Below are 72,089 nucleotides of genomic sequence, written 5' to 3'. Positions count from 1 at the left end.
TCTTGGGGTGCGAACTCCTACGGACAGCTGGGTACAGGCAACAAGAGCAACCAGGCTGTGCCCACCCTCATCAACATGGACAAGGAGAGGTTAGATACACATCGCGGCTTCCCACCTGACTGATTTCACAGAGACAGTTGATCTGGTGGAAATAATTTACCTGTCATCTTCTCACCTGGTTTTCTGTGCACTTGAATGCATCTGGGTGACAGTTTAGACATATTGCTATTCATACCCATGTCATGTATTTCCTTAACATTTAACAAAGACAATCAAATTGAGTGAGAAAAGTATGTGGTTCATAAAGCTAGGAACGGTTAAGGAAGCACTTCAACAGGAACTGTTATCACACGTGGGCGTCCACTCAAGAATTGTGGGAAACTGAGAGAGCCCTTCTCAGACAGTTGGGATTAGAAAAAAGTTTGTTTAGTTGACAATTTATACTTAAAACTAATTAAAACTAATGATCAGTTTGTTTGTGCACTTTTTGATTCTTGAGACGTGAAGGCACAGCACATGGCCTGCAATTTTACTGTACTTGTCATTTGAAAATATCAGCATATACGTTTTTAAAATAATCAGAGATGATTTATTTGATTCAAATCGAAATTATATGACTGTGTATAACATTATAGCCCTAAAACCAATTGTCCATAATGCAGTACTTCATATAGGTTAATGTACATATTAAATTTAAAATAAACAGAAAACTAAACATACTGGAAATTGTTTCACAGTTTCCACAAAAATATTAAGCAGCACAACAGTTTTCAACATTGATAATAGTCAGAAATGTTTCTTGAGCATCAGATCATCATATTAGAATGATTTCTGAAGGATCATGGGAGTAATGATGCTGAAAATACAGCTTTGATCACCGGAATAAATTACATTTTACTATATATTCAAATTTAAAACGGGTATTTTAAATTGCAATTATATTTCAAAACTGTTTTACTTTATTTTTGATCAAATAAATATGTGTGAGAGAATATGTTCAGAATAATCCAAAATAGTTCCTCTGTAAATAAACCTCTTTAGTTCTGTCAAGATTCTGTTTTTGAAGAATGTCAATAACATAAAGAATGAATTACTTTATGTGTTGAATTTCTTGCTGATATTTCCTAATTATTTTACCGTTTACCAATCAAAATGTCTTTTATCTTATGTATGAAACGTATGAAGAAGCTTTTAATGATATAACAGCAGCATCTGTGTGTCCTGCAGAATGGTGGAGGTCGCTGCGTGTCACACCAGTCACACATCGGCGGCCAAAACACAGAGCGGTCAGGTGCTGATGTGGGGTCAGTGTCGGGGTCAGGCCGTGGCTTACCCTCACCTCACACACTTCACCAGCACTGACGACGTCTTCGCCTGCTTCGCCACACCGGCGGTCACCTGGCATCTCCTGTCTGTGGGTAAGAGCGTTGTTCCAAAATTAGCTTTCTCACTGGATACTAAAGCTACTAAACCTCTTGTCACAGCACAATTGTGTTTTAGTGCTCAGTCGTGATCGCCCACAAATTCTTCGCTAAACAGTCTTGGACCAAACCAACCGGCTCTGAGAAGAGCCAGTATTACAGCATTTTAGCTGGGGTTGTGAGAGTTAATATTAGGTTAAAAGCTGGCTAATGTTAGCTGACGTTACCTAATGCTTCCTAGTTAGCATCTACTAGCATGCAAAAACTCACCACTGTGGAGATTGGCAGGATTCCCGTTACTACAGTGCTCTTCACATGACATTCTGTGAAAAAATATATCATGGCCACTGCATAAAAACAAGGGAATGAATTAGGACAATGTTTAAAGACTGTATGTGTGAAAGGGGCTAATGTCAAGTGCAAGTAATGTCCCAATAAATCAGCGTTGATCGAATTGTAGTAAATATAAGCATATACACTGAATATGCTGTTATTATTGCATACTGTTTCATAATGTACTACAATACACTCAGGAGAAAATAGTATCTGCCACTATTATAAATAAGTATAAATAGCATCTAACAACTATTTAGTGTAAAGAAAATACTGTTATTTTCACTTAGTGTAAAGAAAATTTACAGTTTACAGTTAAAGGGTTAGTTCACCCAAAGATGAAATATACCCCATGATTTACTCATCCTCAAATCATCCTAGGTTTATATGACATTCTTCTTTCAGACGAATACAATCGGAGATATATAAAAACATGTCTTTGCTCTTCCAAGCTTTATAATGGCAGTGAATGGCTGTTTCTGTTTTGAAGTCCATCAAAGCGCATCCATCCATGATTAAAGTGGCTCTGGAGGGGGGGTTGATAAAGGCCTTCTGAAGAGAAGCAATGCGTTTGTGTTAGAAAAATATCCATATTTAAAACTTTATCGACTAAAATATCTAGCTTCCGGCAGACGGCCGTAGGCATAGATTTACGGCGAAAGAGAAACCCCTGACCCAAAATAGAGCAAAATAAAACACCAGTCACGAATTAGAAGAGTCTAAAATTAAATTTTTTAAAGATAAATGTCGGAGGAGCTTGAGTTTGTTTGTTTGAACCGCGAGAGGCGTCAAAGCTTACGCTACTCCTACATCCTACGTCATACATGTGTCAAGTGTTACTCTTCTGGCATATGTCGATAATATAATAAGTAATATAGTAATATAATGTAATATAGTAATATAACTCCAATTGGATTCGTCTGAAAGAAGAATGTCATACTAGGATGGCTTGAGGTTGAGTAAATCATGGGGTAATTTTCATTTTTGGGTGAACTATCCCTTTATAGTAAATAACATCTATCGCTATTTACACTTAGTCCAAATAGCTTTTTTCCTTATTATCAGTAACTCATAATTAGTGCTTTACTGTCAAATGTAAAAAAAAAAAAAAAAAAAAAAGTGCAATTTTATTGTTGTTACTTGTACTAATTGGTGCGAGATTTTTTTTACCTTAATTTTTTTTTTTTAATGCTGTAAGAAGCATATTACAGATGCACCGATACTAAATTTCTCCGCCGATTATTCATACTGATATCGGCCAATGCTGATAGTTTGATTTTATCTAAAGGTAAAAAAATCTCTTCCAAATAATGCTGGAAACTATACAGGGAACTATACAGGGAACCCTCTCATTTGGTAGACTATAATATTAGAGGTTAAAATTAGCAACAGAGCTATATTATTAAACTCAACTGCTATTTGTTTCCAGATATAATATTTACTCTCAAATAAAAGCTGAAATGTTTGTACACGATTATTGGATAAGAGGCACTACAAACAATGTTTGGTGTAGGGAAAATTTGGCAAGATTTTGTAACTGTTAAAGAGTTATTGTTGCGCTAACTTGCTCTAAATTCAACAAGAGATTTTCTTCACACACACAGTATGATTTGCAGTCAGACATGTTTTTCCACACCCTTTTGATTGACAGGATATAATCGGCCCTGATCATCGGCTGGTTTTAAACAATCGGTGATAGCATACATATATATATATATATAAAATGTGTGTATGTATTTGTTATACCCAACTAGAACTCTCCATCTCCTAACAGGACGCTTCACTTTGAGATTGTTTTATGTTGTATTTTCTGACTCTTTTCTGCTCATTAGATGGCGATGACTACCTGACTGTTGCCCAGTCGCTAAAGCGAGAGTTTGACAGCCCAGAAATCTCTGACCTAAAGTTCCTGGTTGATGGGAAGTGTATTCACGTGCACAAAGCCCTTCTTAAAATCAGGTAACCTGAAACCTGCAATCAAATAATCTCTAAAGGCTTTTTCCTTTTTAGTAAAAATCATCCTTTCCTGTTGTGTGATTAGTCAACAGAAGATTTGGGTTTTCCCCTTCGGTATCATTTCCATCATCAAACACATTCTCAATTCAGCTGAACTGTTGACATGAACATGTACAGACACACTCCTGACTGCGTACTGTTGCATAAGTATTACTCTTTGTCTCTGCAGTCACTGTTTTAATATTTGGCACCATGTGTTCTGTCTGTATCTTATGAGAGCAGTTCTGTAGTTAAAGTTTGTTTTTCTTTCCAGTTGTCGAAAAAAATGAGAGTCGGGGATGCAAGTGCAGACAGGACAATGAGAAGGAAGCTGTAAAAAAATAGTGCAAATTAGACATAATAATACAGGGCAAACTAAGACATGTAGTGTAGTTCAGCTTCACAGAACAATGTCAATAATACTAGAGGAGTTTGTGCCCGTACACAATGATTACAAAATTTGTCTAATTTGTAAGGATTCAAGCGTAAAAATACAAATACACATAAACATTATTCATAGTTTATATGACATTGTATGTAACATATATAGTTTATGTTGCATTGTATGACTGAGAACCATATTCATGTTAGACTCGCACACACACACTCACACACTCACACACTCTCTCTCTCTCTCTCTCTCTCTCTCTCTCTCTCTCTCTCTCTCTCACTCTCTCTCTCATACACGCACACACTCTCTCTCAAGTGCACACACACACTCACACACTCTCTTTCTCTCTCTCTCTCTCTCTCTCTCTCTCATACACGCACACACTCTCAAGTGCACACACACACTCACACACTCTCTCTCTCTCTCTCTCTCTCTCTCTCACACGCACACACACTCTCTCAAGTGCACACACTCTCTCTCACACACACACTCTCACATCTCACACACTCTCTCTCTCACTCTCTCTCATACACACACACACACTCTCTCTCAAGTGCACACACACTCTCTCTCACACACACACACTCTCACATCTCACACACTCACACACTCTCTCTCTCACTCTCTCTCATACACACACACACTCTCTCTCAAGTGCACACACACACACACACACACACACACACACACACACACACACACACACACACACACACTCTCAAGTGCACACACACACTCAAGTGCACACACACACTCACATCTCACATGCACACACACACACACACACACACACACACACTCTCTCTCTCTCTCACACGTGCACACTCTCTCTCACATGCACACACACACACACACACACTCTCGCATGCACACACACATTCTCTCTCTCTCTCAGAATTGTCTCTTAGTCCCTCAGTCATACATGTACAGCACACATTCGTTATTTTTTTATTAACAACAAACATACAGCATGTATTTGTGAACAAATGATTCTTCTGAGCTGTTAAAAATAACCATTTTTTTTTTTTTTACAATAGATGGAATTTTGAACAAACATCAAAAATAAATAGCATTGATTAAAAAAAATGCATTTTGTGGTTGTGTTGGTAGGTGTGAGCATTTCCGAGCACTACTGAACGAGACCGATGAAGAGACCATAGAGATACATCAGTTCTCTTATCTGGTGTATCGCGCATTCCTGGAATACCTGTATACTGATACCATCAACCTCCCACCTGAGGACGCTATTGGTAAAACACCCCTTCATGCTGACCGCCATATCACACTCTGAACTCAATTGAACACAGATATATACCTGTTAAAAGTGGTTTTAGATGGAGTCCAGCATGTCATGCTGAAAGACTTGTTAACTGCCCCCTAGAGCAGCACTCTTGTGCTGAAATGTCTAAGTGATGATGTTGTTTGGTCTTTATGATCCTGTGATGGTTTGCATTGTACAGGTCTGCTGGATTTGGCCACATACTATCGTGAGAGTCGTCTGAAAAGACTGTGTCAGGAGACCATCAAGAGAGGCATCACAGAGGAGAACGCCGTAACGCTGCTCTCAGCTGCTGTCAAGTATGAAGCACGGGTGAGACTCAGTCATTCAGCCGTATATATCCATCCACTTACATATAGGTCCTGTTCCAAACGTCAGTGATTAACATTAGGATGATGCTAAGCTAGCAACTCAATACTCAAAGATAGCTCATGTGAAGTACACAGTAGACTCAACTAACATATTGCTAAGCTAACGACGTGGTACACTAACAATGAAAAATACAAAGAACACAGATATTGGTTGAATAGCTCACATGAAGTGCAGAAAAGATTTGACTAACTATCATTGATTCAGCAGAGTTTGATGTTAGCATATTACAGCTTGTTTGTTTTTTACAATCACTAGGACCCATTTTTCTCAGTTTCCCAGATAATTTTTCACACTCTTCACACAGTTTCTCATAACCAACTTTCATCTTTAGTCAGCTGCAAATATGGCTTGACCCCAAAAAAATTCTAACAAAAGGTTTCTCAGTGGTTTACAGTAGTATCAGATGTACTTAAAAACATACTAAAAGTTTACCTAAGTTTGACTCCAAGAAAGGCCCCATTTTCAAAATGGCGGCTGGCAGGTCCTTTAAAATGACCATTACTCGTTTGTATTCCTCCTAGACCAGGAATACTGGTGTCTGATGCATGTTTTGGTCATGTAATATTCTAATTAGCATATTTGCATGATAGATAAGTGATTACAAGTACAATTATATATATTATAATATATATTAAAGAAATTGGTTACAAGCATATTTATGCAAAAAATAAGTACAATTTCCCTTAAGTAATTGCATATTTCTCCTTTCTCATATCGTTTTGCCTAGTGTTGGTGGTTTCTATAGTTCATAACCAATCTTTTGATTCCAATAAAGAATAAATTCATTAGAACTGTGTGGTACTGTAAAATTTGTCAAAACAGGGCTGCACGTGAAGGCTCTGTACCGCTAACGCTTATTTATTTTATTGTTTTAATATTGTTTATAATGCGTTTGTTTGTTCGGTTTGCCTTTAAATATTTTTTAATACTTTTCTTATCTATACATATCTTTTTTTCTATTTTCTTCAGTTGTTTCCTCTTATTCTGGTTTATTTTTTATACTTTTTTGCACAGTGACCTTCACTAGATTTACCATTAATCGTCACACTCTTCCTCCCATAGAGGTTGATTATAGTGATTCTCACAATTCCCAACTTGACATGGTCCACAAGCAGGCATGCATGGCAGTCTATATGCCCTGCAACTGCACCACTGTGTTCGGCAGCAGTTGTGCAATTACAGTGGATCATCTGCAGGAGGCTTTCTGGGGCAGCAGTCTTACTGGTCATAACTGGCAGGAACCGGTTGTTCACCAGTTTCCATCCCCAATCCACTGTGTTCATGTCACCTTCCTTTCCAATCCATACCATGATCTGGAAGTAAAGTCTTTGGCAGTGGTATTTGATTGCAGACGTTCTGGGGTAACAAATGATCTGGCGGTAACGATTTTCTTGCTAAAAAGGTTGTAGCACAAAGAGGCAAGTGAATCGGTACTCTTTCCGCCAAACAACACTGCCATTGCCTTGGTCCCATGGTCCTCTATGACATTCCTTGCTTGATGTGGGAGCAGAAACACATTTGCTTAGGACTGGATGGTTGATTCACCATTCACAAGTTTCTAGAATGATGTCTGTTTGTCAACACTAAAAATGCGTGAAGTTGTATCACATCCTGTGAAGGCGTGAATAAACAGCAACTGGGAACACAAGTCACTACCCAGGACTTGTTTCATCTCACTGATGTTGTACACTTTAGTAGCTTTGGACTTGTCTGAACGAAAATAGAGGCCTCTATTGTTCGTCCCAGCATAGTAGAGGGAGAAGAATGAGTAAGTCTGTATCCTCCCCTATCAAGGTTGTGGGCTGATGTTCTGATGCCTTGACTGCAGCTTTGACAATGTCCACATCTGCATCACCTGATGCATTGATAACAGTGCAGCCCTTCTTCTCCAGCTCCTCGTTCATAAGATTGATAAGTCCTTGTTTGTTGCAAGATCTGGAAAGGAAATCATCCTTTCTTCCCACAAAATCCTCCTTTCTTCTCACCAAATCTCTGATGCGTATTGTTCTTGTTGGAAGGACATTCGCTATAACCATCAAAAACGACTGTTGCTTTACCATAAAGGCGTATGGTAAAGTCTGCATATGACTGTGCAATGGCACCGTAACGGTCACCCTTTTTCCATGCCAAGCGGTGAACCAGGGAGCCGCCATCAAGGACGTAATGCTCAGTTGGTGGGATGGAATCCAGGACAGTTTTGTTCGATTTTTTTGTTTGAGAACTGCCTGTCTGCGCTAGTTGGGGCTTGTTGGCTTTACGGAAAATTTCCTTGCCTTCGAACAGGGCTGCAGGAAATGAGCAGAACTCATAGCTTATTACATCTTCCAGTGAAAACTGTTCAGTTTTCGAGATGATCAGGAACCGTTGGAACAGCAAAGCAGGATCAATGGTTCGGTCTTGGGCAACTTTGATGGTGGAGTCATCTGCAAGGGTTTTTGCCCAGTCTTTCCGTTTGAAGGATATTCCAAAAACGGGTTTTCCAATAATCTTTTCAATGATCTCATTGCCAACAGTCTCAAACTCATGCACATTCAGCTCCTCTTTGGCAACAACACCAGTTACGATGTTTCTCGGAGATGGGTCGGGAGAGAATGGTGTGCAAATGCTAAGCTTTTCCTTAATCTTTTCTAGATCAGAGTACTGAGTAGGAGTTACATGACATAGGCTAAATCGTTTACATCTCTGGTTCACCCCAAACAAAGAATTTAGACAAGTCCAATGGATTCACAGACCCAGAAAACATGGGGTTAGACACCAAGAATACTTGGCTAGGTCAAATAATGAAGAAGTTAGGATATTTTAAGGGCTTCCTGCCCATCTTGGACACCATCTTGAAAATTACACCTTTCTAGCGGTCAAACTTTGGTAAACTTTTAGTATGTTATTAAGGACACCTAATACTACCAAAAACAGCTGAGAAACCTTTTGTTCGAATTTTTTTTAGGGTTAGGTGTTTTGTTTTAGTTTTTTCCATATATGCAGCCGCCTACTTGGCACAGTTTTTCACCCAATAAACACAATGTCACTCATAAAACAACAACCTAAAAAACACTAACAACAGGAGCATTACACAATGGTTTCTTTTGTAAAATATCTTTAGAAAACAAAAATCACACTCTCAACTATTTATGAACTGCAGTTTAAGTTACATGGTCCGTGTTTATATTACGGCACAAAATTAATCCTAAGTTTTGACCTTTTGTCTAGATTGTAATGAAATTGAAAGACTAACACTTGTGTAGGCGTTCAGCTGTGTCTAATTGTTTTGATATATTATGAATCTAAAAAATAATATTTCAAAATGGTATTACTGTAAAAATGTAGCAAACTGCTGTCTTTCAGCTTTGTATTATGTTAGGTTTTGAACTTAAGTTTAACAGTTTTGAAAAGAGTATGCAAGCATGAGCAAAGTGACCTGTAGGTATAAAGAGTTTATGTCTAAGTAAGAAAATAATTAATGTAATTAAAAAGATGAAGTCACTGAAGGCATTCTGTGCCAAAACACTGGTAAATGATCCATATGCTGCTGTTGTGCTAACTGTGTGAAGAGCTTTGAAAAAGTGACCCAAGAGAAATGTTTCTAGCGATTGTAAAAAAACTTAAAGCTGATGACTTAAAACACTAATAAGGAATAAATACGTAAACGCAAATATTGTTGGAAATGGCTGATACGAAGCACAAAAAACTAACATTCACAGTTGATTCAGCAGAGTTTGATGTTAGCATACTGCTAAGCTAACAATCCAATACTCTAGGGTTGCCACCCGTCCCATAAAATATGGTATTGTCCCATATTTAAAGGATAAATGATGCGTCCCGTATCAAATCAATGGTTGACCCTTATTTTGCCACACATAAGTTCAAAGGCTGGGTTCATGAAACATCCTAAAATTCTAACTATTTTCTTCTTATTTTTGAACTTATTATGGCAATTTTCAGGCAGCACAAAACGACTATGGGGTGTTTTTCATTTAGTGAATCTTCGGCAAGAATCTTCATAAAATGTAATGTAATCAGTACAAATGAATGTAATTTTCTTCTAAAAGTTGCTAGTATGCATAATTCAGAAGCGCTTGTTATTAGCGACACCGGTGGCCATTAAATGAACTGCAGCCGGCAACTTATTGCTCGTGTTCGCAAAACATACAAGAGACTGAACGTGATTCAAGGTCCCTATATACTCCTGGCGAAGTTCTTTTTCATTCTTTGCTTAGAAGTAAAAAGAAGTTGAAAACACCTTTGCAGTGATATACTGTTAACAAACATCCAGACGGCGTTCACTCTGCGATCAACGTTTAGATGAATATGTAAATATGTGCTGCTCACTTTCCTCTCAATAACAAAATAAACACAACAAAAATGGGAGCAATTAGAAAACAGCAGTTAAGAAAGCATATGATCGTAGCGATATGGATATGTTTGCAGCAGATCTGCGATTCACCGGCATCGAGGTCATTAACATTACACTTATGATATTTTGATTAATACGTTTATTTGAGGCTATAGACTATATAGATCTGTCTGTGAGACTATAGTTTAAATGAAACACTTTTCTTTGCATGACATGTTACAGTACAGTACAGAATGACTCTTTCATTATTATCCTGAACATTGTATAAGCATTTGTTTGTCAAGAGAGGCTCTCAGGAGCGCGTGTACACGTCACATCCTTTTGATTTTCCTGGCAAAAACGTCCTGAGTCCTTCACATAAAAATCAGTCTCCAGGCTTTCATAGAGAACATAGGAAGTCAGGGAAGGTTTTGTTTTTTTAAGATTCGTTAAAAGCTGGTCAAACATTGGCAATAAAAAAAAGCGATTAATACATGAAAATTCTTACATATAGCCCCTTTAAGGGAAAAAAAGATGTCCCAAAAATGTATTCTCTTATCATTTACACACCCTCCTCCCATCCCCATCAAAACTACTGTCAGGATTTACTAAAGAAAGACGTGAAATTTATTTGAGGAGAGATTTTAAATGAATCATGCTAGGTGATTAAAGGAGAACTCTGGTCAATTTTAACATTGAGCTCATTTTTTTGTAAATTTGGAGTGTATGCGTATGCAGTGCATGAGCAGCACGCACAATAGTGCTTTCACATATGCTGCGTTTGCAGTGCGTAACTGATCCGCTGCTGTAGGCTATACCACAAATACATGCTCACTATTTGTATTTCAAATCCAGAAGTTCTCAGCAACTTTTAATAGACGTATTCACGTTTAAACACAATTTAAACAACATATTATTAAATGCATTACTTCTATATAATTATATATTAAGTTGCTCAAGCAAGTGGTAAAATATTTTACCATGTACTTATATTAAAATCGCATAGCCTAGCCTATATTTTAAATTAAAACTTAAAATTGACAAAAACAGCAGACTCGTACCCTTTCTTTTGCATAATTTAAATCTTTATGCAATAAATCTTGCATGTCACAAATAACTTGTTTTTCCACCTCCACGAATGAGACGAGTGTTGTTCATTATGTCGCCTTGTTGAAGTAAATTGTATTTTCCCTTGATTTACCCCGGTCTTAACGTCTCAGCATTGCGATTCTCTTTGTACACATATAGGCTACACTCTTTAATGGACGTGTGCACGTTTAAACACAATTTAAGCAACGTCAGCCTATTATTCAATGCATTAGCTACTTCTACTTATATTAAGTTGCTCAAGCAATTGGTCAAATAACAGCAACTGGAACGGATCGACGGACTGCAACCGCGTGCAGTGTGAAAGCTCTTACCCGTTATCATGGGTACGGAAAAAAATACGCACCGCAAACGCACTGCAAACGGAGTATGTGTGAAACAGGCATTAAACCAGACACTAATTTGCGCTGCTCTTGGTAGATTGCGTTGGTCATTATGGAAATTATCCGGCTGCGTCTTTTTCAGTTGATCACGCGCTGAACTTTCCACTCCCATCTGCACTTTTTTGGAATTGCGCTCTCACGCTAAGCTGCCCTGTTAAGTAAATCTGGCCCTATATGTTCAGAGCTTATGGTAAAGTTATGCGCAATACTTGCAATTTCAGGCTGAAATTCAGTAACCCCCCCCATAATAACTACACCTAAAGTTAGCACACCTATGATGTCTAAAAATACCGTCTAGGTAGACAGCTCACTAGGTTTTGGAACAGAGCCCTAAACATGTACATATATTTGCGGTTTCATATATTATTCTGTAGGTCTTTGGTGGTGGTTCTCTTTCTCATTGAATCAGTCCGTCCGCTCTTCATGTGCAGGATCTGGAAGAGTTCTGTTTCAAGTTTTGCGTTAACCACCTGACGGCCATCACTCAGACGCAGGCCTTCGCCGACATGGACCACGATCTGCTGAAGAATTTTATCAGCAAAGCCAGCCGCTACGGGGCCTTCAAAAACTGAGAGAGATGGAGTCTAGGCTGGTCTTCTGCTCGGGCGCTGCTGCATCCAGGCATGTTATCTCAAATGCCTGATCTGGAGAGAGTTAAGCCAAATTCCGGTGGTTTGAGCGTGAAGAAGTGGGAAGCCACTGCACTGGTTGTCTTCTGGGTCCCAGTGCCTTTAAAATACATCCCCATCTGAAGCCCTACATAAGCGGAAGAGTCCAAGACTAGTGTCTCTGGATTCAAAGGGATGAGGCGAGTTTAAATAGATTGTAATGGAATAGCTAAACAAACAAAACACCTCTGAGGTGCTTTACGAGCAAGGGAAGCAAAAGGGAAGAACCATCTCATGTAGGAAAGTGTTGATGGAGAAAGAGTGTCTTTTCTGTTACTGAATAATTGTTTTGGGTCAAGGTAACCAAATCCATCTCTTATTATCATGATGGCCTTTATAAAGCAGGCCAACAGCTGAACCTCCTGCGGGGTTTCAAAGATAAAGGTGTGTCATAGGATATCATCATTTCATTTCTTTTTCTGGCATTAGAAGCAACTTAACACAGTAATATGTCATATAAGAGCAGTCGCCTATAGCGTATTTTTTTTATTTAGTATCAACTTTGACACCAATTTCATTTACAGATCCAACTAATGTCATTTATGTTGTATTTTTACTGACAGTAATGTTACTTTTGATATCTTTGCACTCTTCCTGTGTAACAGTGTTATTTTGAATAGGTTAATGTCCGAAAGGTCAATGTCTGTGTTTCTGTGCATTTATATTTTTACAAGCACTAACACGAGGGAATCTCGCAAAATCTGCCATTCTTCACCCCAAAATCCAAAAAAATAAAAAAATAAAAAATTATACATATATATAATATAATTTTTTTATATATATATATATTTATTATTATTATTTCTTTTTGATTTGATTTGAATTGAATTGATTTCTTAAATTTGGAGTGAAAAGTGAGCAGGACATTTCTTCATGGCATTCACACATCTGCACTGCTATTGTTGGGAAACGGTGCCGTCTGGTGGTGGTGATGCAAATCTAATCGTGCCCATATTCTGTTAAAGAATTCACTTTCCGTTGACAGCTAAAGATTTTCTTGTACCCATAGTAAATCCAAACTCCTTTCAGATATGTTTTATCATCGTCATAGCATCAGCCAACCAACCTAATCATGAAATAGCACTTGCAACAACAAGCATATGTTTAAATCCAAGGGTTTACAGGAAGTTAAGAAGTGTTGTTCAAGCAAGGTCAATCAGAGAGCGCTTTCACTCTCTCCATGTGTTCTTGATGGTCAATTGTTACAGTCTGTTCATATTTGTTTACACACAGTCAGGGGTTTCTGTTCTGTTGTGGATACATGATTTCCTTCTATGGTAACCCCTTCACTGAGGGTCAGGACTGCTAACCCTGCCCGATTGCCAAGAGAGGGTCTGTTAAATGTTCCCCAGTGGTCATTTAACACTTGAATAATCTCTGTTTTAAGATGATACCAAACTTCTTGTTTTCCTTTAAACGAATATCATACAGCACTTTGAATATTTAAATAAATGTCCTTTATGTTGATCCTGATGTGCTACATAACTGTTTTGGAAACGTTATAATTACAAATATAAAATTGTAATACAAATATTACACTTGTTTTTTTTTTCACTGTTTTTTTTTTTTTATAAGTGATAATATATTAATTAATATGCATTACAGTATATATATATATAATTTATTTAAATACATTTTACGTTTTTATTGAACACACTTTGACTAAAGTCCCGTTCACACCAAGGACATTAATAAAATGACAACTATAAAGTTTTAAAGGTAGAGTATGTTTTTTGACTGTACTAAAGCATAAAAATACCATAATATGATTGCAGATATTTAAGAAACATGCAAAGTTAAAATACTTGTTTCTATATAAAACAATGCTACAGCCAGTTATTCTACTTTGAAATGTGCATTCTGTGTTGAATGTCTGTTTGATCCCGTCTACTCCTGTTGTATTTCGACACCTCGGGTTTGCAGTTCATGGAAAACAGCCATGGAAGCCAGCAAACAAACTGGGCCAGAGAACACAGATTCTACCTGACCTAAAAAGCCTCGGCAATAAAAACATTGCAAACGTAGTATACATTAACTAATCAACTTACAGTGTAAGGCTCATCGCTTCCAATTGTCAATTGCGCTTGTTCCTGTTGCGCGTCATCAACCTGGCAACCCGTGTGGAGGAGGAGGAGGAGGAGGAGGAGGAGGAGGAGGAGGAGGAGGAGGAGGAGGAGGAGGAGGAGGAGGAGGAGGGAGAAATAACTCTCCAATATTTAAAATTTGGACTGCAGTACCCATTTCAACCACTAGCTGTCAACATTACATACTGCACCTTTAATAATCGTAATCTATGAGAACGGGAAATCCACACCACGTCTATAACATGAGAAAGGTACAATATCATTTGAATCGCTGCAATCTGACTTTAAAGAGCTCTGCACACAGCATAACATTTCCGGTTACTAAACGTAACCTCGATGAGGGAGCGAGACGCTCCAACAGAAGCTGACTCGTTTTCTTGGCAAACACCTTTCAACTAGAAAGACTGAAGCTTGATTGGAATAACACAGTTGTTCTATGTTGGCCAAAGGCGTTCAAGCTCATGAATTAGAGGCGGGAACTATATAATGCACCGCTGAACGGCATTTTATCAGAATCTTTCGACTGAATAGAGCGAATGCTTGCGAAACTCCACTGCAGCAGTGGCTCAGATGTAACTAAACTGGCGAGGTGGCGGCAGCGGGCAGCCAGCTGCTGTAAGAATACGGGCCATACTGCAAATCTGCACTTAAAGCGACTAAAGTAGAATAACACTGTTCAAGTGGCGAGTTCAGTCGCTACTGTGATGGTGTAAGGGAAGCAGTGAAACCCAGATTCCTAACACAATATAATGCCAAATCCAAATATACTATCTAAAAAGTAAAGCCAAATCCCAAGTGGGTATTGTAGATGGACGAGGAGGGTTTAGCCATCTCGCGCTGTGCAAAGGTTTGACCACTAGGTCGTTCCTGCCAACTGGCCGACCATCAATTTTTGACAAAGCTGACATAGCGGCAACGTAAAATTTGAGCATAGAAGATGCACGGCCTCCGTCTAAGCGCTCCTGCCAGAATGACATAACTGGAATCAGACAATTCACAGGGTCATCAATGTTCGCACTGCACAAGCTCTCAAAGACTTTCCATTTATGAGCATAGAGTCGCCTGGTAGAAGGGGCTCTTGCGTCATCTTTAACACGAGCTGTGGCAGCACTGAACTACCGGACCTAGTTGAACGCCGCACCTGAATGACAAAAAAGTAGCGGCTCAGTTGTTGCTTTATCCATCACAGGACTTATCAATATAATTCCCAAATACCAATAAGACAGCAGTCATGACGGGAGTAAATATAGATTAGGAGAACCCCTGTGAAAGGTGGGATCACATCAAAATAAAGCCCAGTTCCACTCGCTTATAAGGGGGTATGCTGTATGGTTGAGTGGGAGAAGCCTGTGATAGTTCAACACACTCTCTGAATGAACCATGATCAGTCAATCATCCAGATCATTCAGAGCGCAAACTCCTCTCATTTTAGAAGGGAAAGAGCTGCGTTCACACACTCCAAGCTGTGCCCATGAAGCAATCTCAGGAACACTGGTGATGAGGGCTATCTGAATACAGAAGCTGGTACTTTCCAGATGTACAAGATTAGACCTCCGGCCAACCTGTGAGAGGATCTGTTTCAGCACGATCAGCGGACAGGGAGCTTCTGATAATGCACTCGTAACGCTGGGGCGTTTTAGAGTTTGCACAGCAGTCAGTCTTTTATCAGTCAGCAACCTGTGCTTTTTACATGGAGCTCGCCACTTAAAGGCAAGAGGCTAGAGAAAATAATTCTTATAGGCTTCAGAAGCACCTTCTGTCTTCCAGCTTTGTCGCACTTCACAGTGCAACAACCATAGCATAAGACAACTAGTGATCTCAGTGCCCGCGATAGGCAGGGAAACCGAGAGAGGAGGAAGATAGCGGGTAGACTGTAAATCTGACCACAATCCTATGCTGCACGTTCCTCATGTCGGGAATGAATGGCATTTCAGACACGAGTTTATCATAGAAAGGCAATGAACAGCCGCAGCGTATAGGCATATATAGCGGTCAGAGTAAGCAACGCATCCACTGGCTGGCTGCAAACAAGTGTGGGTATCTGCAGGTTGGAGTAATGCCGAAAGGTTGGGTGTGCCGAAAGGTAGGGGCATGTAGAAAGGTCTTTATCGTTGGTCGTGAAAGCTGTCTGTTAGGGTGTGGGGTTGGGTTAGGGGTTCATTTATGTTGTAGCAGTTGTAGCCTATTACTCAGACCAGCAGTTATTCATGTCTCGCTGCAAACAATCATAACTGATGGACAGTTTTGCGCGGGAAAAGACAACAGCAGTCTGGCACTGAGAAGCGAAAAAGCCCAAGATGAATCCCGTGCATCACTTTTAGGTTCCGACAACTCTTTCAGGTTTATCAAAAAAAAATTCCCTAAACGTTTGAGTTAGAATGGTTTATAAGAGCACAATTATAAGAATAACAATGCTGTAAAAGCGGACTGAGTTTACCTTTTCGGTGTTATGACTTTTAATCTCCTCGACCGCCTCTGTAGTCCCATTTAGCCATTTGCTAGCAACTGCCTTTTTAAAGACACGTAACTGCTTCAAAAAAAAAATCACAAGTGGGGTAATACTGGTGTATTTTATGTTGTAGAATAAAACGTGAAAGTGTCAAACCCCATTCAAAAAACCCATTGACTTCAGAACGATGGAAGCGGAAGTGCTAAAATGCTGTAAATGTTGTTCACCGCGATTTCAAAATAAAAGTTCAAACCCACGCTCATGTTTGCATGTTTTGATGTCCACCTTGTTCAAGAAATGTCTGTAGTGGCTGTAGCATTTCTAGCACAAATAATATTTCAATATTTAAAATGCTGTAAAGTGTAACAACAACAATCACCAGGCCGTTGGCGCCCTCTGCAGGCTTTTGTTATAAGTCATGTACACAAGATGATTTTTATATGTATTTTAACAGTGTTGTTCAATAAAACCATACAATTACTTGCTTTTGATACGTTCTTTGAACCAATTATTATTGCCTCGTTGTTATTATCTATGTAGTTTGAGTCATTTTAATGGCTATTATTCACTTATGTCTACAACAATACATTTCTGCTCAAGGCAGCCTTTTGGCCAGCAGTACGTGGCCCTGGTGAGAGCGCTGGAGTTTACGGTGGTTATACAGTCAGCACTACACTCCATTACTGAAAACAGCGGCTCATCCGGTGTTAATACAGTGATACATCATAATTTCATGAAGGCTGAAGCACGACAGCTTATACGACTGTTTACGAGCTGGTAAGTCCCGCCCCTTCCGTAACATGGCTGTGTCTTTGGTGCACTTCACCGCCTTCTTTCAGGGAGAGGACAAAATCGTTGAGGTTGGTGAAAACCACGGCTAAGTCAACTTTATGGGGTGACGTCACATAGGCGACATGTAGTCTTTCTCGTTATGTCTTTTCCACAACTGCTAGCCGAAGAATCATACCATATACTGTCAAACTCGTAACATGAAAGATTATATAAAAAATTCACATACAACATATGTTCACATTCATGGCACAATTCAAACGGGACCAGAAAATAATTATTTTCTCCCATTCACTTGCATTGACGGTTTTCCAACCTTGAGGTCCAGCGGGGTTTTACGGAAGGGGCGGGACTTACCAGCTCTATTAGGGCCCAAAATGGCGGCTTCCACGTGGGCGTGGCCCAGTCAGAAGACGCACAGTTTGTGTCCGACAGGGACCTTGACGGGTCTCACGCAGATCAAATGAGGCTTAATAGTCATTTTCGGTTGGTTCATTTGCAGAAGGGGATCAGTGCAGCGTATTCCATGAGCCAACGGCGAAGGCTCGAATTTTTTAATGAATGAGAAAGATTCAGAGGCAATAGTGTTCGGCGCCGCATTTTATAAGGGACGTTTCTATGGGAAACCAAACACACCAAAAGTGGGACAAAACTATGTGGTGTTACAGAGTTTGCGATTCAACACACCAGGAAAGACGTGTTTGCTAGGACCACCCAACCGACAGCGCAAACATCATACAATACTCGCTCCGCCCATAACTCATCCCATTGGTCAGTGCGGAGCCGGAAAAGCAATGATGTCCATGCCTTTGTAAAACTTAAGGAATGTAAAATTTTAATTATTTTTTTATTATACAGTACAACGTACTCTTCTACTCATCATGCAGCGATGGAATGAAAACTTGCTGAGGCGCCAAGATCATACTGTAACCAATAAGACTGATTGTGGGTGGAGTGATACGTGTAGCCCCTCCCCATTTGCCATGCTGTTCACGCCGTCGCCGCATTGTCCGTATAGCATAAACATAGATACCCCGTTAGTGTCTGTTTCTTTGTCCCTTATATGTATGCCGTCCAACATTCCAATTGCCAAAACACTTCTTCGGGAATTTAAATCTCTGCGTTTTTACAACCAGAAGCTAAGCAATGTTGTGGCATCATTGATTCTCGCTGTGAGTGACGACGACACGCTGACCGTTCCAAAAACACATGTTCCCTGCGCTGCCATAGCACGAGTTCTGTAACACTGCGAGGTTTTGTCACACATTTGGTGTGTTTGGCTTCCCATACGTTCCCGTTTCTAATTTGACGTAGAACATTTTAATCAGGCTACAGTATTTCTAGAAAGACCTTTTTCTTTGTTTAAAAAACATTTTATTTGGTTTTACTATGCCCTTAAATAAATAAAAACAATTATTAAATTGAACATATATAATTAAACACAGTAAAATCCAACCGTTGTTTTTGGTTTTTGAAAAAGAATTTAAAATATATAACAAGACTATTTTTCATTCACATAATAAGAAAGCAATTTAAACTGTCTATATGTAAGTCCTTTAATATATTTACATGATGATTAGCCACTACCTCCCCTGCCCCCTATTATTGTAGTTCTGACTGTACATTAACTTTGTTTGTTTGAAGTTTAATTAAAAAATAATAATTCGACATTCGAAATTTTCGACATAGTCATATAGACGGTCGCAGCGCGCGCTTATAAACAGACTATTAAACATTATATTTAAAATTTTATCTAAAGTAAAAAGGGCAATATTTTCCAGCAAATCTGTATTTAATGTAGACTACATTATATGTTATATAATATTATATTGTTTTATCACCAAAAAAAAAAGATTTAAACGAGTTAAAATTCTGTACAACTTGATGCTGCAAGACATGTTTAGTGCGCGTGCCTGCCTGTGAGTGGCGCTCGATGCACATTTTACAAATAGCCTAGGTTGTGTCTTAAAACCTTGTGTTCCTACCTAGACAGCATTTTAGGCATCACAACGCCTTCCGAGACAGATTTGTGTGGACACCCTACATGCGCCTAGCATTTTCTCCAAAAATGCCGCTGAATTGGAGCAACAACGTGACAAAAGCAACATAATGTTGCCCTAAAATGTTGTCTAGGTAGGAAACTCGGTAGGTTTTGGCACACAGCCATAGTTCGCCACTTCATTTCTCACCGTTCATTCCTGTGATCATCATCGTATCGTTTCACCGCCTCTCAGCCTGATCGAGGGGGATCCTGATCCTGATCCTGACGATGCTGCGCGGAGACACACACTCGTCCTCTGCGTCTGAAGATCTGCAGGTAAGACTGTGTGTGTGTGTTTGTGGATAATATGATGGCGCTGGCTGAGAGCATCACATCCACCTGCTGTCGTGTGTATCTGCAGTGTGTGCTTATATCACACACTGTTCATCCTGCGGCCGAATCTGGCAGTGTATTTTATTTTAGCACGCAGACAGAATAATGCTTAAGTATGTGAATTGCGATGCACCAATTTTTAATGTAATATATTAAGCAAGTTTGCGATAGACACTGAATGAATGATTGAATGAGCGAATGCTGTAATTCGCTATTTGTGAATGCATATTTATATATGATGTTGAGTCTGTTATTATCATTATTTTTCGTGATTGTGTGTTTATATTAGTTATAACTGATTCATTCTTAATATACATTTATATTAGATTAATATATAGTTACATAATATTAAATACAATATTTATATAAATATACAATTATATTTAAATATTGCTGTACATTAATATACTAGTTACATAATATTAAATAAATGCAATATTTATATAAATATTCAGTTATATCAAAATATTGCTGTACATTAATTTGCTTTAGAAAATATTAATGTTGTTACTATAAAGTATTTTTATTGTAATATGAATAATAACTATTACATTGTTAATTGATATTGTCATGATGTTTATTATTTATAGCCTATATTATCTACAATATTGATATGTTTGTATGATTGTGTTGTTAGTTTATAATAATAATAATAATAACAGTCAGCCTTCTTATTAGTTGTAATACTATTAATTCATATATATATATATATATATATATATATATATATATATATATATATATATATATATATGTGTGTGTGTGTGTGTGTGTGTGTGTGTGTGTGTGTGTGTGTATGTATTATTATTATTATTTTATTCCATAATGGTTATTTCAATGATTTTGTTCCCTGTTTTGTTCCATACACTATGAAATTGACTCTTTGCTTTTCTTTTCATTTTTTACGTTTTCCGTTTCTTTTAGCTGATGCATTTTTTTAGAAAGTGTTATATTGAGTAAAATTGATTGACAGGCTTAAAATCCATCTTTATTTATTTAAGACGATAAGCATGAATTTATTAAAGATGCAGTGATTGTGCCAAAAATACAAACTCTCCATTACGTTTCCCTGCATCATGAGCATAAGCTGTTAAGTGCGCGCCATTGAAGCGCTCTAACTTTTTTTATCAGTCCTGAGTCAGCTATTGTCATTCTGTCAGCAGATCACGTTTGCTTAAGACAGCACCAAGTTAAACACTTCCTCAGTTTGCATCATAACACAGGAGGAGTGAACACAGGGCACACTTTCTGCCTTTTATTTAGGTGGAAACATTTCTATGAAATAAACCCCCTCACACAAAGCTGATGAGAGGTTTGCTCTTGAAAGGGAAAGGAGGCGTTTCCTCTGGTTTCATTTGGATGTTAATATTTAATTAGCGCTTCAGATCTGAGAGTGGAAATCGCTGCTTCCATTTAGAGATGCTGGAGAAAAGGGTCTGCAAAAGACACACACACACAAAGACAGACAGATGTAGCGTGTTTCTCTAATCCAGGTTAGCTGGTTGGTTAGTGAACAGGTGCAGTGGATATGCTCTGAATGCTTCATGGGAAAGGAGGGGAATTTCATGCATCTTAATGACTGTGACATCAATCTGCCTCTGGAGCGTCCCGCTGCCGGCCGCATCGCTGTCGAGAGCTCTGAACGTGTTACTGTGTCATGAAAGAGGAGAAAACAAGGAGGTGGAAGTAACACGACATGACCGTTGCTCGTGGGTTTGATGCTGACGCCTTGAGGGACATTCTGTGAGTGTTTTATTTATACTTCATGTCTGCGACAGAAACTGCATCAGTCAAGAGGAGAAGTGTCTGCCCTTACTGTATGTCAACCATCTCTCTCTCTCTCTCTCTCTCTCTCTCTCTCTCTCTCTCTCTCTCTCTCTCTCTCTCTCTCTCTCTCTCTCTCACTCTCTCACTCTCTCTCTCTCTCTCTCTCTCTCTCTCTCTCACTCTCTCACTCTCTCTCGCTCTCTCTCTCTCTCTCTCTCTCTCTTCACTTCGTTCATTTGAGTCTACTTAGCGTGTTAACAGCAAAAAATGGCAGGATTATTAGCAGATTTATGTTTAATTCGCTTGTTTTCACTGCACTGTGAAGATTAATTGCACAGATACAGATAGATAGATAGATAGATAGATAGATAGATAGATAGATAGATAGATGGATGGATGGATGGATGGATGGATGGATGGATGGATGGATGGATGGATGGATGGATGGATGGATTGATGGATGGATATATAGATAGATAGACGGATAGACAGACAGATAGACGGATAGATAGATAGATAGATAGATAGATAGATAGATAGACAGACAGACAGACAGACAGACAGACAGATGGATAGATGGATGGATGGATGGATGGATGGATGGATGGACGGACGGACGGACGGATGGATAGATAGATAGATAGACGTATAGACAGACAGATGGATGGATGGATGGATAGACAGACTGACTGACTGACTGACTGATAGATAGATAGATAGATAGACAGACAGACAGACAGACAGACAGACAGACAGACAGACAGACAGACAGACAGACGGAGATGGACGGACGGACGGACGGACGGACGGACGGACGGACGGACGGACGGACGGACGGACAGACAGATAGATAGATAGATAGATAGATAGATAGATAGATAGATAGATAGATAGATAGATTTAAACAGTAGCTGAACTTATTTACAGTAGCTGATGTAGTTTGAAATTATTTTAAAAATCATAAAAATGTTCAAAAAGTTTTAGTTGACGTCGCTGATGGTGATCAGTGCATTATGTTGAAATACTGAGGCATCAATGTATCATGAGAGCGTGTGTGTGTTTCTGGCAGAATCACTGCAGGGCTCGTACTGCAGAAACTGCGTGTGGGATTGTGTGTGTGTGTGTGTGTGTGTGTGTGTGTGTGTGTGTGTGTGTGTGTGGTGTGCCTGAACTCTCAGGAAGATTCATTTGTTTATTATATCTGTCTGTAGGCCTCTGTCAAACATTACTGGTCTGAAGAAAACATCTACAGTAAATGTCAATTTTGCCTATTATTTAAATAGGCTGTTGTCATTAAAAGCTCATTTACACGAGTAATTGCACACACACAATACTAAGTTCCATTTACAGTTTTAGCATTTTGCTGACATCACTGTTTTATGTGTGAATGTGTGGAAAAGTGTCAAAAATGAACTCAGACACTTGCACTTCAGCACATTCATATTCCAATTTGATGACATTCGTTAACATCACACATATTACATTTATTTAGCTGTTTGCTGAATCTTTTGACAGACATGAGCTGTTTTTAACTCTTTCTCCACCAGCATTAAAAAAAAAAAAGTTGTGAGCGTGTTTGATAATTTTCACAAAAATGTCATGGCCCCCAGAATATGTTGTTGTATTAATATCTGAACAATCAATGTATCAAAAACAGAGCCTCCGCTTTGAAAACTTCTTTTAATTAACACTTAAATGTGGATAAGTCTAAAAAAGCAACATTTTGAATTAAAAGCTTTTTTTTTTTGTCAAAAACTGTCCATATCGGATTCATAAACATAGATGGAGGTGATCATCATAAGCTGCGAGACAGCAAGACACAACGGCATGTTCAAATACATCAATCTGGTTACACTTACAGTTAAAAATGCATTACCGCATTCTGTGTGGCCTCTTTTTTTTTTGTACTGTGTTGTTCTACAGTAGTGAGATTGGTTTGCGGTAATAAATCACAATCCGCCGAAGAGAAGGGCTGAGCAGGAATTCATCATGCATGCTCACTTGAACATAGTGGAAACAAAGCCGTCGCTGTATTCTCTGTCAGCTCCACATCTATCAGCCAGGAGGAAACCTCTTCCTCCAGTCATCATGAGAGTCTCCCTTTAACGCCACTTTTCCAGTTCATCTTACTGGTGCTTCCTTCCCTCTCATAATGCACTAATATATGACACAGAAACCACAAAGCTTTAGTTTGACTGAAAATCGTTGAGAATCTCAAGGCTCCAGATGCTGCTATTATACTCAAAGGCATAGTTCACCCCATTCTGTCATTTACTCACCCTCAAGTTGTTCCTAACCTGTATGAATTTCTTGTGCTGAACACAAAAGAAAATATTTTTGAAGAATATAACCGGGCAGTTCACCCCATTGACTACCATAGTATGGAGGAAAAAAAATTTGGGTGGAATATTCCTTCCTGCTGAGAGCCTTTATTTAGCATGCCATATTAGCCATGTTATATATATTTTACAGTCAAATATGCAGTATAGTTTCATTTATTCACTGATGTAACTACAACTAAATTGCCTGTCGCTTTTTAATATGGATCTAGACCTCTTTGGCAACTTTCTGAGTAAAAAATATATAAAATGACTTGTGGTTCAAATATTTAAGCCATTCTATCTCACAACGTTGCTTGATCCCAGTGTTATTTTACTGTCATTGAAATACTATTATTGTTAATATTTTGAATTGGATTTCTTTTTTAGAATATTTTTTGGTTAAAGCTTTAGTCATTTTGTTGTGTTTTTGTCGGTTTTATTCGTTTTTTTATGTCTAGGCTATATAGTTTTCTATATATTTTTTAAGTTATAGTTTTTAGTTTTATTTTATTTAGTGTTAGTTATTTTAGTACTTAAATTTAAATAGTGAGAAATGGTGCCATGCCAAATTGCATTGTCAAATTGACAATATATTTATTTTATTTCAGGTATTGTTTACTTTATTTTATAATATATATATATATATATATATATATATATTATTATTATTTTTATTTTTTTTAAATGGTTTTAGTTAACGATAATAACCCTGCTTCATCCATGCCAGTAGGTGTCAGCATAAAGTTTTCATTAACCATTCATTAGGATGTATATATATTGTGTATCAAAACTCGACACTCTCTATAATAATTACAGTTTATATCCAAAACTCATTTCTATCTGTACTTAAAAGCTCAACTTTCTCGCTAGTGTTGGGCTGTGAGGTCTTTTGAACATTTTAACTTAAGGACTTCTGAGGCCTTTCTGTGAAAGTAGGTCAAGTAGAAGGTTTGGTGTGTGTGTGTTTTGGTATGAAAGAGTGTTTAAGTGTGGGTGTGTGGAGTTGGGCATTGGGTGTTAAATAGGCTCTATGCACGATCGCTTCCGCGTTTTGTCTCAGCCCGCCCAGTTACATCCGGTGCTGCGTCAGAAGCCGTTTTTGCATTAGGTGGAGATAATGGCAAATTACACTCTCTGTTTACAAGAACTTCCAGCGGTTAACGTGAATGATGTTAACAATATTGTGAGGCAGTTAACTGTCACACATATGAGTAAGAAAGAGAAGTTCTTTAAATTAAAAATTTCGAGCTACATCGACAACTTTGAGGGTATTCTCTCATATCACGCGAAATCTGACTAGCGAATCAGTTTCTAAAATCGTTGTCTCCATTTCTGAGAAAATGAATTTTATTAAAGTGAATTGTCCTATAGAATGCGCTATGCGGAAGTAAAGACGCCGGCTGAGATCCTACCGGAAATATGTCAGCAGCGTTCGTGCATAGAGCCTATTGTTTGGTTTAAGTAATTAAGTGATTCTATGCAGCATTTAGGTTGTATGTACAAATCAGTATAATAATATATGTTAATCACGACAACTCTCTGAATACTATTAGCATGTAATTGAATATGGCAGTGTTAATGCATTTGGTCTTGTTGGACTAGATCTGCTCTCTGCTGCTGCAGAGCAAGTATGGACTTGCTACTGCTAATAAATACATAGCCATGCCGCTGTGAGCTTGTAATATGCAGCTGCTGGATGAATAGACATGCATAAATCCTGTTGCATTTCTAGGCAGGTGGAGCTGGGGGAGGTAGAGGGGTTCAGTTCAGTTTAATGCCGTCAGCCTAACTGGGAGATTCTCGGATTCTGTGCACCAGATAAATGTGGCATTTTCAAAGTAGCTTCCCCGACACTAGTTGTTTCCGTTCTCTATTTCTGTCTGCCTTCCTCTTGTAAATAATTGAGCTCCTGACTCTAAATGGTTGTGGTGATAGGTTGCAGGGTTTCTCTTGATACATATTCTAAATCTCTTCACGCTGTCATACACTGCTGCGTTACTGTGACCTGCAGACCTGACGATGATGTGACTCGTCACATGCGACTGACAAACCCTCATGCAGACGATCAGTGTGTGACACTTAGTCATTGTCTCTGACAGCTCGACAGTCACTGTTTAAAATATTCTGGAACATTTAGCATGAGCATGTCACTAAACAGTTGCTCATTGGGGAATGGAGGTCCTTTACTGCATATGTCCTTTACTTTTCTGTCAGAAACATTAATGATGTTGCGTTAATTGCATGGTTTGCTTATTAAATTAAAGTAATAGGTCAAAATGAGAGTCAAAAAGGACTGAAAGGGACACTTTCCTTAAAAACAACAACAGAAAATTCATTTTAAACAGCACAGAAGCCATAAGGGTTTGTATAGGGCTTTAGTCCTGGAAATTGTCACTATGAAATATACCATTATGTGGAAAGCTACCATTTCATCTGTTATTTATTCATCTGCAGTTATTTTTAAAAGCATAGAAAGATGGTAAGACATCATTATGACAGTAAGTAAACCGTAATGATTGAGTGCAGATGCACAAAATCGGCAGATGCACAAAGTGGGTCAAGAAAGTGGACCATGCCAAGAAAGAGAAATGCACAAAATATATTTTGTTCTGTTTTATTCTCTTATATTACTGTAGGTTTGGCAGCACCAAACCAAGCAGACTGTCTTTATGATATAGGTTTAGGTGACAGATTGTTTTCTGTTATTTCTTTAAAAAAGCAGCATTCACTGTGATTAATGTTTGGGTAATATATTTATAAATATAATTTGTAGTAGTTAGTGTCAAATTTACAATTTATGATAGTAGAATGGGAATTAGCCATAGTCGTCCTTCAGCATTGCATCTATTAAGATACATCATTAGCTAATTTCGATGCTTTCATCTATTATTTATCCTTTACAAAATCAGTTACTGTTTTCCTGTTCCTGTTGAGAACATTTGTTTGCCGTTACCTCAGGGAATGACCTCCTACGGTTGAAGTTCTGTTCTTGTTGCTAGGGAGAACTGAGCGTAAGCGTGTTTTCTCACTGCGTGGAGAATTATCAGCATGTTCATCATTCTGTATGAAAGAATTTCATGGTCTGGATAAAATATTACACTTAATCCCATTTGACCGAAGCATTAGGTGTTGTGTTTTGCTAGGGAGTCTTTTCACCTTAAAAATCCTTTTAATAAAACAATACGCAGTGCGCTTTGTTCTTTTAATACAGCGCTGATCCTTTACATTGTCAGCTGATCTGAGAAGATGCCAGTGTTTGATCATGTTTTTACCTAGGAACTGACAAAGGAACAATGTTTTGGAGCAAACGTTTTTAGCCTTCATCTCTGAAAAATAATAGACTGTTGAGAATTGTGTTTGTTTAGGTCATTTTTAAAACATAATGCACAAAAAACAATAAAATGCAAGTGTACATTGACATTAAATTAAAGTACACCACATACATTTTTGAATGTGCAGATTATAAATTGACCATAATTATAATATTATTTCATTTTATTGGAAACATAAAGCGTTTCTGCACAAAGAGAGGCTTTGTGGGTCATAATTCTTAACATACTACTAATAAATCTGTTTATGGCTTTTACTCTTTTCCCCCCATTGACGGAAATTTCCGTCATTTATGAGACAACGCTTTCTCGCCATTGACTGAAATTTCCGGCTTTCCGGTGAAACACATTCTGAAAGAGTATCTCCTGATCAAAACACGGGTGAAGAAGCAGAAACAAGCGATAGCATATGTAAGCATGCATGCATATGTAAAATAACGTGATCATCAACATTAAACAGCATATAAATCAAAACTGCCTAATGTTACTGAATAAAATGTTGACCCAGGACGAGGTATAGGACTGTGCAAGCATTAGTTGATGCACTCGACCTACTCCATCTATGTTTTTATCATCATTCTGAATCCGATCCGGATGTAGTCTTTGACAAAAATGCTATATTCTCAACGTTTTGGTCAAAATTTTGCTTTTTTTTATGAAACGTACCCACATGCATTGCATTAAACTAGAATAAAACAGTTTTTGAGGCTCTATTCTGTTCTTTCTTCAGATATTCAGGAGGCCATACAATTTTGTGAAAATAATCAAAAATGCTGGCAGTGACTGCCAACTTAAAAAAAAAATGCTGGCAGGGAAATAGTTAAAAAAGAAATGATATTGAACATCAGCATACAGATTTTTTTTTTATTATTATTTCTTATTTGTAGTTCCGTTGCAAGTTTTATGTCAAGACATTTATAAATCTGTTATTTACCCCTCTTGACAGGTTGAAGACAAGCCGTGATGTCATCTACTCAAAACTAGTATCTCAAACAACAGTGTGAAAGATGCCAATACTTACTTTAGCTTTAAGTTTGAAAGCGGAGAGAGCTCCAGACCTCAAGGGAGGATCAACAAGACTCTACTTGAAAGCTTGAGAACACATGAGCCTTCAGGAAACATGAGTGTGAATGATGAACACAACAGACCCTTCGGGACCAGCAGTGAAGATGGCTGTAAGGAAATCAGGAACAACAACAACAACAGGGATGCTGAGGATTCGCTGGATGGAGATGCCAATGCTAATGAAATCCAAAAGGGAGATGGAGAAACAACTCTGGAGCCAATTGATGCCTTGTCCTCTGTGGTATCTCACACTGAGAAACAGGTGAAGATGACTATTCAGGCCACAGATTCCCCGTGTGATGACCCGGAGCTGGCTGAGTTTGAGATGCTGGAAAGTCAGGAAATAGAGGATGAGGAAAAGAACAATGTTCCTAAAGGTTACATGAAAGGGGTTCTATCCACCGATATGACAAAGACCGAAGCAAAATTTCTGAAGGATAGCAAAAGGTTTTCCCAGTTTACTTCAAAAGAGCAAGAGTCTACTGTTTGTCCTCAGTCCTCTAGCAAAGAAATGGTGACCATCATAGCCAGGACTGACTTTAGCTCTGAAAATGATGTTTTTGTTTCTTGCCTCTCCACAATGTCTAGTCTTGGAGGAAGTCTTGCTAGTGCTCTGGATAACGCCGGTCGAACCCACAGCTCTGATTCGTGGCATGCTCCCTCAGAGCCATACCGAACTCTCTCTGAGGACCTTTCCCTTGCCTCACAGTACTGTTTGACAATTTCAGATAAAACCCGGAGCTCCCTACATACTGAGGGCATGCATCATCAAGCAGGAAAAAGTACAACGCACATCGGCAGTGTCAATCTTAATCTTAACTCTACCGCCTTGCCTGAAGAACCTCATTTAGAAGCACAAGAAAACCAACTAGCTACAGACTTTGTAAAATCTGAGAGCTCAGGGCAGCTGACAAATGGCACGAGTGAATGTAGCATTGCAAGGATCACAAAGGTCCATAATGAATCAGGAAGTGCCAATCAGGACGATCTCAGAGAATCTGGAGGTCATGTAAAGGGGTACCATGCAAAAGACGAAAAGGCTCTAAATTTGAAAACAGTATTGACTGAGAAGAAATCTTGCCAACCTCTTGTCTCAGACAATATTCAGTCTACTTCACAAAACAGAAGGTCCTCCCATGATTCCACTGGTGATATAAAGAATAAACTCAAAAATCAGAATGAGGAATCTCCTGAAATTGCTTTTAAAACCTCGAAACTAACCTCAAAGGGTGCACCCGTCCACTCTGATTGCTCTGAACCCCAACCGTACAAGAAGCAACCATCTTTTGAAAAGACCCGAAGATCTAGTTCATCGAGTTTGGAAAGGCGAAAACCTTGGGGCAGCCCATCTCACTCTAAGACTCCTCCATCCCCGAAAACCACCTGTTCACCTCGGAAACAGCCACCTTCGTCACCAGCCAAATATACTAGCACAAGAGAAGCGAGTCAAGAGCGGAGTGAAACCTTACAGAGGGCAAATACTGGTTTGAGGCAACCAAGTAAAAGCCTTCTCAGTAGTAGTTGCAGTCTCCAAAAACCGGTCGTTCCTCAACAACCCACTAGAGCAGAGTCTGATTCTAAGTCTTCTCCACCTCTGAAGCCCAAAATTGTTCGGCCAAAAATCATAACCTATGTCCGCAAGAGCCCTCAAGCGAAACCAATGTCTGAAGGTCCCTATGAAGTATCGACACTACCGCCGAGACTTACACCATACAGTAGCTCACCAACCTCAAAAGAGCCCAAATCCGAGGGGTTCAGAGGTTTGCCAGTGCTCAGCTCCTCTAATATCGTTTATGACAAGTATCGCCAGGAGGTACAGAGGTCAGGGTACTACTCCCCTCCAGGACTGATGCCGTCTGGGATCAGGCCACCTAGCCACACTGTCCCCCATAAACTGGTGGGCAAATCGGAGAGTTTCCATGGAGAGCTGCCAGATCAATACTTGCATGAGGTGGGACTTCTCAGTCTATGGTTCACATTGTCAGTCCAAATCTGATTATTTCTGTATCTGATTGGAATCTGATCTAAATTATTGACTGTCCACACAGAGTATCGCAACTGTTCGGATCTGATTTGTGTGTCCCGTGCCGCTCCCTCGTTTTCCGGAATATCTACTTTGGTTTCTATTGCAATGGCGTTGCATTAGTAGGCAATACAAATGTTGTCTTATTTACATAATAAGCTACACATGACAAACCTAGGAGGCTGGTATGTGTGGCTTTATTCTGTGCTGTCGTCTCAGCCGGTATCAAATCTCAACATGTCTCCATTATATTGTAATTTTCTGCTCGATTGGCACTTTGCAACATCAAAACCTTGTTTATGCTGCAACGTTTTTTTGCTGTTCACACTTGCTAAATATTACTGGATTCCAATTGGATATGCACAAAAATCGGTTTGGACTGAGTCTGATCAAGGCTTTAGATGCTAACAGCATTACTAAACTCTAGATAAATGCGTTGTGCTTGTGAAAGCATGAGCAGTAAACATAATTAATTGATACTTTCAACTGCTTTCTTAAGTTTGTGATAACAAAGACATCAAAATATACTTCTTACTGTTCCAGGTTGGTAGAGCGGTTCAGCTAAATACCCATGATGCCGCTACTTCCGCTTTCCGCTTTCCCAGAGCCTTAAGGCCTCAGCTTGGTCTTGGAGCCGTCACCAGACAGCCTGCTACTAAGAACAGGACTGTATTACCAGGTCAAAGATCGGCATCACCCCTCAGTTATACCGCTCCAGCTGTTCATGCCTCAAGTAGTCACCAAGAACCCATAGGTCAGTAGGCACTAAAACCCTCAAAGTCATGTCCCTAGTTGTCAACTGACATTGTTCAGAATGTGATAAACAGTATTGATTTGTATTAGACATTTGCTTAAAATATAGCTCATAAAGCTAGACAGGAATATAAATGACTAACTTCACAGTTCTATGCTGCCAGTACACAGAATCAGACTTGTTTCTTATCACAATGCCCACAAACAAAAATTCCATCAGCTGAGGTTGTGAAGTGCAGTCATTGATTATTATAGGCCTTATCATTTCTCTTTGAAATGTAAAATTCATGACAGCAAGAACTGCTGAGATACCTTGACTTATTTTTGTTATATCTTCAAATATCTCTTTGGAGATTGAAAACTGTGACTTTGGGAAAACCTTTCGGAATTTAAATATCTCACTTTTATACAGTAGTTGGCTCTTTTAAACGGGATCTTAAATTTAGTTTCTCCTTAGTCTTCTGAAAGCAAATCAAGGAACTGGATTTTTGCCAGTCAGCTGAATATAAAACAGTGTCCTGGAAATCAAGGAAATTAATAAATCAGCCATTCTGAAAGTAAAAATGATTACTAAAATCATCGGATTTGTCAAATAAAAATTGTGTCACCATTAAAAACGGTACTTTTTTATTGGTTATATTATTGTTGAGCTGTTCCCATAAAAACTTCATTCATCAATCCATAACAACAGGTCTTTTATTAATTCTCAGTAAACATGGAGATCTTTAGAGGTGTTTTCTAAAGCAGTAGAAAGCCTATACCTCTCTAAATTACATTTATGCATTTACCTATATATTTTACCTAGTCTGCCATCATTTACTTACTTGTAGTTAATTTTTATATTTTCTCTGTCCAACTAAAAAAAAAGATGTTTTGCAGAATGGCCAAGCTGCTGCAAAGATTCACCTTGTTAAGTGCCAGAAAGTCAAAAAAATTATCAAAAAAGTATATTCCAAGTCTTTTGTGTAAGAAATTGTAAGGACTAGTGACATTTGTATACAATCTTTCCTCCTTCACTGGTATTTATTTAATCGCATTAAAATCAGGATTTAAACAAATTAGGTCAAGATTGTTTTCATTTTATTATTATAGATTGTAGACAGGGATACCGAGCCAAGTTATATATTAATGACCTAGTGATATTTGTTTGAAGGAACAAATCTAGAGGAACTAATGTTTGTCAACTGCTTTACAGTGGATCAGAAAAGACTAGCGTTGGGTGTGGCCCCCAAATTTATGCTCCCCAAACCGGGTCAATCTGGACTGCGTCCTCCCGGCTTCTCCCATCTTCCTCCTGCTCGACTGGCCGCCTTTGGCTTCGTCCGCAGTGCTAGCGTGTCTTCTGTGTCCAGCAACCAATCAAATGACAGCACACACAGCGACCCCTGCCGATCCAGCCGTGAGTTTTACATCTCTTCTTGTCATAAACCTGCTGTTTACACACTTCCCATTCTGGCGTATGCATATGTCTGACTGTTTTAACAGGTTTCTTAGCTGTTGCTAGTTGTGTTTGTTTATGTAGAGGTAGAGGTATACCTTCAAGCTCTTGTTAATGGTGTCTTGTAGTGGTGATTGTTAAGAGTGTCAGTCTAAATTCTCAAGTGTAAGGAAATGCTACAGCAGCCAATTCTTAGACCACATGCTCTAGTACTGGTATTGTGTTAGGATTAGTATAGGCCTTGTGGATTATCCAACTCTTCCTGTCATAAGCCTTCTTACTCGCAGATACAAAGTACAATCAATGGCTTCAACAACCTGCTTGTTGCACTGTATGCAAGATGATGCATCTCAGCTTAATGTATAGAGCAGTGTTTTTCAGTCTTTTAAAGTGCCCCTATCCTCTTTCATGTAATACCTTTCATGTAGTGTGCAATATAGCTGTTTGTTAATGCAAATGGTCTGCAAAGTTTTAAAGATCAAAGTGCTCAACAAATGGAGTTATTGTCTCTCAAAAGAAAGAACCCATTTTAAATCTGAAGTGAGTCGTCAGCAGTGTTGGGAACGTTACTTTAAAAAAGTAATTAGTTATATCACTACTTGTTCCAAAAAGTAACTGAGTTAGTAACTGAATTACTCTATAATAAAAGTAACTCGTTACCAGGGAAAGTAACTATTTGCGTTACTGTAAAAAAAAAAAAGTTGCTATATGTCAAAGAATTTGGAAACACTTTGCAGTTTGAATGTCCTGTATAAACACAATTACTGAGTATGTTTTTATGTTTTCACTGTTCGATCGCGTCCGCACCTCACACACACACGCACGCACGCACGCACACAAATGTAAACACTTTGCGACTTTTCGATCGTGCCCGCGCCTCTCTCCCTCTCTCTCACACACAAACAACACATTCCAGCATTCCAATCTTTACATTGCAGCCTGCTCCAGAACTTGCGTATCTAACAGTAGTTCCGCATTACATTAATTAATTTGCATGCAAGTTTTATTTGTTTTTATACCGTGTATTCTCCGTGTAAATGTAGGCTATGCACCGAACCGTGACGCCCGTACCGTTTCGGTTCAATACGAATGTACCGTTCCACCCCAAGTTCTTGCCTTTGACCTCAATGAATTTGAAATAGTATATCTTCACCTTGAAAATGCCAACTTTTCATCTCCTGACTCGCCATCTCTGCTGCTTCATCACATCTCTGTTTAGCTTGTGTGTGTGTGGCGCGTGTGCTGGCATGTGTGTAAAAACACTGGCTCTGATTGGCTACCATGAAACACATGACTCTGCCTTAGCCAATCATAATCGCTTACCTCGTTATTAACCCACCTCCTCACTAGCTGTGCGAGTGCGAGCCAGGGGTGCGTTCGGATTACACAGTTTATCAGAGAATGTCTAATAGAGTTTATTCAATCAATGCATAGTAACGCACCGCATTTAACGTCCAGTAATGTTAATGGCGTTGTAACGACGGGAAAAGTAATTAGTTAGATTACCCCGTTACTGAAAAAAAAAAGTCGTTACCTAACGCCGTTCTTTTAAATGGCGTTATTCCAAACACTGGTCGTCAGTAATTTCAGTCTTAATTTCTGCTCAAACCTACCTAGGATTGTAAAAAATTTGCATAATGCCAGCCTATGATCTTCATTGGCTGCCCGTGAAGAATGTCTACTTTGACCCTCAAACACTGTAGTTGTAGCTGAGGCCTGGAAGAGTTTGGTTTGTGTTGTACACATGTTGAGAAGGCACTGTTTTATGCGCTGCGAAAGCAAATCCACTTTTCAGCACATCAAAAGGATGAGGACTCAGGTTCTAATTGATATGGTAAAACTGACACCATCGTTACTGTTCGTATCACTGTGTGTACAAGTGCTGAGAAAGATCTGGAGCTGAAATTCAGATATGGTAAAGGGCAGTTTGGTTTCGACACAATGTAAGCAGTCGACCAATCACGACAGACTGGGCCATCTGACCAATCAGAGTAGAGTAGACCAATCACAACAGACAGAGTCATCTGACCAATCAGAGCAGAGTAGACCAATCAGAACAGACTGAGTCATCTGACCAATCAGAGCAGAGTAGACCAATCACAACAGACTGGGTCATCTGACCAATCAGAGCAGAGTAGACCAATCACAACAGACTGGGTCATCTGACCAATCAGAGCTGAGTAGACCAATCACAACAAACTGGGTCATCTGACCAATCAGAGCAGAGTAGACCAATCACAACAAACTGAGTCATCTGACCATTTAGAGCAGAGTAGACCAATCACAACAGACTGGGTCATCTGACCAATCAGAGCTGAGTAGACCAATCACAGCAGACTGGGTCATCTGACCAATCAGAGCAGAGTAGACCAATAACAACAGACTGGGTCATCTGACCAATCAGAGCTGAGTAGACCAATCACAGCAGACTGGGTCATCTGACCAATCAGAGCAGAGTAGACCAATCACAACAGACTGGGTCATCTGACCAATCAGAGCAGAGTAGACCAATCACAACAGACTGGGTCATCTGACCAATCAGAGAAGAGTAGACCAATCACAACAGACTGGGTCATCTGACCAATCAGAGCAGAGTAGACCAATCACTACAAACTGAGTCATCTGACCAATCAGAGCAGAGTAGACCAATCACAGCAGACTGACCAATCAGAGCAGAGTAGACCAATCACAACAGACTGGGTCATCTGACCAATCAGAGCAGAGTAGACCAATCACAGCAGACTGACCAATCAGAGCAGAGTAGACCAATCACAACAGACTGGGTCATCTGACCAATCAGAGCAGAGTAGACCAATCACAACAAACTGGGTCATCTGACCAATCAGAGCAGAGTAGACCAATCACAACAAACTGAGTCATCTGACCATTTAGAGCAGAGTAGACCAATCACAACAGACTGGGTCATCTGACCAATCAGAGCTGAGTAGACCAATCACAGCAGACTGGGTCATCTGACCAATCAGAGCAGAGTAGACCAATCACAACAGACTGGGTCATCTGACCAATCAGAGCAGAGTAGACCAATCACAACAAACTGAGTCATCTGACCAATCAGAGCAGAGTAGACCAATCACTACAAACTGAGTCATCTGACCAATCAGAGCAGAGTAGACCAATCACAGCAGAATGACCAATCAGAGCAGAGTAGACCAATCACAACAGACTGGGTCATCTGACCAATCAGAGCAGAGTAGACCAATCACAACAAACTGAGTCATCTGACCAATCAGAGCTGAGTAGACCAATCACAACAGACTGGGTCATCTGACCAATCAGAGCTGAGTAGACCAATCACAGCAGACTGGGTCATCTGACCAATCAGAGCAGAGTAGACCAATCAGAACAGACTGAGTCATCTGACCAATCTGAGCAGAGTAGACCAATCACAACAGACTGGGTCATCTGACCAATCAGAGAAGAGTAGACCAATCACAGCAGACTGGGTCATCTGACCATTTAGAGCAGAGTAGACCAATCAGAACAGACTGGGTCATCTGACCAATCAGAGCAGAGTAGACCAATCACAACAGACTGGGTCATCTGACCAATCAGAGCAGAGTAGACCAATCACAACAGACTGGGTCATCTGACCAATCAGAGAAGAGTAGACCAATCACAGCAGACTGGGTCATCTGACCATTTAGAGCAGAGTAGACCAATCAGAACAGACTGGGTCATCTGACCAATCAGAGCAGAGTAGACCAATCACAACAGACTGGGTCATCTGACCAATCAGAGCTGAGTAGACCAATCACAACAGACTGGGTCATCTGACCAATCAGAGCAGAGTAGACCAATCAGAACAGACTGGGCCACCTGACCAATCAGAGTAGAGTAGACCAATCACAACAAACTGAGTCATCTGACCATTTAGAGCAGAGTAGACCAATCAGAACAGACTGGGTCATCTGACCAATCAGAGCAGAGTAGACCAATCACAACAAACTGAGTCATCTGACCATTTAGAGCAGAGTAGACCAATCAGAACAGACTGGGTCATCTGACCAATCAGAGAAGAGTAGGCTCTCGGAACAGAGTAGTTTAGAGAGACTGAATCTTTATCGAACAGTTTCAGACACTGTGAGAAAAGAGGTGATGAGAAAATGAGTGTTTTTGACCTTGGATGCATGTAAATCTATTATAGGAGACTCCAAAACAAAATTAAGAGCATTTAAAGTAGCATAATAGGGGCAGTTTAAACTGGAATTTACTTAGCATGGAAGTCTAGTCATTCTGAAATATGATCTATGATTGAAGACCCTCAAATGTAATTTTACCATACAGTATTGAATGTGAAAATGTGATAAAGGTCTTTCTATTACTTGGAGTGCTCAGCGCATTTCCAGTGCGTTGGAGAAATATAGAGAACAGTGCGTGTTGTTTTATAATTGTGTTTACCTTTGATATTGTTTTGTGTGCTGTGGTGGCTGAGGAATGTGAAGGGAATATAATCAGTGTTTTATTGTTGTGAGGAAGAGAAGTGAGACAGAGCACCACTGCAGAAATCTGCCTCTGTCTGACGTCTTTGCACAAACTCGGCTCCTCGTAGAAATGCTATCATTAGTTATTTTGCTTACACTTCATTTAAGGGTGATGCTGGTATTGTGTAATTACACAAATAAGCACTGCGTAATATTAATTAACTACATGTACTTACTATAAGGTTATGGTTTGGATTTGGCTTAGGGTCAGTTACTGGTTATTATGCAGCATTTACTGTTATTACTATAGTATGCAACTATGACACCTTAAAATAAAATTTATATTTAATCTTTTGGCAGTTATCAGTTAAGATAATGGCAACTGCAATATTCTTAATATAAATGAATTAGTTTTATAGGTTTAAATCCCCTGGAACCGGCATTGTAATCATGTATTTAGATCAGATTCACTACACATGTAAACAAACATCCTCATTCTCGAGTAATTTAGATGAGATTTGAATGGTTTTGTTCATTCATACAGTGTGCCAGAGCGATGTTCTCGGGTGTTATGTGACAGAAATGAGAAGAGCTCTTACAGGAGGATTGCATGAGGAGCGAGAGAGTGAGATGAGAGTCATGGGTCGGACAAAAAAAAACGTTCTAGTGGTCAAAAGAGACGTGTCAGTCGACAAAAAGATCTCTAGAGAAACAGACATAGAAATACAATTGTTTATCCACGCATGACCTCTCAAATCTAAAAAAAAGAAATGACACATTTGACCACTATATGATGAGTCAATATGTTTTAATGTTGTCAGTCTATCTTTCAGAACAATGTGACTCAGATATATCATGAAAAATGAAATATCTAAGTCTACTTCCTTCTTCCCAAGTAACTGATTCCTTCTGGGTAAATCTGCATTAATATAAAAATAGTGGATGAAGGTTGTTTCATGCCTTGAGCATAAGCTTGCAAACTTCAAAGCATCATGTGCTGCATCCTTAATTGTCACGCAAGCCGCCATTTCCCAGTCATTTTCTCCACATTTTTCAGGAAACTACCAGATTTTTCAAATCATAACTTGAGCATTCAATTATAATATACATTTTTTATTTTGTAATTTTTTTCCCCTCCACAAGCAAGGTATTGACTAGTGACTACATCAGGATAGTTGATTTAAAAAATTGTTGATTATCATAAAATTCTATTTAAAGGTCCTAAGATGAAGAATTTGCAGCAATTGTCTTTTTTCTTGAAAAATGTTCACATAGATTCTCCCATTAGGTTAGCTGTCTGTAATACTTGATCCTGTCATATTTGTTAGGGTTCTGGTTTATTCTTGGTCTGGTGACAGAGCCCTGACACTCCTGTCTTGTGTTTGTGTGAGTTCGCTTGGGCGATACGCTCCTTCCTCCGCATGATTCGTTGTATGTTCAGAGCGTGATGTTTGGATCCCGGCACTTCTTTCTAGTTTGGTTTCAGGGTTTGGACATTCATGCTCCATGATTTGTCTCTGGTTGTGAGCGCACAGGTTGAGTGTTCATTCACTTGTCTTGTGTGTTTTTTAGAGTGCCTGGTCAATGTGTTTATTGGCCATGCGTTCTTGAGTTGTCGTGTTTTATGTAGCTCGCGGTTTGTGTCTATCATCTTCCACTGCTTTCATGTCTTGTTCTGTGTGGCAAGCGGCTCATCTTTTCCACCAGCCGCCTGCTTTCGTGTTGTCTTGCTTTGTGTGAGAGCTCTCATTGGCTCATGTTTTGTGTGGATACGTGGCTTTGTTTGTTTCTATGGTTATGTCCAGGCAGACTGTCCACACTGTTAATTGCAAGTGATCAAAGAAGATTTGTGTGTCCAGACATAACCAACCTATCTGCATGGGTTGCTGCTTAATGACATAGATGTACCCAAGTATGTGATGAGGCTTTCAAAATGGATGCAGGAAAAATGGAGATGCATCATCTCATGCTCCAAATAAGCGCCATGTCGAGTCGCGGTGCAGAACCATAGACAGTAAAAGAAATGGACACAGCGACCCCATTGGATTCAACGGAGAAAAGTGCAGTCAATCAGAAGCTCTCACTTCCTGATGACTGAGCGTACTGCGCAGACTCACACTGAGCTTGACGACGTAGATGTGACGTGAGCAACCCGTCTGTCTTCTAGTAGCTGTGCCAAGAGAAATCTGAATAATTCCCTTACGAAACTTGCAGAGACGGAGAGTGTGAGTGTGAGCAGGAGAAACTTTTGCTAAGTTTTCTGATTAATAATTTTGTCATTTTGCCTCCATGTCCCCCCAAATGCCCGCGAGCTTCTCCTCCTGTCCATACGGTAATTTCTCTACTGTGCGACAGAGAGTCGAGTGGTTATCACGCAATCGTTAGCCTTTTTTTACAAAAACTGCATCTACGGGGCCATAACGTAAGATACAAGGTAATGGAGCCTTTTATACATTTTCGTGTTTCTTTAGAAATAAATAATGGACAAATGGAGTCTTTAAACCTCAGATGTAAAGTTATTCGCTGTCAAAGTGACGCCAAAATGAATGGGAGTCAGTGAAATGCTAACAGCAGGTGAGGGTCTTCTAATCAATGGCGGTGTCTGGGGAAGCTTCAGTTTTTTCTGAAACATTACCCTCTTGTGCAGAACTCAGCGATGGAGGAGACTGGTATATATTGTGATGTTCCTAACGGCCGAAATCTTTGGACATGACGTTTGAATACTGCATGTATGAAAACATCCGCCATTTCTGTCACCGGTTTTGACGCTATTGTTGCGTGTCGCATTAAGAGTGAGGCTAAATACAACTCAAAGTCTGGCTCGGACAGCTACTTTTATGAATCGGACATCGCTAGCTCTAATTCTTAGCATCTGACAGAAAACACAAGGCATGTGACTTGACTGACTCCTGCACCAGCTGAGCAAATGCTAATGTATACACGCTGTGTATAAAAAAAGTTGCTGCCTTAAATTTTTAAGTACAATCAACTTGGATGTCTAAGTCATTTCAACTTAAATTACATTAAACTGACCTAAAAAAAACCTAGTTGAATCTTGTAGAACATTTTGATGAGTTAAAGTGATGTAAAAACATATGTTGTCATAACTTATTGATCATATAATTTTTACAGGGCAGTAGGTTTTTTCAAGGTATTATAGGCCTCGTTGGTATTTCCTTTTCAAACAGGAAGTCGAGGCAGGACATGTTATAGGGCTTGTCTTTAAAGTCGGCATGAAACAGAAGTTGCGATAGTCTTTTCTTTCCTATTTTGATGAATATTTGAGAGAAACAGCTTTTGGAACAAGAACAAATGTAGGGCGGGACTTGATATTGTCCATGGGGAATTGATTGGATAGTTGGGATTTGCTATTGGTGGATCTCATGTGAGTGACAGGTTGCCCCGCCCTCATGCCAGTAAACACATCATCAGAGAAGAGATGAGCTGCAAGAGGATGAATAAAAAAAGAGATGTAAACGGATAAATAACTCTATAAAAAACATTATCAATTGTGATTTCATGGCGACTGAAAGGCTTGAGTGTCCTCTTATTCATTTATAGCCTGTATTCACTGCAGTCATTCCCTGAAGACTGCAGATAAATGCTGAGTCTAGCAAACAGTGTTTCTAAACTGCTGAGTCATGTATGTGTTCTCTGTCTCTCTCTCGCTCTCTCTCTCTCTCTCTCTCTCTCTCTCTCTCTCTCTCTCTCTCTCTCTCTCTCTCTCTCTCTCTCTCTCTCTCACTCTCTCTCTCTCTCTCTCTCTGGGTTTTAGAGTTGTACTGTAAGTACAGTGTGTTTTGAAACCACACCCTTGTTTAGCATCCCGTCATGACATCAGCAGACGTCCTGACATGTCTGATGCTATAGTGGGGACACATTTGTCTCTCGGCTCGGACAGCTGAGGGGTCAACAGTGGCGCCTTCCCTTCCCAATTTTATGTCTCCTCTTAAAAACCCAAAGACTCGTCTGCTTGTTATTTAAATCCGGAGACTTGTATGTGCATGCGGCATTTTTGTTCGATGCCGTGCTCGGGATATAAAATATAATGGGCAGCTGTCGACCCCTGCCGAGTGTCCACATCTAGGCCTGTGTCCCCACTTTCACTCTTGTTTCCTCTCTGGGAAAGTGTGTTAAAAAGGAGTCAGGCTGCTATGACTTTTAGGGTTTTAAGTCCTCCCGTTAAGTCTTCATAATGCAGCATAATTTGTAATCTTCAGGATTTGCTGTAAGTCTGAGTTTTTTTTGCGACTCAGTGGAGTTTTAAAATCAGATTAACTTTCTGAAAGCGGATGATGTTCTTTGCCATCTCAAGTCTGGACCTTGGATGCGTTTCCTTTACTGACGGACGAATTTGCCGCACAAAATGTTTTCATTACTGGGGTATTTTGTACCCCTTTTTACTTTTGTTTTAAAAAGAGACACTGAAAAGCAAGACCTGCACCCATGTAAGTGTTGTTTGTGATTTATTCATGTCACATACATTATTCATAAGAGTCCATTTGCCTGATTGGGGGGAATAAAAACATGTTGTCAATGATTTATTAATATTTTAATTATTATTTTAAATTTTTGATTATTATTAATGTTGTTGTTAAAATTTCTAACTTTAATTAAGGCCATTCCATGCCATATTTTACTGAAAACTCACTATAGAAATGTTTAAGTTTTAATTTCCATAATTTTTCCAGGTGTGGACATTTTTTCTAACATCAGTTAGATTTGTAGTTCAAGGATACGTTCACATGTTTTCACCCAGCTTTTTATTGTTACAGTGTAATTTAACAATGCAAACTACCAAAAAAAACTATGCATTTTGCATCATCCGGTGAACTTTTGCTGACAAATAAACAGTGTTGGGAAGTAACTGATTACATGTAATCTGGATTATGTAATCAGATTCCAAAAATGTACTTGTATTTAGATTATATTACATTTTAAAATACTCGTAATCAGACTTCAGTTACTTTTTTATTGATAGCATGATTACATGTTATTTTCACAATGGCAGTAAATCAACTGATTTTCCCTACTACTTCTTTTTACTCTTTTAAATTTCCCTTTGTAAAAAAAAGCATATCACGTATACATTCAGAAAGTCCTCTAGTTTTGTGTAATCGCTCACACAGACCGGCCATAGTCATGTGACTTTCACTGAAATCTGAGACACACAGCATTGGATCACTGCATTTACAGAAATCATTTCATTTTTAAAAAGTGTTTTCTCTACATTGAAACATTGTTTATTGAATCAGCTCCTGATGAACACCTTAATTATTATTCGAATTATCATTCAGTAAGTCATTTATTGCTACAGTATGCTTTTGTCTTTCAAACACATTTTTATTTGTTATTTTTAAATTATTTTATTTTTATTAAAAATTGTATATGATTTATTTAATTATTAGCTTTTCATTAAACTCACAACCCTCTGCAGTTCCTTCACATATGTGTGTGTGTGTGTGTGTGTTAGGGCTGACTTCTAATAGTCGAGGATTCGATGATTCGATTCGGAGAGGTCTGATTCGACTATGAACCTCATAGTCGAATACATGGGCGTCAGTTTGGTTTGAAATGTGCTGGGGACAGAGACGCATTCACATTTTCAGCAGGGCTGCGGAGCGGCTGTGAGTTGACTCCACACGGTTCTCATGTGCGTTAAAAAGCTGACTCCACACGGTTCTCATGTGCGTTAAAAAGCTTTACGTTGTTTAATGTACCTAAACAACGATTACCAAATTTCCCTCTCATATTGCTCCTCATAACCACTGAAAATGGTCAAAAAATTGAACCCAGAGTCCAATTATTATGGACGTTATCTGATATTAAGCGTTTCTGCTTCACATTTTCAGCAGGGCAGGAGCGGCTGTGAGTTGACTCCACGCGGTTCTCATGGGCGTGAAAAAGCTTTACGTGGTTTAATGTACCTAAACAACCATCACCAAATTTCTCTCTCATATTGCTCCTCATGTTTATGAAATGTTATGATATATGTGTGATATATATGTGTTTTTTAGCTCTTTTGTTTGAAATGGGAAAAATCTAGCTGCTATCTAAAAAAAAAAAGAAAAAAAAAAAGGTTCGACTATCAGTCGACTACGGCAAAATCTAACGAATCAGATTCGACTATGAAAATCCTTAGTCGAAAACAGCCCTAGTGTGTGTGTGTATATATATATATATATATATATATATATATATATATATATATATACATATATATATATATATATATATATATATATATATATATATATATATATATATATATATATGGTACAATATTATCCTGTTCAAAACAATGTGATAAACGAGTTAGGTCAAAAGTAATCTAAACGTAATCTAAACGTAATCCAAATAAGTACTCCAATTGTGTGTGTAAGATCGAACTTCCGCACTTTTGTATTCAAAACTGCATTGTGGGTGTTGAATTTTTGGCATCACAGCCATTTTACTCTGTTTAGCACCGATTAAAGTTGTTCGTGTTTATTAAACAGCCCATCTTGACAGCGGTGAATTCCCCCTTTGTTCAAAACAATATTTGAGGGCCCCTCACCCCATATAAGATATTTTCAGCATTGCTATAATTAATGCAAAGCTTCCTGTTGTTTTTTTCTTGTTAAATGAATTCGCCACGATTAATTTTGTAATTCTAAAAGTTTATCTAGAAGAAATTCTAGAAGACAGTCTCAAGTCACATAAATAAATGTGCATCAGATATACTGTACATGTACTTGTAAGGCGTCAGACAGTGAAACCTTTAATGCTTCATCATAAATAATGCACACGTCCTGCTGTCGTGTGTTCTCTGACAACACCTCATGCCATTTGCCAGCCGACGTCTTCCATCTCCTGCTGATATGGACTCAATCATTCTTGTGACAGCATATCTTTAGCATTTTAGCATCAGCATCATGTGTTTTTTATACACACTTTCTCTCTCGCTTTTATCCTTGGAACTCAGATTGTATTCCCAGAACTTCTGGCAAGATTTTCTCAAAGTTATGAACAAACGTTCTTCCAGGAACATTAATTAAATGTTTGATCGAAATTGTCTGGTCTTTTAATGTTCTCAAAATGTTACCACAAAAACGAATGCACCGATACTAAATTTCTCAGCCGATCATGATTATTAAGAATATCTGCCGATACACATATTTTGATTTTAAAAGAAAGAATCTTCCAACTAATGCTGCAGACTATACAGGGAACCCTCTCACTGGGTACATTGCTATAATATTAAAGGTTAAAATTAACAACAGAACCCAAATTATTATATTTAACTGCTATTTATTTTCAGATATAATAATTACATTCAACTGAAATGGTTGCATACAGCTCATAGTTTTCATAAACCCTGGTCTTCATGACAGATTTATTCCAAAATACATATCATTAACAATAAACAAGCTTCTTTCCAAAGAAAGTGTTTTATAGCTGTATAAGTAACACACTTACATTGAATTGAACATAGGATAACTTACCTGAGGTAAGTTAAATTCAACATTAAAGTGTTCACAAGCTTTTTTTATTGACGTCTTTCCGCGGTTGAAACAGATAGAGCGATTATGTTACATTTTGGTTAGTTGTACTTTATCTTTCAACATACCTTCTGATGTTCATGCATATTTTTTCGCGCTGTATCTTGTATTAAATTGAAAGAAAAGACAATTTAGAGCTTGCTTTAAAGGGATTAAAATAAAAAACTAGTCAAAATTAAAAATTCTGCCATCATTTACTCACCCTCAAGTTGTTCCAAACCTGTGAATCTGCGAAACACAAAATAAGCTATTTTGAAGAATGGTGGTAATCAAACAGTTGACAGCATATTATGGAAGTGTCAACTGTCTAATTACCACCATTCTTCAAAATAGCTTATTTTGTGTTCAATAGAAAGAAACTCATACAGGTTTGGAAGAACTTGAGGGTGAGTAAATGATGACAGAATTTTCATTTTTGGGTGAACTATCCCTTTAACGTCACTATATTTTTAACTGTTAAATGCGTTATTGTCACGTTAACTTTCCCTACATTCAACTCAAGACATTTTCGTCACACAGTATTGCAGTGTGGCACATTTGTCCACCCCCTTTTTCATTGACATGATATAATTCGCCCTGATCAACAGCAGTCTACCAATGGCCAAAAGTGAAAATAATTGCTTTTATCAGCCGATACGATTATTGGCCGACACATCGGTCCATTTATTTCTGAAACAACATTTTTTTTCTGAAACGGTTTAGTTTGAGGATCGCATAACAAATGTTATAAATGTTACTGGAATGTTTTCTAAGTAAAATTCCCATAATCTATTCCTTTTGCATAAGAAACCAATATTTTTAAAACATTAAAAAATGGACGCTTTGAACATTCAGAGAACCTTTACAGATAGCGTTCTCATAACGTAATAAGAATGTTAGCAAAACGTTCTTAGAACATGTTTTTGTTAGCTGGGTTGCTCATGTGTTAATTGTAATACAGGGTCTCAAGGTTTTGCACGCGTCAAAAGGACATAGTTGGCTGTTGAATCGCATACACCATGAATGCTGCATTTTTGAGTTAGTAACATTACGATTAGACCATGCATTCACAACAACAACTGTATTATGAATAGTTAAACCCTTGAAAACGTAACACTCGACTTTATTGATCTCGAACAGTGTCGCATTAATCATTAATCCTTGCAGCCTCTTTGCGGTGACTTGTTCAGGTTGTAGCGCGTGTGAGTGTGAAGGAGGATGTGTCAGCGTTTTTGAGACCTGGCTAAAAAATCCATTATAAATCTGAGAGGAGGAAGGTGAAGACAACACGTCTGCGGTGTCAGCAGAACACGCCACATAACTCTGGACACCGGCATGAGTTTGCAACTCAGGGCCCTAGGAAAATGTTTAAAGAGATAGTTCAACAAATCTGTTATATTTTACTCAACTTCATGTTGTCCTGAACTCATATGACTTCACTGAGTGGGAAAGAACAGCGTGAACTTTCTGGTTAGTAAAGATATGAGGGTGAGGAAAAGATAGCAGTCTTTATTCTTGGATGAATTATGGATGCTGTTGAGAGACTGCTGGCTAAAAACGTTTTGTGGCGGTACTATGGTACAGTTATGGTATCAGTTATTTTCATAATATTACTGTATTTTTTGATCAAGTAATGCAGCCTTGAGCATAAGAGACATGCATTTTTCCAATCCCAAACTTTTGATGTTTCCTTTTATATATATATATATATATATATATATAAATGCAAAGGCATTCTGATGTATATCCAGGAAGCGCTGTGATGTTTAAACTACGTCAACAGCGTAGGAGAATGATGTTTTGGGGGTTTACGTCATTAACATTACAGTTGAGCCACTGGAGTCACATGGACTATTTTAACAATGTATTTACTACCTTTCTGGGCCTTGAAAGTTGCAATGACGTTGCTGCCTATGTAGGGTCAGAAACCACTCAGATTTAATCAAAAATATCTTCGTTTGTGTTCCGAAGATGAACAAAGGTCTCACGGGTTTGGAATGACATGAGGGTGAATAATTAATGACAGCAATGTCATTTTTGGGTGAAATATGTCTTTAAAGGATTTCCATGAAACCATGAATGCCAATAAATAACCTTTTTAAGAGTGTATAGAAATGTTCAGTGGTAGTGTAAGTGCAGAACAACAGGATATTTTCTTCAAAGCTTCTTCTTTGGTTCTCCACAGGTCCACACAGCGGCAGTGATGAAAGCAGGACTCATAACCCCCCGCCCCCCAGCCGCCGCTCTCTGCACACGCCCCCTCGCGCATCACCCGTGGGTAAGTCGCGCCACAGCCAGCTCCTGAGCGTAGTGATATGTGTTATAGTTATCACAGATTCATTTGTCTGATGCTTTTGCCACCAAATGTAACCTGACCCATGTTGTGTCACGCAGCAGTCACATGACCCTGTGTGAAGAGGTGTGTCACAAGCTGTTTCCATCTGCCTCTATGTGTTAAAGAGTCACTGAAGTAGAAGCCTGTCGATAGCTGAAGACATCATTAGAATAATAATAACAGAATAATATTCTCACTCTTATAGAGAACTGAGCAAACCTAGTAATTATGGACAAAATCAGTTCATGGCTTATAAAGAGGGAGATTCGTTCGCTCTAATGGAGAACAAATCTCACGAAGCAATAATAGCGATGAGCTTTATTTAAAAATACACTATTAAACCCTCCCAGAAGAGGGTTTATCTTTTTTTCTTTTTTTAAATCCATAGTTTTTAGTACGAAAATAAAACTTTGGAAACATTTTAAGACTGTCAAAATACACATCTTTTTTTTTTTTTTTTAGATCTTTTAAATAAAAAATGTATGAGATATAATTACCATTTATACATGAAATTATACTGATTAATTTTTTTAAATTCCCATAAATGTTCAATCCATCTAATGATATATACAAATAAAATGTATCAGAAATATTGATAAAAATAAATATTTTCTTGCATCACAATGGTTTTTGCTGTAGTTCTAGTAACATTTTCAATTGCCTTGTTTTTTTATTAATAAAAAGGGGGTAAGTTAAGTACTAGCATGGTAAAAACATAGATTCAAAACTTTAAAAATGTTTACATTTATTTATTAATGAGAAGTTATTGATCAGATACAATTTGGTTTTAGCTGAAAAATATTAAGTTATGAAAGCTTTTTAAAGCTTGTGCAAAAGGTGTAAAGCATTATTAGAGGGTTAAGCTGAATGATAAAGTTCATCAAATGTGTATATAAGCTCTTTTAAAGTAAACTACTTTATTTATTGTAAATTATTGTTTTATATATATATATATATATATATATATATATATATATATATATATATATATATATATAAAGAATATATTTGACCAAAAATACAGTAAGACCAGTAATATTGTGAGATATTATTACTATTTACTAATATTCTATGTGAATATATTTTAAAAATGTAATTTATTCCTGTGATCAAAGCTGAATTTTCAGTATCATTACTCCAGAATGAAATAATTCTAATATGATGATTTGATGCTCAAGAAACATTTATTATTATCAATATCGAAACAGTTGTGTTGCTTATTTTCTTACTTTTTTTCAGGATTTTTTGATGAAGTTCAAAATAAAAGCATTAAATTAAATCTTTTGCAACATTATAAATGTTTTTACTGTCACTTCTGATCAATTCAGCAGTGTTCTTGCTGAATAATATATTACAAATATATATAATATAACATGTTCTCCAGTATTCAGAGTTGATTTAGATGTTTTTTTATACACATATAAATATTCTTGAAGGGCCCTTTAGTGGCTGAAGTATGCATTGCACCACAGCTGATCACTGCAGTCACAGTATGAGAGAAACATTAGTGGGCTGAGGGCTCCAGCTAGTGGACACTTTCAGCACTTACTTTATCCTTATGTAAAGCTACTGTATCATATAATAAATGCGCTCTTTGTTTCTACTACAGCCTCTAGAAAGGAGTTTCAAAGGGATGGAGAAATCAGCCGTCCCATTGTGTCGTCCCCGAAGAGGTTTGCAGTGGTCTGTCCCAAGCCTCAGTCCCCCGGTGAGTGTCCTGTGACCGTGTGAGGTCTATTTCTTCCGCTCGCCCCTCCCAGTCATTTCACATCCCTCATTAACCAGCTACTAGTGGTTGTCATAGCAACACTGTGAAGACTAAAGACTTCCATTAGGAAACCGGCGAGTAATTCCCTCACTAATGCTTTCAGACTAATGGAGGAAAAATTGACATCACAGGTCTTAAAATAAGATCATTTTACGTTTTGCTCAGTTTTTTAATAATTCTGTTGAAATACACAATAAATGGAACATACCAATACATAATGTCAGTTTGGATGATTGGATGATCCATTGTTTGGGATTGGTAAAAACAATTGTTTGACCAATTGATACAGTGAAAACAGTAATAGTGTGGAATATAATTACAATTTAATTTTTGTTTAAATATACAGTCAAACCAAAATTAATTCAGACACCTTCAATATTTCTCACATTATCAGTTTATTCGCTATAGTTTAGAAAATGGTAATAAAATACGACAAGAACTCAAGAGTTATCAAATCAGTTGATATTTCACTGGTCTCACAAATGAATTAGGTTGAATAGCTGTCATCTGTTAAATTTAAGTGCACAATTAGATAATACCAATTTAGGTAAACCAACTAGCAAGCAATGCTTATTTTTTTCAGTCTGTGGTGTAAAAAGGTTGCATTAGCAATTAAAGAAAAAACACTTAAGCAAAACATGGTCAGGTCAAAGTGTCTGAATAATTTTTGGTCCCAAATTTGTATAAATTTTACTGGGAGTCCACTGTATGAAGAATTTTTGGGTAAAATATGTCACAGTTTACTTTATTTTGCTATCCTCACTTACATAAATGAACTATAAAGTCCTGCACCCACTAGTAAAAAAATATCAAAAATGATATCTGGTGTCTGAATAACTGTATGTTAAAATGTAAATAAACTCATACAGGTTTTGAACAACCAGAGGGTGAGTAAATGATAGCAGAATTTTCATAGGGTGAACTATCCCTTTAAAGGTTTTTTTTTTCTTTTGGTGTTGGATGCATGTAAACCTAATGCAGGAGACCTCCAAAACAAAATTAGGAACCTCATTCTCGTACTAACTAGTTTTTATTTATTTATTTATTTATTTTTTCATATTTCTTCATATCTCCCAGTGCGTCAGAAGTCATGTGTGGCCCGTCTGGGCGGGCGTTCAGACGGCGTGGATGCCGAGCGGGAGAAGTTGATAATGCAGAGACTGAAAGAGAGATGTGAAGATCAGGCCCGGCAGCTGATCATCCTGCAGGAGGAGCTCAGGAAGTCTTCACGATGCCTGGATGTGTTCACCATCAGCACACAACACTTCTGCCAGAAGGTGACGCTCTCAGAGTCTTCATATGACACCACTGTGACTAACTTAATAGTTAATACTGTGATGGTACCACAAGGGTTGCAGGTTCAATCCCAAATAGGGATTACCCAGAATCCAAAGTTTGCGATGATGTAAATGAACTGCTGAAAAGTTGTTCTAAAAGTGTTTGGAAGAATCAATTTGTGGAAACGAGGCAGTCAGAGAAGGCCAGTTTTGATCAAGTGTTGTGTTCAAGAGTCCAGGGGGTCAAAGGGAAACACCTTAAATGAGAACTCCGGTCAATTTTAACATTGAGCTCATTTTTTTGTACATTTGGAGTGCTGTCAATACAGAGAACAACGACAAAAAACGGTGTTGCCTACACCGTGTTATCCTATTTTTAAAATTTGCACCCTGTTGACTTCAATGGGGCAAGTACTAAACCTGCTTTTAGCCTCTTAACATCCTTGATGTGTCATTACAAGTGCACAGAAAATGTGAGTGATTCCTTTAGAGTTAACACGAGTGAATCTGACTGCAGTAGATGTGAAAGATATTAATAAAAATGATGTTTATTCAGCCAGCGTACATACCTGTATTTATTTCCTGTTTTCGGTCGAAGTCCACAGTAATCGATTGTCGAGTTCACACGCATAGGTTTAGTACCTATGATCACGCGTGTGAACTCGACAATCGACTACTGTGGACTTCGACCGAAAACAGGATGTAAATACAGTTAGGAAAATCAACCATGGTTTTGGGATTGATTACTGTTTGTATTACTAGTTTTCACAAAAAAAATCATGATTAAATGGTGTACAACATAAAATGTGCAAGAAAATAAAAAAAAACAACTCCGAAAACGTCCTGTGAAATCCGTCCTGCACGATCCTCTTGTTCGTTAACATTCTTAAGTCTGAATCAGGCTTGAATTGGTTTGAAATTGACGCCATCCTTAATATTTACATCTGAGTAGAGCTTGCGGTTATGGAGGGGCGGGACATTTCCCGAACACACTCTAAGCGCTGCCAATCACAACACACTGGGCCAGCTACCCAATCACAGCACATTTCGGAAGGAGGGGCTTCATTGAAAACAACGCATTCAACCAGACTGGGGAGAGAGGTGCTGTAATAATGTAAAATATGAAAAATAATGTGTTTTTTAACAATCAAGCATGAAAACATATTCTAGTAGACCCCAATAACAAAATCAAGACTTCATAAAAGGGCATAATAGGACCCCTTTAAAGTCGAACTTCTTTTTACTTTACATGGCTTTCTAAACATGCGGCTCTCTGTTGTGAGACTCATTCAAAAATGAGTATTAGTAGTGTCGTGCAGTTGCTATGGTGTTGTGGGGGGCTGCTAGGGCGTTGCTACTTTTTTGATTGCTAAGGTGTTCTGAGTGATTGATGCTACTTGGTCACTAGGGTATTCTAGATGGACATTTTTATGTCATTGCTAAGGTGTTGTGAGTATTTGCATGTTGCTATACAGTTGCTAGGGTGTTCAGGATGGTTTCCATGGTGTTGCTATATGGTTGTTAAAGCGTTCTGAGTGGCTGTTAGCATGTTAGCTATGCGTTCACTAGCGTGTCTTGGCTGGTTTTTCTGGCATTGCTAAGGTGTTGTGGGTAGTTGCTAGGGCGTTGCTACTTTGTGGTTGCTAGAGGGTTGTGGGTGGATGTTGGTGTGTTTCAGTGCAGTTTCTAGGGTGTTCTGGATGGTTGCTAGGGTGTTGTTACTTTCTGGTTACTAAAGGGTTGTGGGTGGATGTTGCTGTGTTTCTGTGCAGTCTCTAGGGTGTTCTGGATGGTTGCTAGGGTGTTGTTACTTTCTGGTTACTAAAGGGTTGTGGGTGGATGTTGGTGTGTTTCTGTGCAGTCTCTAGGGTGTTCTGGATGGTTGCTAGGGTGTTGGTAACAAACAAACACACAAAGCTTGGTTCCAAATGGGATTGTTTGGGATTTATTGCACACAACCGCAAATGTCATGATTACCATAGTTTAAGTGTTGTCACTGTACTATAGGACATGTTGTTTATCATATTTCATCTGGAATGCTTTCCCTCGTCTGATTGAATGCTTGTATGTGAAAATGTGTTCGTGGACCCAGTGATATCAGACAATGCACACGTGTTATTTTCTTCTTTATTGATCTCATCCTCCTGTTCTTCTATCTCTCCATCATTCACCCCTCCTCCTCACAGCATCTCCGAGTGTGTGTGTGTGTGTGTGTGTGTGTGTGTGAGAGAGAGAGAGAGGGCGAGAGGCTTGGGGGTTGTCTGAAGAACATGTGTAGAATCGCAGACTCGCACGACTCGTTGTTGCAATAGTCAGCCTATGACGCTAAAAACAGGATGAGGTAAGGATGTTTGTTGGGTGATTTTAGCCTTTTTCTACCACATTCTCCCTAACTCCTCCTGTCTGTCTGTCCTCCACTCCCTCTCTCTCTCTCAGTCGGTGTGCGTATGGTATTCCCCTGACAGGTTTTTATAAAGCTACATTTTGTCCTAGCATGAGCCAATGTCTCTCTCTGTGTCTCCATCCTACATGCTGTTCGGATACTACAGAAACAATGCCAGGAAGAGTGTGTGTGATGCTGCTTTCTTGCTTGTTTGCTAAAGTAGGACCAGTGATGCTTTTTGCATAAGATCTGGTTTATTTCATATTCATTCTACATTCATCATTTTATATACTTTGTGATGACGGTAGTGTATGTGTGTGTGTGTGTGCGCGCGCGCTGTCAGTGAAGACAAACATGTGCTCTTACGGAGAGGGAAGCCCCACCCTGAATGCTGAGTCTGACACTTGATGCAGATGGTCTGATATCATAATTCTATTGTTTTAAAGCACTTTTGGTCTTTATTGACCTTTTTTATATTAATACATTTGAAATGAAACATTGCATGATATGAGCATTGATGCCACTAACTAGATTTTAACATTTTCTGAAGAAATTGTCAGTGTTGCCCTTGCAAAACTTGTCGCCACAGTGTTGGAGCGGTTGGATGTTTTTGGATGGTTGCCTGGGCATTGCTATGTGGTTCCCAATGTTTTGTGAGTGGATGTTGATGTGTTGCTATGCACTTGCTGTTTTGTTCTGGGTGGTCGTTATGTGGTTGCTAAGGTGTTGTGAATGGTTCTTGTGTGAGTGGCTTGGGTGTTGCTGTGTGGTTAAAGAGGCTATATGCAACTTTTTCCCCAAAATAAACGTGTAACAATAGCCTTTTTATTTGACCATTTATGACTCAATCATCTCCTGATGAGCATACTGACACCTTGTCAGCTCACAGTGGGTGCACCTATAAGCCTGTATCCTATTTTTCCTATTTTCTGTCGGGTCGGATTTTTCGCGCACTGTCTGCGGATGTGACGTCAAGCGCGTTCATGTTAAATGTTTCAGATCACTCTGCCACCACCGCTAGTCAGCAATTAGCCTTAGTTTCTCAAACAATATATGTATTTGACTGTTCTTACCTCTGTAAACATCATGTTGACTTCTTTGCAGCGGATGACTTGTGAAGTGTGCACGTACGAGAGCGAGCAGAAAGGAAGAGCAGTTCCGTTTTTTGGCCACAGGTGTCAGTCGCGAGTTTAAATTTCAGAAAAACGCATATAGGCCCTTTAAGGTGTTGTGAGTGGGTTTTATGTGTTGCTTTGCAATTGCTGTAGTGCTTTGGGTGGTTGCTAAGCCGTCACTGTGTGTTTGCTAAGGTGTTGTGAGGGGGTCTTTATGTGTTGCTATGCACTTGCTTTAGTGTTCTGGGTGTTTGATAGGTCATTACTATGTGGATGCTAACTTGTTTTGAGTGGTTCTTTATGTGTTGCTATGCACTTGCTGTAGTGTTGTGGGTGGTTGATTGTTTATTGCTATGTTGTTTCTAAGGTGTTGTGAGTGGTTCTTTATGTGCTGCTATGCACTTGCTTTCGTGTTCTGGGTGTTTGCTGAGGTGTTGCTATGTGGTTGCTAAGGTTTTGTGAATGGTTGTTTTCTGGATACTATGTGGTCACTGAAAGTGTTCAGGGGGGTTGCTAGGGTGTTGCATTTTGGTTTCTTATGAGTTGTGTGTGCTTATTTATGTGTTGTCATGTGGTTAATGTGGTGTTCTGGCCAATTGCTAGAGTGTTGCTATGTGGTTGCTAAGGTGGCTGTTTGTATACCCATGTGGTCGCTAAGTTTATATGGGTGGTTGCTAGGGTGTTGCCATGTGTGTTGCTTGTTGTTGAGCAGTTTCTATATGGATTATATGGTTTTCTGGGTGGTTGCTATAAGGTATTCTGAGTGGTTGTTTGTCTATTGCTACAGTATGTTGTCACTATAGGGTCTTCTGGGTAGTTGCTGTGAAGGTGTTGTATTTACATGTGATTTGCTAGGGTGTGCTGGGTGGTTGCAGGATGTTTCTATGTGGTTGCTAAGGTGTTGTGAGTGCTTGTTTGTGTATTGCTAGAGTGTTCTATGTGGTTGCTAGAGCTTTGCAAGGACGTTGCTAAGGTGTTGTGAGTGTTGTCGCTAGGGGACTGCTATGTGGTTGTGTTGAGTGTGTTTTAACATGTTGCTATATGGTCACTAGGGTGTTTTGAGTGCTAATGAGTTCTGAATGGTATCTGGCATGTTCCTATGCATGTGGTTACATTTAGTTTATTTAGTGTAAACATATTTGTACAGAATACCACAGAGATGTAGGGCTACCTTCTCCTCAACAAGAAATATGATTCCGGACAAGTTCCAGAACCAAAATGTTTAGGGTTATGGGATTATTTAAAGTCCTAACCCCTGAGATGAGCAGTAGTAACAGTGATGCTCATCAGATATCACTAATAAGAAAGTCCATGATATGTGTTTTTAAAGCATGTTTAAGCTGAAGATGTGTTGGGTTGTAACAGTGTTACACCCTACAGATTTATCTTTTGTTTTATAGATGGCGACTGAGTCCTTGAGACCTTGCTCTCACTATTATAGACCTTTCGCATCAGGAAATGAAAGGTAACTACGCTGAGGAACGAGCCAGTTGGATTAGTATTCATGGAAAGCCTCTCTCCAGGGATCTGCGTGCTATGTTGTGTGCTGGAGGAAGATCTGATTGGGTGAGAGCTGTAGATGTGACACAATGATGACAGGTCAGGGCATTTGTGGGGTCATGGGGTCTGGACCCTGCTGTTTGTTTACAGTGTGAGAGGGTCAGGTGTTTTTTAACAGCAGATGGCGTTTGGAGATGAATGAGTGTAGGATTCATGACTGCTGTGTTAAAATGCTGACTCATGGCGGATCATTTGCTGACACTGATTCTTATTAACAAGTATGGATCATAAACATCTCATTATGTTGTGGCATCATCAAATTCCTGTTATTTATGTCACTTTGGAGTAAATGTGCTATTAACAGATACAGGTACTTCTAGTTAGATAGAGGTCTGTGACATGTTTATCTGGAGCTTGCTGGGTTAATTTAAGGGTTGAGGAACATTGTTTTGTATTTAATTATGTGTGCTGCTGGTATACAGAGATATCTTGTTTAAAGGGGACCTACCTATTATAGCCTACCCTTTTTCAAAGACTTGATTTTGTTTTTGGGGTCTACTAGATTAGATTTTTATGCTTGGAAGTTAAAAAAATATTTTTCACATATTTCACATTAATTGCAGCATCCGTAACAAACTGTGGACAACTTCACTGTTTTTGCTCCCTGTCGTTTTGCTTTATTTGATGATTGATTCATCGCGGATTCCCGCGTATGTCGTATTTATGCCCTCTTCAAAAAGGTGCTGATTGTTGACATGCTAAAATATATACAGGGTGGGCCATTTATATGGATACACTGTAATAACATGGGAATGGTTGGTGATATTAAAGTCCTGTTTGTGGCACATTAGTATATGTGAGGGGGCAAACTCCTCAAGATGGGTGGTGACCATGGTGGCCATACTAATGTGCCACAAACAGGACTTTAATATCACCAACCATTCCCATGTTATTACTGTGTATCCATATAAATGGCCCACCCTGTAGATCAAATTGTATATGTACCTATATTTAAATGGGATTAAAGATAGAATGTACTGAATCACAGTTTGCTTGCTAACTTGCAAGAGCAAGTCCACATGTCATTTGAAACAAAAACCATGCTTCTAAAAACAGGTTGAGAGCTGTAGCTCCGACCACGCAAGTTTGCGAATGCTCATTGCAAAATTGTTTAACTATGTTGGTAATGATGGAGTAGTTGTCTAACTAAACTTTTGGGAAACACACCCCTGTTTAATTCCTGTTTCTATGAAGCTCCTCCTTCTGAAAAGTGCAATGTGCTCTGATTGGTCGGCCGGGCCAGTGTGTTTGGTGATTGGTCAACTGCTTCAAGTGTGTTGGGAAATGTCACGCCCCTTACTATAACCATATTAAGTTTCAACACACTACTAACAAACTCAACCAGGCTTCGTACATTTATTTTGCGTGTTCCTTGAGCGTGAATTATTTGAACTTACAGTATGGGATTTTTTCTCCACTAGGGGTCGCTAACCTCTTTACAATAACAAAGGCGTAGTTTGATGACGCAACACATGCTAAGAATTATGGACGTTGTCGTCAACGTCAAGCCGGCCGATCTAATAATGTTTATGGTTGACTGAATACATCTATGCTTTTATCGTGACTGTGATATGAAGCAGTTCGGGATTGCTAAGAGACAGCTATCAGCTCCACACGCGACGCGAGTCCAGCGGATATAAAAGGAGTATGGACATTTCATTCTACCGAACTACACGCAAGTGCAGAATTACTACTCACAGGCAAGTTTAATTGACAAATTAAACTTGTGAGGTAACGCAGCGCTGTTTCACCTGGTCTAACGTTACACTAGCACACTAAACTGCATTTGAATGTGTTGAAAAGTATGTGTTAGTTTGTCTGTATGAGACTAGCAGTAAGCTAGATCAACATTAGAATAACATACAGATCATATTCTAACATTTTATCATTGTTGAACTAACGTTATATAACATTGATTAGTTTTATATAAATGTGCTCACCTGTTTAATAAAGTACATGTAGAAGCGGTCGAAGTCTCGGACGTGGGGCTCTCGTTTATATACTGTCTATGGGAGCTCTCGGCATCTCGAAAACACCGCGCTGATATTGATTCTCGTTTTAGTTCTCCTTTTTTATCCAAAGTCTGCTTGCCATGGTCCATAATGTTTGAATGAAACAACAACAGCGTGCAAATAGACATTGCGAACTCCACAGATGTCTGCGTCTGTCGCTTTGGTTAATCAGAGGGCTCTGCTCATAGCTCTGGTTACCATGGCACCATAGGCGGAAACCAGGGACAACGCAGATATGATGCCATTGACTGCGACATAACGGAAATAAAGACACGGTCCGTGTCTTCGAATTAAAATATTAATTTCTCTGGATTTAGAAGTTAATTGGAACTGTCGGGATAATGTAAATACACAACTTTAAAAAATATATAACATAGATATAGTGATTTTTTATATTTTTAAAGCAAAAAAAATACATATTGTGCCTTTAAATGAGGAATACTCAAAACTCAAGACTACAATGGAGGCGTTTCAGGGAGTTCAGAAACAGTATTTACTGATATAGAGAGCAACTGCCTTTGGAGTGACTTTGTGCTTTGTAACTTTGCAGACCTGTTTCATGCTCAAACAGCAACAGTACACACTAAAGGAAGTTGAAAATTTAAAAAAGCATAAATAGGTCCTTTTTTAAAGTGGTATTTTGGCTGGTATGTTTAGTTAAAAGTGAGCAGCATAGAGTTATTCGCAATTTTGCAGATTTTTATTCATAACAAAATTTTGAAACGTTTGATAACACATTTACTGTGGTAAGCACTGTTGAACATCAGTTCCACTGCCTAATTTTCCCCTGCACTCATGTGAGTTTGCAGATTCTGTGTGGAGCAATTCATAACACATTTGTGTATCTCTCCGTGTGTGTTTTCCAGAGCGAGAGCGCTGTCGTGAAGGAGAGGGAGTTATCCCTGCAGTTAGCCAGGATCAGGGATGAAGTGGGTAAGTCTTCTCTGGACATCACACACACAACAGTGATCTCATGTCGCCCACTTGTGCCGCAGCATACTTACAAATGTTAGAATGAGGTTAACCACTCAAGAAATAAAAAACAAACTGACCTTCTCAGATTGCTTATTTGTAAATGCCATTTTTCTCTTTCCATCCCGTCATATTTAATTTGGCACATGACTCGTCCCACATCATTTGAAGTGAAGTTGAGTGTCATATTCTACAAATATGGCACACTTTACTGGCACAATTCCATTTTATTTTGTTTATAAAGTTTTAAAATTGGTAGGTAAACTATTTTGTAATATACAATTAAACTAGGATGAAAATCAGCTAGTTTTAAATGCATCAAATATCTTGTATAAAACCATTCAATGTCATAATTTTGATTGATCAAATAATCACCAAATACTCTATATTCATCTGTGTTATTTTGCATGCAAGCCTGTTACAGCATGATTTCCCCTTATTATGAAAAATATGCTATTCCTTAAAATTGTTACACCCAAGAAACATGACTTGTTCTCTTTCTACAGCATGTCTTTCCATTTGATCAGTTTTTACAAATATTGATGTGTTGACTGCATTCGTCAAGCTCAAGCTTCAAGCCTAGTTATTCAAACAAATGTTTTTCTTTAATTTATGGGAAATTTAAGTTTATCAATATCTACAAACCAGGTTTAAAACATATTTTTTTTTAACTGAAATTAAAAAAAATATACAAAAACATAAATTTATGTTATTATAGCTAATTGCAAAGGTAACATTTCCCATTTTTATTTAGTTTATCTTGATAAAACTAAAACTGAACAAATAAAAATGTATTTAAAAAAAACTATATAGATATTTAAAAATAAATAAATAAAACTTCTGAAAAATGACAAAAAAATACAGCAAAATTACTAAGATTTTAACTGAAACTAAAATGAAAACATAAACATATTAGCATCTCAATAAACAAATAGCATCTCAATAATACTAAAATAACTGCTACAAACTAAAAATTGCCAGCCTGAGTGACAGCTTTATTTATGCTAAATGTGTGAACCTGTTTCTTTGAACCTTGGTACCTATTCTGGTGAATACATTTTTTTAAATGTTGATCATTTAATATTGATTGCTATAAAATTGCAAGAGCACACAAATCAGGGGTTTTTATATGTTAGGATTAAAAATATTTTTATTTTGGTAAAGCTCAAATTTTGGTAACGGTGTTGTCAAAATGTGCAAACCCCATATTTAATTAATAGAAAATTAAAGAGCTCACATATTAATTTCTTCACCAGAATAGGTACCAAGGTTGAAAGTAACATGGCTGAAAATTTTGCATATTTAAATCTGTCACTCAGTCTTCAATTTTGACACCAAATGTTGGTTTGTAGCTACTAACAATACACATTTTCTCAAGGTTAAGTATGTCCTTTTCACTGCCCATAACAAACCATTTTCGGTCTCTCCAGTGGTCAGTGTTCAGCGATGGGAGCGTCTGCAGGGTGAGAAGGCTCAGCTGGAGCAGAGTTTTGAGCGGGAGCTGAAAGCACTCCAAGAGGAGCAACAGCAGGAGCTCAAGGCCCTACAGGAGAGACTGGTAGAGGAGCACAACTCTGAGATTCAGCGACTCCGGCAACAACAGAACAGCCACCTGGTGCAGCTACGCTCCCAGCACCAGGACCAGGTGAGACGAGGAAGTAACTGAGTATAAAGACTGGGGCTGAATCTGAAATCGTGCCCCTAAATACAGTGAGGAAAACAAGTATTTGAACACCCTGCTATTTTGCAAGTAGGGATGCAACGATTAACCGATTTCACAATTAACCGCGCTTTAATTCGTCACGGTTAATTAATCGTAAAGGCTCCACAACACCGCGTTTGTGTTTCACGGAACGGAAATGTTGCATCTTGCGCAAAATGAAAACATTATAAGAGCTTATGAGACACGGAGCACGGAACTAGTTCATATTTTGGGCGAACGTGAACTGAACGTACTGTATTACTGCCTGATGAACGTTACTATGAACTCGTCCATTCTGGTCTGTGAACGCCGCGCTCTCAGTTTAACTTCCTTCAATAGAGTGCCAGATTTCTAAAGAGCCTTCCAGGCGAAAACACAGCTAAAACACACCATAAACCGGCCTTAATATGTAGCGGGAAAAAACACCCAATCTGGCAACACCAGCCACTACTGATTCGATCTCGTTCATCAAAATGAACAAATCTTTTTTCGAGTCATTTCGTTCATTTAAGGGGCTTTAAATGTTATACTATTAACTGCAAAATTCCCAGAACATATCCACCTCTGCAATCTTTATCATATTCTGAATTAAGAAATCATTATAATGCCGTCAAAAATCGTTTACAGGAAACATCAATAATTACTTTAACTTCAGAGTCTTTCGTTCATTTGTCACGTGACAGGCGCAATGAATGGATCGTTCATGAACGACTCATCACGTTAAATAAAAACAAAAAGCAGCAAGGAGTCGTCGTATTTAAACCAGTTTTATGACAAGGTCGGTGAGGATGGGAAACAAACATCTGACGCATAGCTTCAGTGTTAAAACTGATAAAATAATTGTCTGTGGTTCAATATGGGCTGTGGCAATCATTTTGAAAAATGAAAAAAAAAAGCATGAAAAAAAAAGAACTATGAACTAGTTCAAAAGGCTATTTTTATTTTTATTGTTATTTATTTTCAGTGTTAAAGTAAGTCAAAAATCTTTTTTTTTCCACTTTTCTTTAATTCCAAAGAGAGAAATGGACTTGTTTGTTTGTATTATTATTTTGTGGTGTATTATTTGGTTGCTGAGCAGCAATAAATAACACTTTAAAATATAAGGAGTTTTCGTGTGATTTTATAAACTAATAGTGTTGTGAAATTAATGAATGCAAAATAATCGTGATAACCGTGAAACCATGATTATTCCTCAGACTATAATCGTACCAACAAAATCTATAATCGTTGCATCCCTATTTGCAAGTTCTCCCACTTAGACATCATGGAGGGGTCTGAAATTGTTATCGTAGGTGCATGTCCACTGTGAGAGACATAATCTAAAAAAAAAATCCAGAAATCACAATGTATGATTTTTTAACTATTTATTTGTGTGATACAGCTGCAAATAAGTATTTGAACACCTGAGAAAATCAATGTTAATATTTGGTACAGTAGCCTTTGTTTGCAATTACAGAGGTCAAACGTTTCCTGTAGTTTTTCACCAGGTTTGCACACACTGCAGGAGGGATTTTGGCCCACTCCTCCACACAGATCTTCTCTAGATCAGTCAGGTTTCTGTGCTGTCGCTGAGAAACACGGAGTTTGAGCTCCCTCCAAAGATTCTCTATTGGGTTTAGGTCTGGAGACTGGCTAGGCCACGCCAGAACCTTGATATGCTTCTTACAGAGCCACTCCTTGGTTATCCTGGCTGTGTGCTTCGGGTCATTAAGACCCAGCCTCGACCCATCTTCAATGCTCTAACTGAGGGAAGGAGGTTGTTCCCCAAAATCTCGCAATACATGGCCCCGGTCATCCTCTCCTTAATACAGTGCAGTCGCCCTGTCCCCTGTGCAGAAAAACACCCCCAAAGCATGATGCTACCACCCCCATGCTTCACAGTAGGGATGGTGTTCTTGGGATGGTACTCAACATTCTTCTTCCTCCAAACAAGTTTAGTGGAATTATGACCAAAAAGTTCTATTTTGGTCTCATCTGACCACATGACTTTCTCCCATGATCATCCAAATGGTCATTGGCAAACTTAAGACGGGCCTTGACATGTGCTGGTTTAAGCAGGGGAACCTTCCGTGCCATGCATGATTTCAAACCATGACGTCTTAGTGTATTACCAACAGTAACCTTGGAAACGGTGGTCCCAGCTCTTTGCAGGTCATTGACCAGCTCCTCCCATGTAGTTCTGGGCTGATTTCTCACCTTTCTTAGGATCATTGAGACCCCACGAGGTGAGATCTTGCATGGAGCCCCAGTCCGAGGGAGATTGGCAGTCATGTTTAGCTTCTTCCATTTTCTAATGATTGCTCCAACAGTGGACCTTTTTTCACCAAGCTGCTTGGCAATTTCCCCGTAGCCCTTTCCAGCCTTGTGGAGGTGTACAATTTTGTCTCTAGTGTCTTTGGACAGCTCTTTGGTCTTGGCCATGTTAGTAGTTGGATTCTTACTGATTGTATGGGGTGGACAGGTGTCTTTATGCAGCTAACGACCTCAAACAGGTGCATCTAATTTAGGATAATAAATGGAGTGGAGGTGGACATTTTAAAGGCAGACTAACAGGTCTTTGAGGGTCAGAATTCTAGCTGATAGACAGGTGTTCAAATACTTATTTGCAGCTGTTTCATACAAATAAATAGTTAAAAAATCATATATTGTGATTTCTGGATTTTTTTTTAGATTATGTCTCTCACAGTGCACATGCACCTACGATGACAATTTCAGACCCCTCCATGATTTCCAAGTGGGAGAACTTGCAAAATAGCAGGGTGTTCAAATACTTATTTTCCTCACTGTATCCCCTACGTTAGTCCACTAAAACTGTTCACTTGAAGGAGTGGATAAAAATGAGTGAGTGAATTCGGACAGCCGTTGAGCGTACATCGGTTGTACACTCATTATTGCGGTGCATTGTGGGATTGAATGAGTGCACTCGATAACGTCCACTATGGTTTTGGACACCACTACAAATGGCTGTCCCCCCAAATAGGGGGCGATTTTAGATTCAGCCTGAGATTACTATTGACACACCTTGAAGAGGATTTTATTTTAGCATTATACACTAAAGACTGCATGGTGTGAAGGCTCAGCGAGGATTAAGAAAGCCTGGAAGGTGTTTGCATGTTTATGTAGTCTGAAAAGTAACCCAAAGTATACTTCAATTTTGACTTGAACTAGTTTAAACTAGTTCTGTTGGCAAAGATATTTCCCTCTTTGAATTCTGTGTTGGATTTAAGTTTGGTGAACTTGACACACAAATTGAGATACTATAGCCGCGTTTCCACCGCAGGAACTTTCCCTAGGAACTAGGGACTTTGGGGTGGTACTCGGTGTGTTTCGACCGCAGGAACCAGGGTCTTAATGAAGTTCCAGGTAAATATCCCCCCCTCAGAAAGTTCCTGCTGGCGAGGTAGTACTTTTTCAAAGTTCAGGGGTGGGACTTGGGCGCCAAACATGCTGATTGGTTGAGTTCACGCAGCATTTTGATTGGTTGACATTTTATTTCAACCACCATTTTTAAAAGTCTGTTGCGGTGTGTGCAGTAAGAGTTGTTTGCTATCCGAATCAACAATGTAGTTTAAAAAATACGACCGATGGACCGATGACGAGGTTCAGGCTTTAATAAGCTTAAATTCAGAGGATGAAATCCTATGTCACCGGACTACTTAGCCTAATCTTCACGGTACTTTAGAAAGCGATGGAAATGCAGACAGCAACAGATCTGGAGGGAAAAAATTTCCTGGGACAAATTGTCGGTGGAATTTGGGTGGAAACGCGGCTGTGAATTTACTATGGATGGTCGGATATACGTTATACAGAAATTGCTGCATTTGAGCAAAAATAATCTAATATTCCAGAGCACCTTTTAAACGCTGAAAAACAACCGTTTTTGTTGTTAGATCGAGGAGATGAGTGAAAACCATGAGACGGCCATGGTGGAGATGGAAGCGACTCATGGTGCCACACTGGCCACTTTACAGGAAGAACACACCAGAACCATCAAGAGTGAGTCCTGCTGACAGACACATCCATCACACACCCAGAAATCAAAGCGACTGTCTAAAAACTTAGACAGCGTTATTTGAGCTAGAAGGTCTATAGTAGCAAATAGGTTTTGCCCACTAAGAGAGCTCTGGTAACTTCTGCTTAACAACATCACTACTGACTGTTGAATCCAAACTGTGTGTTAATTCCTCTTCATCAGTGTGTTCTTACTAACATGAACTGGTTGTTTCTTTTAAGACCTGAAGATGGCACATGAGCAGCAAAAGAGGTCAATGGAAGAGGAATTTGAGAAACTCAGACTCTCACTGCAGGTACTGCATGTCCTCACTCTGAATGCCAACATGTGTGTTGTATTTATGAGGGCACGTGTAAAGGGGTGTGTTTCTGTGCTGTGTTTAGGATCAGGTGGACACATTGACATTTCAGAACCGAACTCTGCGAGACCGAGCCAAGCGTTTTGAAGAAGCACTGCGCAGAAGCACAGATGAGCAGATAGTGGTACTGTCCTTGAAGTTCTCTTTTGATTTGTGTGTGGCCAGTGGTATTTAGAGAAAAGTTCATCCCCAGGAAATGCTTCATTTGAATTTTTTTTGATTGCACTCTATTTTACAGTATGTGCACTTTCAATGTACTTTCAGTGTATTTTCCAAGAAAGTACTGAGTAATACAAGGTAACTACATGGGTTTAGGTTAGGTTTAGGGGTAGGTTCAGGACTAGTACATAGTTATTACCCAGTTATTATAATTACAACAATAAGTATATAGTATGTACATGTGAAACAGGACTGTAAAATAAAGTGCCACCTTTTTTCTCCCCAAAAAATTGTCCTCTGTGTTCTTCAAAAGAAAGATCTGGAACGAGGGTGAATGATTGCAGAATGTTCATTTATTGGTCACCGTCCTTGTCTAGATTACACCTCGGCTCACTCTGGACATCCAGGGATGCGTTTTAAACAGTGTTGAAGGAGTTTGCATACTGGATACTTGTTTACTTTCTTTCCTTCTCTGTACTCTTAAAAATAAAGGTTTCAAACGTTTTTTTTTTTAAACGATGCCATAAGGGGCTTTTGCACTGGAGGGACGTTTTCATAGTTCCTATAACTATTGGTGGAAGTACCCTCTTTTTGGCGTGTTCGCACCGCAGGAACTGGGAATGACTTTAGTTATAGGAACACCTTTTGGAGGAACTAGATTAGCTCTTACTTCAGAGTAGGGTCTAACCCAGGAGGTACCAGTGATGTAACTGTACTTTAATTGGCCGAACGCATGCCATACGAAACACCACAACCCTAAAGGCCATGTAAACACACTAATCGTAAACACAAGTTGTCTAGTTAAAAATTGGATTTGAATGCCCTCTCAAGTCATATGTACCACTGGGAAGCTTGGGGATCATTTTGATACCCAAGTTCCTGAGTTGGCCGTGCCATAAACTTAAAACATAAACTAAAAAAAGAGAGGAGAACGATTGCTGCTGTGACTGCAATTCTTTATTCGTTTTTTTCCACAACAGCTACGCCGTCTTGTCGTTAAAGTAGTGCATATTTACATACGTATAAAAAAAATAATTTGAAGCGTATTGTATGTTTTATACACAGCTAAAATAGCCTGTATTTGAACGCAATTCCGGAATCTTCAGCAAGCTGACTATAGATAGCGTTGACAATGAATGGGTTGCTAAATATCTTTTTGGCTTCAAGAGGATTTCCCCAATAAATAGGCAAGAATAAACCTGGTGTCCTCCATGATTCCTGTTCTTTCCGACAACAAAGCACTTGAATGCGATGAGCTTCCAATCATGACTTCTGAAGTGGGAAGTAGGAAATATCCAATAGCACTGCAAGTTGTCGTAGGATATTTAGTCTCTTAGCCCTCCTTTTTACTCTTTTAATCACATAATTTAAACGTCTACATTCCATCTCCGTTATCACGAAACCCAAGACACAACAAAAGCACAGCTCCGATCACGCCGTCCTCCATCCTCCAGCTTTGAATGCTGTGTGTTAATTTATGTCACTTCAGAGTTCCTACTGGCGGTGTAAATGCAACCAGGAAAATGGCCCTAGGGGAAAATGTAGTCCTCGGGGGACCGTCCTGGAGGCTATTTCCTCTAACTGAGTTCCTATAACTACACAGTGCAAAAGCCCCTATAGAAGAGACATTTTTGGTTCCCCAAAAAACCTTTCAGTAAGTTCTTTAAAGAAAGTTTTTTCCTTAGTGTGAAGAATATTTTAATAATCTAAAGAACTATTCTGCACTCTAAAGAGTCTTTTGTGAAATGTAAAGGACCCATGGATGTTAAAAGTTCTTCATGGAACCTTAGATGCCAATTAAGAACCTTGATTTTTTAAGTGTATCTAGTTTAGCTCATACATTAAAAGAAAAATTAATTGATTAATTAAATTCTTAATTGTGTTACTTAATTAAAATTGTTGAAAGAAGCTTATACATAGGCATTCTTTATACTTAATAAATTGTAGTTAATTTATATTTTATCATATAATTATAATCTAATTCTGGTAATTATATGATTAACCCTCTGATGGTCTTCGTTTAGCAGTCACACTGGGGGCCTTCCCGGTCATAAATGACCGGACACCTAAAAATGAAACTTCCTCCATCCCAGTAAAAACCAATGCAATTTATTTTTGTTCTATAATATTTATTCTTTTTAATTTAGAATTTTGAGAGAATTTCATTGAACTTATTAATATTTATGCAATATTTATAGTCCATTTTTTGCCATTGAAAATAATGATTTTTTTATTTTTTTTTATGCAGTATTTTCGGGTAAAATAGAGACTAGGCTTTCAGAAAAAAAAAAATCATCAATTTATTAATCATAAAATTAAATAAAACATGATATTGCATGGGTTTACCACTAGATGCCTGTATAGCTCTATATGGAGATGTTTGTGAATTCTAGTTGTTTTTGGACCAAATTACTTAATTTTAAGATGTGAATTGAATGTATTTTTTTAGAAATTCTCAAATAATACTTTTTGCCAAGGTTTATAATATTTTATTAATTATTATTTTAATAATTGTAATAATTATTATATTAATTATATATACATATATTAATTATAATTATTAGTTAAGTTATGTTTTTCACTCTTGATGTTTTAGAGCTTCACCCCTTCATTGCTGAGCATTTTTTTTCTGCATCGTGGCTGATTTGTAGAGAATTTTTGTGTTTTTGTCAATTTCCCATTCATTTCCTATGGGGGTAATTTTGACCGAAGACCAAAATCATAAATAATTTTTTTACGACCACTTAGCATGCTCGGATCATGAACTCAATTTTTTTGTGTGTTCACATACCTAATGGCAGAAAAGTCACCAAGTTTCGTAACATTCTGATGAAGCTGTGATTTTTAAAAATTCAAAACAGATTTTTGTAATCTGAATTTATTGGTGTGTATGTGTATAAACGTGTGTTTGTATGTGTGTGTGTGTGTGTGTGTGTGTGGGTGTGAATTTTTTGCACTCTTGATGTTGTAGAGTGTCACCCCTTTACTGCGGTGTAGTTTTTTTAGAATCGTGTCCGATTTGTAGATTGTACAGACAAAAATTCAGAGAATTTTTGTGTTTTTGTAAATTTCCCATTCATTTCCTATGGGTCGGTCATTTTTGACCGAAGACCACGAAAGGGACTTTTTTTTTTTTACGGCCACTTAGCATGCTCGGATCATGACCTCAATTTTTTTTTGTATTCACATACCTAATCCCAGAAAAGTCACCAAGTATCATAACCTTCCGATGAAGCTGTGATTTTTAAAAAATTAAAAATGTGTTAAATGTGATTCAGATTTGAAGTAATTTGAATTTGTGTGTTTGTATGTGTACAGGATGCTCTTGCTCCATATCAGCATATTGAGGAGGACCTGAAGAGTCTTAAAGAGGTTCTGGAGATGAAGAACCAGCAGATTCATCAACAGGAGCTCAAAATTTCAGAGCTGGAAAAAATGGTGAATTACAATAGAGAAAGAGATGGCTTTAATTATTAAAATCTCCATGAAATTAGATGTTTTGTGACTTTTATTCCCTGTACTCATAAGCATGTGTAAAATTCTTTTTTATAGGAAAATAGGCCAAAAATATTGATGACTCATGTTGTACTACACAGATTTCTGTCCAATCAAATGCTCTATAAAATAAGAATGTCCCTCCCCCTGCCAATCAGAAAGTAGCCAATCATAGTTTGTGGGGTAACTAAAGTAATAAAAAAAGACCACCACTGCATCTGAAATTGCGTACTGTCCGAGTAGGTACTACATTTGAATTTACATCGCAAAATTTGTACGTACTACATCCGCCATGCGTTTCACTAAAGCAATAAGCCCAGTGAAGCCGCTCCGCGTTGTGCCTAACAATGCCCCTTATCTGTTCTAAAATCACTGTAAAATACGGCTTCAAGGGGCTTATTGCTTTTATAAAACGGTTACTCCATAAAAATATTCATTTTAATATTTATTTTATTCATAAAATAAACACCAGCTACAAAAAATACGTGTTAAATGTTATAACACATTTATTCCTCTGCCAAGCAATGTAGTTCTAAAGAGGTTGCCAAACAACACATCCAGCAACAAAGAATCACAAACGGCAGTTTCGCAGTAATACTAATTTAATACGATCACAGGTGTATGTTTGTTGAGTAATTTATGTTTGTTGAGTAACTTCGAATGCGGCTCAACCAATCAGAATCAAGGACCGGAACTATCCGTTGTATATTGTTCCATGACCTACAGCGTCAGGTGCGTCGCTTCACTGCCATAAAGTGTTCATCGAATGCGCACGTCAGAATCTCAGTGGAAGTAGTAGTAGGTCATCCAGGGATTTTCGCCTTCTGTTTTTCAAATACTATGTATTCGGACATACTACTCTTTTGGTGTACTGTTTTTTACATAATATATTGTAGGTTTTCCTCAAAGTTTTCGATTTTGGACCCAGTGCACCTCTTCCATATGTCCCACCCACACTTCTATTTCAAAATGGAATCGGTCAACATAGGACAGGTTTCATGGGGTCTTTAAAGTTGTACTTTATTTACTTTTACTTAGTTTTACGATAGTCTTCTCATTCTTTTTAAACTTATACTGACACCTATCAGTGTGGATGTGTTATCAGGCAAAAAAGGTTTTACAAAGGCCATAAGAAATGCCTTATATGCAGATGTATTTGTCACCCAAAAAAAGTGTCCAATAACACTTAACAAGATACATTGTTGGTACCCCAAGATACATTGTTGGTACCCCATTGTTGGTAACCGCCTATATATAATTAAACACTTATTATATCCTCTGATATGACTGGAGTTTCCATCTCATTTGAATTTACATAATAAGGAATAAATCACTAAGTTCTCCTTTGAAAGTAGAAATGTCACAGTTTTTCAGTGATTTAGTGTGTTTGTCATGTTTTTGCACAGGCCCAAAAGAACGTTCTGTTGGAGGAGCGTATTCAGGTGTTGCAGCAGCAAAATGAAGACCTAAAAGACAGGATTGACCGCAACGTCGCAACGTCCAGGTCTTTATAAAACATTTATAGTTTATACCTTTAAAGGTACTGAGTAGGAAGTAAATCAAATACAAAATTCTGTCATAAAATTCTAGACTGTGCATGCTAATAGGTCCTTAACTCAATCTGCTTGCAATTCATCACATCACTCTCTATAAGGCACAACTGCTTGGTTTCTGCTATATCAGTAGCCAATGATCTCGCTGCTCAACCTTCAAACCCTCCACCTTCAGCTCCACCTGTATAGATCTGCTAAGGGTAATTCTTGTACACTATATTGTACAGCAGCTTGCATGTCTTACTTGCTCACAGCAGCGTGTTGTGTATTGGCAGTAGGGCTGTCACTTTACGTTCGAAAATCGATTGCACAATCGATTGGACCAACCAACGCAAGTTTCGAAAACTAAAATAGGGAATCGATTTTAACGGTCTTTTCTCGGAGCGCGTCCAGCTCGTCACGATACACCCGCAGCGAACGCGCGTCACACAGCAACTGCAGGCTCTGACAAACACGCATAACAGCAAATTATCTTACTGCATAATGTTTCTCTTTTTACTACAAAACTGTGAATTCTGCCGGTATGCAGACACTCTCATGCATTCAGATACAAATTCGGGCTACGCGTCTACAATCGCCTACGCAGGCGAAATTTGTTTGACATTTCTAATCGTAAACACAGCCAAGACTGAGGTAATGTTTTTCATTTATGCTATGGCAGTCCACTCTGCTTATTGTTTTTCGAGAATGTTGCACTCCTGTTTGTCACTGTGTACGAAACTTCACGCCAATAAATCATCAGGAATATTTGCTGACTTGTGCGCGTCTCAAGCGCCCTCTTTACGTTCGTCCTAATGCCTGTTCGTTGTCCGTGGATTTGCCCTTATTTGACGTTTAAAATGGAAACGTCTTTAGACATGGAAAATCGATTTTACAATCGATTCAATGAACACTTATGTCTCAAAAATCGAACAGGATTTTTTCACAAAAGTGACAGCCCTAATTGGCAGTAGCAAGTCCTGTACTTGCTCTGCAGCAGCAACAGCGTAGCAGATCTACTCCGCCAAGACCAAACATATCAACATTGTCACGTTACCATGCCAAACACTGTGAGAGTTGTCATGACAGAAACTCTTTCAAAAGAGCAATGAAATTGTGATTTCCTTACTATGACTACTTTAAGGCCACATTCACATGCAGTTAAATTCGGTTAACAGTTCACCTTTTAGTGCTTAATCCTGTTCTATACAGTTTAGTAATTTAAAGGAGTGACAACCGCATTCTACATTCATACACATTGTGAGTAGAACGGAACTAAACATTTAGTTGTTAATGACGTATTAAAACGTGTTTCAGAGATGTGTGTCTCTTCTGTATGTGTGCGTTGCAAGAAAACCACAGGGAAAGAGTTACGAGCGTTGACTCGCCAGATCTTATTACAAAAAACAGTGAACAAGAACAAGCCCATAATAAACTAAAGTACCATAAGTACAAAATGCTTTATATTGAAAATAAGACCCAAAATATTGCGACCCACACCTTCCCAACTTTTAATAACTCCATAAACTTGATCACTTTAAAAGCAGACAGCAAACTCAAAAAACGCTTATAAGTGGACATGGCAAAACTTCAAGATCGTGCTCTGCGTATGAGCCTTACAAGCATAAAGAAAACACAACGCCTCTGTCGACGGTGGTTTAGTTAAAATTGCAGAACATAACGAATCTTTGGTTGCTGTAATATTGCTTAACGGACACCAAACACACAAGATGCCAGAACGTCGCTTTGATTACCATGCTGTCAATCATCACAATTTTGAGTCGTGTTCCATATAAACACGGAAGGATAATTAAGGGGATAGACTCCTGTATTTAAATGCGGTTGTCACTCCTGAAACTTTACAGTGTGTTCATGGCCTAGAGCTACAGAAGAATTCTCATTAGTTGTTTCCTCTATTCTACCAGGCAACTGTCGGAGGAAAACGCCAACCTGCAGGTGTACGTTGAGAAAGAGAGCAACGAGAAGAAGCGACTGAGTCGCACCAACGAAGAGCTTATGTGGCGTCTTCAAACGGGCGAGTTGAGCCCTCGAATGTCTCCCACCCAGTCGCCTCTCCATCGACCAGTCTCTGGTCCTTCTTCACCCTCCCGACAACAGCCCTTCCCTAGATGAGTGTCCAATTCTCCGCCACTATCTTTGACACTCTGTTTTGTTCCTTTTTTGTATCTTTAACTTATATTTCTCATCATGTGGTTTCTGATTGGAGGGGAACAGAGGATGCTTCCACACCTCTTACCCAGTGCGTTTTCTGTTTCATCACGTCTCAACTTGCTCGTTACTGTATTCGTTGTAAGTTGCTCTTACTGAACATTGATAGGCTTTAATACAGTGATCAAGGTTTGAGTTTGAGCATTACTGTTGAAGGCAAGTATTAGTGAAGGGATAGTTCACCCATTATTTTGTCATTATTTACTCCTGTATTCCAAACCTGTATGACTGACTTCAATGTGGAACATAAAACATAAAATTGTCATTGTTGCTCTTTTTCATGCAATGACAGTACAATTAATGGAGAAATTTAAGTTCACTGATAATTTTTAACTTTCAGTGAGTTGAACAAAATCAGCCCTATTCATGAAAGAATCAATCAGTGGTATTTTTTCCAAAAGCATTGCTAGCCAGTATGGTCTCAAGTTCTGTTGTTACCAACATAGTTCAACGTTTCTGTTTCCCGAAACCATAGTCCCAACGAACATTTGCAAACAGCATCGCAAAATTGTGTGGTTGGCACGACATCTCTCAACCTGTGGTTAGC

General features: G+C 38.6%; 2 protein-coding genes across 4 annotated transcripts in view; both read left to right on the top strand.

Moving 5' to 3' along the window:
- Positions 1–13,004, top strand: part of rcbtb2 (regulator of chromosome condensation (RCC1) and BTB (POZ) domain containing protein 2) — a 35,782-nt gene extending 22,778 nt beyond the window's left edge. For 2 of the 3 annotated variants that reach the window (XM_081371656.1, XM_081371655.1), the window contains exons 7-12: positions 1–89; positions 1,228–1,418; positions 3,587–3,713; positions 5,251–5,390; positions 5,601–5,731; positions 12,043–13,004. The exon at positions 1–89 is cut by the window's left edge and continues 54 nt beyond it. In XM_081371656.1, coding sequence (XP_081227782.1) covers positions 1–89; positions 1,228–1,418; positions 3,587–3,713; positions 5,251–5,390; positions 5,601–5,731; positions 12,043–12,183 — 819 coding nt within the window. In that variant the 3' untranslated portion in view covers positions 12,184–13,004. Of the gene's footprint in view, positions 90–1,227; positions 1,419–3,586; positions 3,714–5,250; positions 5,391–5,600; positions 5,732–11,985 lie in introns of all 3 variants that reach the window. The other variant, XM_081371657.1, reaches the window with a different exon arrangement.
- A 15,508-nt stretch (positions 13,005–28,512) lies between these two features.
- On the top strand, positions 28,513–71,446 carry mtus2b (microtubule associated tumor suppressor candidate 2b; the record flags this gene model as incomplete). Its single annotated transcript, XM_081370903.1, has 14 exons — positions 28,513–30,408; positions 31,024–31,234; positions 32,387–32,632; positions 46,819–46,911; positions 48,578–48,676; positions 49,814–50,013; positions 57,950–58,016; positions 59,486–59,700; positions 63,648–63,753; positions 63,991–64,064; positions 64,153–64,251; positions 67,605–67,724; positions 69,188–69,285; positions 71,239–71,446. The coding sequence occupies 14 exons, from the start codon at positions 28,513–28,515 to the stop codon at positions 71,444–71,446; spliced, it is 3,732 nt and encodes a 1,243-aa protein (XP_081227029.1).
- Positions 71,447–72,089: the final 643 nt, after the last annotated feature.

The sequence above is a fragment of the Scardinius erythrophthalmus genome, assembly GCF_964197995.2.
Source record: "Scardinius erythrophthalmus genome assembly, chromosome: 7".
Taxonomy (NCBI): domain Eukaryota; kingdom Metazoa; phylum Chordata; class Actinopteri; order Cypriniformes; family Leuciscidae; genus Scardinius; species Scardinius erythrophthalmus.
This window is presented reverse-complemented; position numbering and strand designations above follow the sequence as displayed.